This window comes from Gobius niger (genome assembly GCF_951799975.1).
Source record: "Gobius niger genome assembly, chromosome: 10".
NCBI lineage: Eukaryota > Metazoa > Chordata > Actinopteri > Gobiiformes > Gobiidae > Gobius > Gobius niger.
The window spans coordinates 4,538,384-4,595,261 of record NC_136861.1 but is presented as its reverse complement, the minus strand read 5'-3'; the positions used below and the strand labels follow the sequence as shown (position 1 = coordinate 4,595,261).

The 56,878-nt window shown below is 41.3% G+C and overlaps 3 protein-coding genes across 4 annotated transcripts; 1 reads left to right on the top strand and 2 right to left on the bottom strand.

Moving 5' to 3' along the window:
• Positions 1-6,133: 6,133 nt before the first annotated feature.
• On the top strand, positions 6,134-7,363 carry LOC306969173 (E3 ubiquitin-protein ligase TRIM35-like; the record flags this gene model as incomplete). Its single annotated transcript, XM_079564773.1, has 2 exons — positions 6,134-6,589; positions 6,719-7,363. The coding sequence occupies 2 exons, from the start codon at positions 6,134-6,136 to the stop codon at positions 7,361-7,363; spliced, it is 1,101 nt and encodes a 366-aa protein (XP_079420899.1).
• A 788-nt stretch (positions 7,364-8,151) lies between these two features.
• On the bottom strand, positions 8,152-29,357 carry LOC306969172 (uncharacterized protein). The gene is made up of 11 exons (XM_079564772.1): positions 29,213-29,357; positions 26,999-27,218; positions 24,305-24,352; positions 24,125-24,228; positions 22,611-22,713; positions 22,502-22,531; positions 22,403-22,435; positions 20,681-20,914; positions 17,490-17,593; positions 15,809-15,974; positions 8,152-8,226 (listed from the first exon to the last, which is right to left on the bottom strand). The coding sequence occupies exons 1-11, from the start codon at positions 29,278-29,280 to the stop codon at positions 8,182-8,184; spliced, it is 1,155 nt and encodes a 384-aa protein (XP_079420898.1). The 5' UTR covers positions 29,281-29,357; the 3' UTR covers positions 8,152-8,181.
• Positions 29,358-33,468: 4,111 nt separating this feature from the next.
• On the bottom strand, positions 33,469-49,039 carry rusf1 (RUS family member 1). 2 transcript variants are annotated; one of them, XM_079564512.1, is made up of 13 exons: positions 48,762-49,039; positions 46,183-46,260; positions 46,002-46,116; positions 44,723-44,768; positions 42,779-42,917; positions 42,604-42,705; positions 39,918-39,988; positions 39,666-39,850; positions 38,236-38,293; positions 38,091-38,158; positions 36,814-36,930; positions 33,707-33,772; positions 33,469-33,631 (listed from the first exon to the last, which is right to left on the bottom strand). In XM_079564512.1, the coding sequence occupies exons 1-13, from the start codon at positions 48,936-48,938 to the stop codon at positions 33,546-33,548; spliced, it is 1,308 nt and encodes a 435-aa protein (XP_079420638.1). In that variant the 5' UTR covers positions 48,939-49,039; the 3' UTR covers positions 33,469-33,545. The 2 variants fall into 2 exon arrangements, 1 of the variants encoding a protein (XP_079420638.1); XR_013793286.1 differs by lacking the exon at positions 33,469-33,631 and having other exon boundaries at positions 38,091-38,153.
• Between the last annotated feature and the right edge of the window lie 7,839 nt (positions 49,040-56,878).

Below are 56,878 nucleotides of genomic sequence, written 5' to 3'. Positions count from 1 at the left end.
AAGTTCAGAGCACCGATCCTTGTCCAAGAAAGTTCAGAGTTCAAAAAGCCAAAAAAATTGAGGAAAAAATATTAATCCAACAAAAAGTGTCCAGCGGAGGCAACAGAAGAGGAATGAAAAGTTCCTGCCAGTTTGGTTTCAGCTCGCCACGTCTAGCAGAGGAATTCCTGGGGCAGGCGCTAAGAAAAAAAACCTGACCTGAAAACAAGATCAGGAAAAAAAACATAAGTTCAGTGAGTAATCAGTTACTAGTAACATTCAGTGAATACATCAATACTGAAGCCAAGCAGAGCTTATTAAAAATAAATGTAAACATCAAAACAGTTGCGCAACATAATCAAAACAATCACAAGCTTCATTCATTGTATTCAACAAAACCCTATGCGTTTCAATGGGCCGTTAGCATTCTGGTAGCATATGAAAACATGCATATTTAATCTAATCAAAAAGAGGTAATATAGATAAATATATATAAAGGATTATCTTATCTTATAGCACACAGTAGTGAGTGCAGTGACACCGCTGTAGTTGAGGGCCCAACAAAAATACAAACACTCAAAGACAGCGGTGTTTGAAGAACGGCTACAGCGAACACGGAAGTAGCGACTTTTATTGAAGTTACTGTTTTGGTAACAACTGTCGGACATTTGGCAAAGTGCTACGACGCAAAACGGGTTCTGGTAACTCACCGTCGACTTTCGAGATGTGTTTCTTCGGGTTTATGGAGATCGGGACGGTTCTTTTGGTGGTTTGTTTGGTGCAGCAGTGCGTAGTCGGTCACAGCGGGAGCAGTGGGGCTGAGTCGGAAGTGATGGCCGTCAGGCACTTTTATGATAGCGCCGCTTGTGGCCGAGGCCGCGGTTACATCATGGCATTAGGAGACGTGGGTTACAACTCCATTACCTCGTCATTAAAGGGCCTTTTCTTCAGGTCGGCTTTACCCGAATCTAAAAACGTCTTGACTGGAGAGTTTACAGCCTATAAACCGGTGTGACCTCGTTTGAAAAGAGAAAACCTACAAAACTGATCCAGACTTTCGGTCACGTTGTCCTCGCCTTTATGTCACGTTTATGTCACTGTTTTAGTCAGTTTATTGTTGCTTTTTTGTTGTGCAGATGTTGCTTTTGTTGCTCTTATGGTGCTGTCGGTGCCTTTATCTGGTGGAGGACGGGCTAAAGGGACAACCAGACCAGATCAGATAGAGCCAAGATTCAGAGGAGCCTGGGGGGGGGGCAAGATCAAAGGACACACAAACACACAAGAAGTTAAAGAAAAATAATACATTTACACTACAAATATGGTTTTAGTAGAATTATGTACAGAGGGAACACAAACAGGCGCTTTTAAACATACATTGAAAATAAAAATACCTTAAAAAATGGTAAAATCCTTCAATGTTCGTGTGAAACTAACCGGTCGAGTTACAAATACCAGTTAGTTTGGTTCGGGCTGCGGCTCAACATCCAGATCTGGAGAATCTTCGAGAATCCGATCCAAAACCCTGACCTGGAAATAGGTCAGAAAATATCTTTAACTATGTTCTATATTGACCATAGTTACAAGTAAAGCTTTTAGAATTATTCAAAATATCTTAACCCCTTAACTCCCACCTGAACCGAGCACATTTTCTCCAGTTTGGTTTTACCCCAATCCAAAAGCTTCTGGGAAAAAGCTGTGAAAATAGCAACAAAACTGAGACGAAAACAATGATGGAAATGTGACAAAAAAGGGAGAAAACATTGAGAAAAAAATTATGATTAAGTGGCAAAAATGTCACAAGAAATTGACAAAAAACGACAAAAATGTGACAAAAAAATGACAAAAAAAATGACAAAAATGTGACAAAATATGATAAAACATTTACGACAAAAATGTGACAAAATATTACAAAAAAGTTACAAAAATGAGTTAAATACCCAACAAAAAAATGATGGAAAAAAAGTGATGACGTGAGGAAAAAGATCCTCTCGGTTCAGGCGGAAGTTAAGAGGTTAAGTTGTACAATATTATAATTCAAATACTACTAAATAAAAATAAACCAATTTACATTAGTTTACATTCAGTCACAAACAAATGATCAAAAGCTAAATTTTCAGCTAAAAAATAACACTTATTTGCTTTAAGAAACGTTTGTTAAATATTAAATAACATGAAAACCTTCAAAAAACAGGCAAAGTTCAGGTACCAGCACTTGACATTAACCCTCCTCATTTTCACAGTGGCTAACCCACATTAGCACCACCAGGGTCAAAATTAGCATGTGCTAAATCCACAATTTTGCAAAGAAAACTGAATTTTACAACCTTACACGAATGACTTAGCATAAACCTTCAAATAGTCTTTGGTATCAAATGAATTGGGACCCTGGATTATCGTTTTTACCTCTGAAAAGTGCATTTTCGTAGTGAAAAAGCTAGCGGAGATACCACTCGGAGGTTAGCATCCGGAGATTAGCATGCTAACTAGCCCCCACACACAATGAATGGCACTCACCATGTTACACCACACTGGGACACAGGGTTTCCCAGCGCGCGCGGGTTCACAGCCTTTGAGACTCTCAGTATCTTACATTTAATAAAAAGAATTGTCATTAATCTGTATATTGCAATGTTTTGTTTTGTTTGAGTTGTTTTTTTCTTACCTATCACCGTGTATTTCCACCAAAAAGGCGGCTACTGACACGTTAGCTTCTCTGGAGCAGCTACAGGTCTCTCTCGGTCTGCGTCTCTGGCATGAGCACGTACAGGTCACGTACAGGTCACGTACAGGTCACGTACAGGTCACGCAGAGGTCACGTACAGGTCAGAGGTCGGGAGAGGAGACCTGAGTAAACTTGAGGTTGTTGATTGATGATTTTTAACAATATTCATCCATTTATATTTATATACTTTTTAGTCAATATTTATTCTTATTATGAAATTAGGGGATTTTAATCAATCAATATTCATATTTTTAATCACGGTTTTTAAAGTCACACTACAGAACATTTTGGACGATACTGTTGCCATCAGTACAAAACATTTCCTAATGACCAGCTCGACAGAAAATGCGGTTCCTGCAGTGGGTCATCAAAGTGTAGCGACAACTGTCTCACCTTTGGTCGCTTCCGGGTGCCGGGGGATCCAGGTATAACGCGCTTGAACCAAACACGATGTCCAGGCTCACTTTCATGTTTTGGAGGCAGCGGCCATGGATTGAGGTGCGTGACGGCCCAAGATGATGGTTTTAAGAACAAAAATTTGGTGGATTGGACATGGATATTGCAATGTGGTAGAGGTAGTATGAAGGTGCGTACAGACCAAACGTGCGTCCACGCCCCATCTGCCTCTCGTTGGACGCCAAACAACTCCGCTTCACATACTTCACACTCGCGACAAACGCCTGTTTGCTGGCGCGTTAAGTTTTGCAAGCGTCATACATAGGAGGCGTGTCTGGCCACCGGTTGTTGACTCAGGGCGCACTCACACTTGACATCCGAGCCTGCCACTCTCTAGCGGCCAGGGCGAAGCGGCCAGGGAGTCGGGAGTGAGCAGTCGGTATGTGGCCGGGGGTCCGGGGAGCCGCCCGGGAGAGAAGCGGTCGGGGGCCGGGGAGACGAGAGCGAGGCAGCCGCTGCTCTGTTCGATAAATACAGCCTTTTCTCACTGTTTTACGTGACAAATGCAACCGCCCATATAACAGCCGCTTGTATCCGTGCGTGTGCGCAAACACGAGCCACCGAGCCGCGCTCTGGCCCACCTCCTCTAAGCGGCCAAAGTCCGGAACCGAGTCCGACTCGGGCATGGTTTGATTGTACTCACACTGCACAAACGAACCGCGCTGAAGGGGCTTCCAGCGCTTGGGCGTGGTTCGGATGGACACGTGTGAGTGCGCCCTTAAAGTCCTGGGCCCTGTTCGATGACCTGCTGTCACGCATTGGGACACAGGCGCTCCTGGCTCATGTTGGCCCCTTCTTGAAAGAAGGAGGAGGTGTCCCTCAAACTCTTCCACTTATTATTGCACACCTCCGCTGAAAAATCTATATATTTTTTACAATGTGTTCACTAATATTACAGTTACTGTATGTTTCCAACATGCAATGCAAATGAAGTGGTATTTGATGGTTACACATGGTTACACAGGGCAGGTTCATTAAAATGACACACAAAAGTAGTAGTACAAGATATTACCTCACTCCAAGTTTCTGTCTATTCCTTTACCGCGACGATAAACTTGTCCTCCATGTTGCAGGTAACAGGTGACGCCTGAGCCCAGTCAGTATCCCGGATTGGTTAACAAGGCATAAATGAACGCACGTGTGGATTGGATTCCTTGAGTGCATGAAGCAGTGGGCGTGGCCTCCCTGTTCGCTCACCGCGCTGTTCTCCCTGGCTTTGACGCGCGTCCTTCCTCACCCGCTCGCGTTTGCTACGCTTAATACGTGCGGACAGCTTTGCTTGCATTTCGGAGCGCGTTGAAGCACCTCTACATAGGGTTAACATGGAAGTTGGAGGCGTGGACGCTTTTGGTCTGTACGCACCTTTAGGGCCCTAATGACAAGCGGTAAAAACCGTGCGACCTCCCGTCACCCAAACACCCCATCCACTGGCACCTGGGTATCCGTATAGACTTGCCTCCATCCTGCCCCTAAGTGGCAGAATGGAGGTCAACTACGTCTAATGTAAACAAACGCTTGCAGGCTAGATGAACCATAATGGCTCCTGCACTCCGGCCCCAATCGTGTAGACAGCACAATTCCCCAAGCATCGAACAGGAGTCCATTAAGTTGTGGTTGTTTTTATTTTAATTTTCTTCACCCCTTTGTTTTCCTTTTTTTTATTTACTTCCCTATTTTCCCCCTTGTCCCACTTTTCACTTTTTTATTTTTTGAAAAATAACAGAATCATGTATCATTTTGCTTTCACTTCACAGTTGTCTGTTACTTGTGTGTGAAAGTTCAGTAAGAAAATCCAAATAAAATCTTTATGTTTAGGGTTGTAAACATGACAAAATGAGCAAAAGTTCAACGTGTATGAATACTTTCGAGAGGCTCTGTATCTGTGTGTTGAGAGATATGGGAATCCTCGTTGTCACTATGTATGTGTCACTTGTTTGTGACTCTTGGGCTGTAGAGGTCGGCCCTATGGGAAGTGGATTCATGACCCATAGGGATGGGTCGAGATGGCGTAGGTTGGCCCAGCACCACCAGGACCATCCATGAGCTTCACTGAAAAACTGTTTTTTTAATAACTCAGAAATACAATAATGTAGTTACTGTAATGGAACATACTGTAGTTGTGTCCAAACTTATTTCCAACTTCCCAAAAATCCTCATTTCACAACTTTCACCGTCACAATAAAGCAACAACTTACCTGCTATTGAGCTTTGACCTGAGAATTAGAGAAACAATATCAGTGTCTTTATGACTGCTCTGAAACCAACTACAACATATAGAAACTTGAATAAACAGCATTAAAACAGGATGAGTTGAATCAGGATCTGTGTCTTTAAAAACCTCCGTCAGAAGTTTATGAGAGTCTTTGCACACGCCTCGTCCCAAACCAGGAAACCCGGATCAGACACAAACGTCTGAGTGAAACCTGGAGCCTGGACTGAGGTGAGTCTGAAGGGTTTCTCACATTAAACAATCGTCTCTCAGCTGTTCAGAGCCGGACTGATGACGGCTGTGACCGGAGGATCCTTGTTCTAAATACAATAGTTGTTACTGTGTCATGTGTGGATTCCTGCGCCGTTATTATTCCCTTCGGGACAATTATTAACTTGAACCTTGAACGAAACATAAAACCTGTGGAAATCGTGATATTTCCAAAGAGAAATCCAAGAAAATACAGAAAAACTCAAATATTCTGAACGACATCTGCTTCATCGATCAAAAAGAAGAATTTGCCACTTAAAGATTTACTCACAGTGGAAAAAGTAACAATTATTTTTACTCGACTAAGAAACAGAAACTTCATTATATTTTTACTCAAGTAGAAGTAAAAAGTACTGTATGATAAAACTACTTCAAGAAGTACAAGTTCTTCAAAACGTTACTAAAGTACATGTACTCTCCGTTTCCAAACCTTTTAATAACGACTTTCACTCCATCTGACTCTTTTGTTATGTCTGATCTTCAGAGCTCTTTCCGACATGGCGTCCAGACTGGAGCAGGACCTGACCTGTCCCATCTGCTGTGAGCTCTTCAGAGATCCTGTGGTTCTGACCTGCAGCCACAGCTTCTGTAAGGTCTGTTTGGAGAACTGGTGGGAGGACAAAGTACTGAAGACCTGTCCAGTCTGTAAGAGAAGGTCCTCCAGGGATAATCCACCAACAAACCTGGCCCTAAAGAACCTGGTGGAGACGTTCACAGAGGAGAAAGGGCAGACTGCTCCAGCTGCAGAGCAAACATCTCCATCTCCACAGAAGCCCAAGTGCAGACTTCACTCTGAGAAGCTGCGGCTCTTCTGTCTGGACCATCAGGAGCTGATCTGTCTGGTCTGCAGAGACTCCAGGACTCACAAAGACCACAGGTTCAGACCCATCGAGGAGGCAGCCTCAGACCTGAGAGAGCAGCTGAGGAGAAACATCAAACCTCTACAGGACAAACTGAAGGTAAGAGACCTCCTCCTCCTGTTCCAGTCAGAAGAACGTGTCCACAGAGCTCAGAGGAACATCAACATGTCCTGCTACAGAAAGGGACGTCTGACTCTAAATAACTCTGATGTTTCTCCTCAGGTCCTGGATGAGAGCAGAGCACAGTTTGATGAAGCAGCGGCTCATATCTCACTCCAGACCAAACAAACACAGACACAGATCAGAGCGGAGTTTGAGAAACTGCACCAGTTTCTGAGGGACGAGGAAGAGTCCAGGATGAAGGCTCTGAGGGAGGAAGAGGAGCAGAAGATCCAGAACATGAAGGACAAGATGGCCGCCCTGAGCAGAGACATGGAGGCTCTGTCTGAAGATCTGACCTCAGTGAGAAAAGGAAAGAAGCAGAAGGTCCCAAAGAAGCCAGGGAGACTTAGTGATGGCTTTGTACGTGGATCAGAAAGTTTTGTCTCTGGGACTCACAGCTGGGAAGTGGAGGTCGGGGGTAAGGGCTGGGTTGTGGGTGTGGGTGGAGCAGTTCAGAGAGGAGCGAACACTGAGGTTGGAGGAGGCTGGTTCATATGTTTCACTGATGGTAAATATGCAGCCGTCTCTTACTCAGGCCCAGATAAACGTCTCTCGGTGAAGAACCTGAAGAGAGTTCGAGTGAAGCTGGACTTTGACACAAACACATTGACCTTCACTGACCCGACACAAACACAGACCTTCACACAGTCACAGACTCTTTCACTTGGATCTTTCCAGGTTTACTCACACGTGACGCTCCTCTGAAGATCTCACCAAAGAGCATCACAGTCACAGTGTAGAAGGTTAAAAGAGGTTAAAATGATCAGAACTAAACCACAAAGGTTCCTCACCCACCGCTTTCAAATGTTCCTTTGTTCCAAGTTCCGTAAAGTAAAAGTGGAAAAGCAAATTAACGTCGTCAAAGAAAATCTGTAACTTTTTGTCTCTTTAATAAAAAAATAATCTGTAGATGTTTGAAATTCTGAATCTTCACTTCATGTCATTAAATAAAGTCACATCAGATCATCATCAATTTATTTGTCAAATATTTTTGTCATTTTTTCGTCCATTTTTCATCAAATTTTTGTCATTTTTTTGTCACATTTTTGCAATTTTTTTGTTGGGGATTCAACTCATTTTTGTAACTTTTTTGTAGTTTTTTGTCACATTTTTGTCATTTTTTCGTCACTTTTTAATCACATTTTTTCATCAATTTTTTTATCAAATTCTTGTCAAATTCTTGTGATATTTTTGCCAATTTTTCATCAATTTTTCGTCACTTTTTAGTCAATGTTTTTCTCAGTTTTTTGTCACATTTCCATCATTGTTTTCATCTCAGTTCTGTCGCTATTTCCCAGAAGCTTTTGGATTGGGGTAAAGCCAAACTGGAGAAAACGTGCTCTGTTCAGGCGGGAGTTAAGGGGTTAAATAAGTTTGTGCGGCTCAATTCTCTTCAATAAATGACAAACAAAGTCTTGTTTTCCTAAAAATGTATTACATAAATAATCTGAAATCAGCTCATTTTCACAAATAAAACATGAAAAACACAGTGGAAGTGACTTTCCCCACATTTCCACAGACTTTTATCTCAGCACAAACTCACAGTCTTTGAGGTCGAGCTCCTCCAGCTGAAAAACACACAGAGCTCTGTCAACACCATGATTTACACAAAGGAAAAGGATTTCAGACGAATAATGTCAACTTTAAGTGGTTTAAACGAGACAATACCCTGAGTTCCAAATTATTATGCAAATGACATTTTTCTCAGACTTTCTAAACAGTCGACTCAAATGACAGCTTCATTTTCAAGTCTTAAACCTCTTAACTCCCGCCTGAACCGAGAGCAGTTTCTCCAGTTCAGCTTTACCCAAATCCTGTAGGCCAGTGTAACGCCTCATTTGAAAGCTAAGATCTACAAAACTCATCTAAATGGAACTTTTTCCTCACGTCAGATTTTTTTCCATCATTTTTTGGGGGGTTTTCAACTCATTTTGTAACTTTTTTGTAATTTTTCTTCATTTTTTTTTTCATTTTTTGTCACATTTTTGACGTGTTTTTTTTTTGTCATTTTTCCGTTCATTTTTTTGGTCACTTTTTTGTAATTTTTTTTAATTTTTTAATACATTTTTTTAATCACATTTTTGTCAATTTTTTGTCACTTTTTGTCATTTTGTCGTCGTTTTTTATGTCATTTTTTGATCACATTTTTGTCAATTTTCGTAAATTTTTTGTGACATTTTTCATCAATTTTTCGTCACTTTTTTGTCACATTTCCATCATTGTTCTTGTCTCAGATTTGTCGCTATTTTCACAGCTTTCCTCCAGAAGCTTTTGGATTGAGGTAAAGCCAAACTGGAGAAAATGTACTCGGTTCAGGCGGGAGTTAAGGGGTTGATCTGATGTGTTTGTCTGGCAGAAACCGTCCTCATTGTGGCTTTATCTGCACAAACCCGAGTGTGTCTGAATCATCCACAAATCTCTTAAAGAACAACTAACCCCCAAATCAACTTTTTTTTCTAGCTAAGTTGTATAAATGGGTATCTTATAGTGTTGTCTACGTGTATATGTCACTATTTTAACAATTTAGTGCAAATTTGTTGAAATCCTGTCTTTGTGTCCCAAACCGTCTGTGTGGCGCCATCTGCAGCGAACTGTCGGTACTGCATTTGATTTTTTGAATTCGGCACCCAATTAGCGGAGGGGAGAGAGATGATGTCAGGAGGCGAGAGATGATGTCACGGGCTCTGCCGCTCTGGGGTATAAAAAGGCTCAGTCTCGCTCACGCCCCCGTAGCGAGTTGGTGTTGGAATAACGAGAGAATATTTTCATCGATTGTCAGGTTTGCGATTAGTTGTCATAGCATTTAGGTAGATTTTATTAGGATAGCTTTTTTATTATAAATAAGTGTATAGTTTTAGTAGTGTTAGTTGTTGAATATTGTAGTTGTAATCACTAGTTGCTTTTATTGTTAGATTAGTTAGCTCAATTTAGCTTAGGGCGTTTGTTAGTATTGCTTTTAGTGGTCTATCGTGTATAATTTAATTGTTAGTTGTTAATTGTACTGTGTTAGGATGGGGAGGAAGTGTAGCGTAGTGGGGCTGGAGTTTGCAAAGACCATTTTACGTGCTGATTCCTTCGCCAACTTCACCGAGGTTGAACTGGGCTATGCTAGTCTTCTGCGTTTGAAGAGCGAGGCCGTCCCCACCGACACTCCTGCCCCGCCAACAATGTGAGGTGAGTGAGAAAAATAATGATTTACCCATTTTGGGTTTGGTAGTAATTGCATTGATTGTAGCTGCTGTAAAAAGAGGCACTTGGTTCACTCTGTCCCGGTCATTTCTGTCAGTAGTAGCTACTTTGCTCACAGATTGAGTCATGTACAGTATATAGAATTTTTATGTGCACGTCAGAATAGATCGTTATTGTAGTATCTCAAACAAATTCGCCGGTTTGGCCTCTGATAACACCAATCACATGAGTCGTGTAGATCTGTTGAAAAAATATGGCGTGTAAATAGACTCTGCAGCCTCAGCTCCAGGCGACGTGTCCCGCACTCGCTCACTGTGGCTGAGGAACAGCAGCCACCGGTTATAAGCGCGTCTACTCGCTGCCCGGGGCAGCCTGCTAATGCATCAGTCTGCAAAGTTACGCCAACACTGCGCAAATGTGCACGAGTCTGAGCACCAAACTAATCTAAGTTTGACATGACTGTAGCTTTTGACAGTAGCTACAAGCTAGCCTGTATAGCTAACGTATAGCTAGAACGTACTGTGTGTCGGAGGCTAAACTGACCCGCTCCGTGCGCGCTCTGCTCCCGTTTGATGCTCGACTGCGGTCAGTGAGGAGAGGGCTGACCACTCCAGGTGGACCGTGTGGTCAGTGAGGAGAGGGCTGACCACTCCAGGTGGACCGTGTGGTCAGTGAGGAGAGGGCTGACCACTCCAGGTGGACCGTGTGGTCAGTGAGGAGAGGGCTGACCACTCCAGGTGGACCGTGCGGTCAGTGAGGAGAGGGCTGACCACTCCAGGTGGACCGTGTGGTCAGTGAGGAGAGGGCGCTCACAGATGTGAGCTGTTCTTACGTGGTTTCAGAATCAGTATAGTTGTTATTGCCATTGTTGTTGAACAGGTTCACAAAATAGGATCAATTCTGATAATTATGTTCATGTTGACAAGTTTTCTGAACTGAACCAAAGTTTACACCTATTTGGACGCAGCTATTCAAAATGCCAAACCATTTGGAAGTTTTTAGTAGCCGACTGTAGCCAGAATTAACCTGATACAAATATTTGGTTGATCTGCTATAGGGTGGCATATTCTGAAGTATATCCTAGGTTGTATTCCTATAAATCATCAATACAAACAATGTGTTTGCATGTCACTTGTGTGTGCACTTTATAAATATTATTTATTGTTATGTTTTCAGCCAAAAGTGAGCAGAGAGAAATGTCCAGACTGATCCAGTCATTACAAGGCATGCAAGTGTCCAGGCCAATGTGAAGCCGAGCAGGCGACGCAAAGGTGAAATCTATTTATCCTTTATACAGTACTGTCATTTTATGTATAAAACAGTCTACACTTTTGTTTTTTTTATATACTGTAGTTAGACACAAGTTGTGTAATTACTGCCATTTTAAACGTGTTTTTTTTGTTTGTGTTTTGTACAGCTACTCAAGCCCGGACCGCTTACACAAGCGTCGGTTGTGGGACAGGGGACCTGATGGAAATCCCTCTTCCTGACAGTCCCAGAGCAGCCTCTACACCTTTAAAAAGGAGAAGGTGTGAGGTGTCAGCGTCTGACCCCAGCTTCCACATCGATGACAGTGCCAGCACTGTGAACTGTTCAAGGTACAAAGAAAATCTAGAGTTTTAATTGAAAAAATATATACAGCGTCCTGGTTTTTTGAGGGATGAAATATCCTTTATTTTATATAGCATTCCCACTGAAGTCCCTCCACACAAGGACAAAAAATATATTGTTCTTGAGGACCAACTGCTGGAGCTGTTTAGGCGATGTCCTGTCTGGGTCACTCAACAGTGTCCTCGCTGTGAGTTCTCCAGTCAGTGGTCCAGTCAGCCCATGGTGAACAACATCCCAGCTGGAAACCTACAGCTCTGTGCTGTTCACCAGCTCATCCTTTAGCCAGATTTCAAAGGCACTACAAAAACATTTTGTTTTTCCATATATTATCCGATGATAACAGATGTTTTAATTTTATAGTTCTTGGGGGCCTTCAATATTCAGGGACTGTCAGAGCAGTGCTTCTACAGGCATCAGGCAAAGCTCCTCATCCCTACAGTCAACTGGCAGTGGAAGCTGGAGCAGGAGGACCTCATCAGGGAGGCTCTTGAAAGCGGCTCTGTGTCACTGGGCGGGGACATGCGGGCAGATTCACCTGGTAAATACATTTAATAAACATTTATCTGAAGTATTAAAAGTCAGCTAATGTATAACTTGCATTCATGTAGGACATTCAGCCAAGTATGGCAGTTACACCATGATGAATCTAACGAGTAACAAAGTCATTGACATCGAGCTAGTCAAGGTAAAACATTACAATACAAACATAAATATGTAACTTTGGATAACTGTGCATTATGATAGAACTCATATTCTTATTTTTTTGTCTTATTAGAGCAATGAGGTTGGAAACAGCGTGTGCATGGAGAAGGAGGGGTTTGTGTTTTGTGTCCCAGAGATTGGAAAAAAATGATGCGCTGGGCCAGAAAAGGTGAACGGAGGAAATGACGAGGTGGAAGAAAAGCATTGTGAACCATCTATATGAATCATCTCTACTGGTCACCATCAAAGGCTGTGGCTGAGTGGACATCTGGGCAACTACATTCAGAATGTCCACGGAAAACCCCCTGTCCCCTCGCTGTCTTCACAGGCCTTTGGTTGGGGATGATGCAAGAGTGTGGCCAAAATCAAGTATGTGTAATTACAACTACTCCTCCCAATATCTAATTTATATTGATGTATTTACACTTCACATATCAATTTATTATTCTTTGTAATTCTTTATAATTCTTTGTAGGCACAGCAGCATGCGAGAGACTCTTACTCTTTTGTTAACACCACGTTTTTTGAAAGATTAAGCTAAAATAAGCCCACAATACCACACTTCAAATATTGAGGCATTCCATAGTCTGATTCTCTCACAATAGTCTGGGCCTCTTATTCAAAGGAATGCTGGCCAGGTAATGATTCCTAAAGGTTCAACAAATATTCACTAGTTATTTTATCACTTTGAAATGTTTAGAAAATAGATACTGCATATTAATGTTTATTTGTGAAATTTTAGGGTGCAGGTTGGTGCCTTGAATTTTGATTTAAAAAAGGCAAATCGTCATAGTGTATCCAAAATTCAAGCGTGGAGACTACACAGTGAGAGCCATGAAGACCAGAGCTACCTCAGGTATGTCACATTAAAAACAACACAACCAATGCTTTTACAAGGACAAATGTTTTGTGCTTTGTTTACAGTCTACTTTGACCAACTAATGGCCCTGCTGTTTGAAAGTGTGGTCGAGGATCCTCTCCCATATCAGGAGCACACAGACAAAGGACCTGTGCCTGAACCATTCTGTGCCCATTGGACAACGTAATAGATTAAAATCAATGTTTCATGCAAGATTTAATTGTGGGCAGTAAAAAAAAAATGAAGCCTGTATATGTTCTGTCAGATATGTCACAGGAAGGTATATGCAGCACCACTGTTTCTAGAAGCTGAAAACTTACTGCATGTATATTTATTACAGTTGGTATTGTATAACATAACCAGTCAACTTTGTCTGTTCAATTTGTTTATTGCACACATCTATGTAGGCCAAGTGAGTGGCACATGCAGCTCAACCTCAAGTGAAATGTGAGCTGTAAGTTTGTAGTAAGTTTTACCAAAGAAATTGTGCTATAATTTGGAAATTGCACTGTTGTAAGAGCCAGAAGTGCAGAATCAAGTACTGGTACAAAACAAGATCTATAATTTTCATTAATATTTCAATATTCAACTAAAAAAAGCATACATATAAATACTTCATTATAGTCTTTACTCTACAGTGTCATCATTCAGTGGTAGTTTAGTGTATGTGTTAACGTTGGTTAAACCTTTTAGTTCACTAAATTTAGTAATAGAAATTACTTCAGGCTATTTACTTAGGGCTAACTGGCTCTTTGGGTTCACAATGTTACAGTCAAGCCTTTAGAGAAACATGACCTGAATGATTCTGTCTCACATCTTCAATGGCAAACCAAAAACAATTTCAAAAAGACAGTGTTCCTGCTCAATAATACAGGCCTACATTTATTTATTTGATATGTTTTGTGCACTTTGCTGTAAGAAAAATAATAAAAATCTTTGTAACACAAATAGCCACGTCTCTATATCACACACTCTGCTGAGGACACTGAGATACATCTCCCATGTTAACGTAGACCACAGCAAAAGTCTACATCTAAAATAGATCGGTAAATTCTGAAGCAGCCAGGACAGTTACGTCCCTTAGCTGCGATGCTAACGTCGATCGAGCTCAATGCTAAGCCGCTAGCTTTGTAAATGACAGAGGAATAAATGAGCCAGCGCCTCAGGTACAAGGCCGCTGTCTGCCACGATGCCCCCCCTGTGTAGAGAGAGCTGTCGAGCTGTCCCAGTGGAACAAGTTGCTAAATAAGTTAGCTCGCTGGAACTCCATGCTCCCATGCTCGGACTTTGTTTACGAGGAGCGCTGCAGGTGCAGCGTCGAAGTCAGAAGCCTCAAGCCCCTCCCACCCCTCACCCCTCCCGCGTGCCCCTTAGTCCTCCAGGCAACGCCCCCTTTCTGTTGAGATTTTCAAATCTGAGGCTCTGATACTGAGGCTCTGGAAGGAGGGGTTAGTAGCCCTTTAACGATGATTACGCTTAATCTTTCATGAAATATCGAAGGTTTTCAGACCTAGACCAAACTATTTCACGCTTTTCCTCAGCAGAGAGATCATTTTTCTTTCCCTTATTGCTTGTAAATGATGATCTGCTTAATAAAGTGGAACATCCTTTTTCAGTAGTTTTTCCCTTTACTGGACTTAAGGCGAGACACGGCAGGTGAAAGTATTGATTTTTCACGCAGTGGTGGAAGTGGAGATTTTTATCTGTTTTCCTCCCTTTACATCTTAGTTTTCATGTCAGATATAAAAATGATGTTTATTTTATGATGTTTTGTCTGCGAGGTGGGGGCGACCCGGAAGTAGAAAGGCCGTCTTTCCCGCGGGTTTTCATTCATAAATATTGACAGATTTGACATCCACGTGTCCTGCTAAGGGGCCCCGTGATGACGCTTTCACCCAAATATGGTGTTTTTCCTCCTACGAGACGCTGGAGCGGAAAAGTGGAAGAACGGGCCGAGCATGCGCACTCGCTACAAAACTTCAGGGCTGGTTTTCTCTGAATGAGAGAAGCCGCACTCGGGCAGAGCCTGAGCCCTTATAGAAGCTCCCACAGACTCCACACTTTACAGTCTGAGACACAACAAGATTCTGAAGGTTTTTTCAGAGGGATTTTTCAATATCTAATTCCTAGCCTGATTTATTCAGCTTTGAAACCAAAAAAACAGGCGGAATTTTAGTTTTTACAGATTTTTTCACTGATGACTAATTACTAATATGTCAATAAAATAAAACCATAACATTTTAATCTGGCTCAATTCATTATTTTGATTTCGTTGCACAAAATATAGGCAATTTTGGCCATTTTAATGCTCAAAATGCCTTATTTTATGTGAACATAAAAAAACAACATAAAATGACAGAAAAAGTGCAATACATTTTTTTCTCATATATATATCTGTGATGTTCAGCAAAAGTTTCAAATTGACATTATTTTTTTTCCCCCTATTTCCCCCTACCTGCAGTGTCTCGCCTTAACCTGAAAACTAATCATCCCAGGTCTCTGAGACACAAAACCATCCACGAGTTTCATTGAAAGCTTCTACAATTTGCATAATCATTTGGAACTCGTATGAGCCTAAAGTCTCTGCACTTTGTCCTTTCACTAAAGATAAAGCTGCAGGTTGAAAACCCTGAAGTGCGACTTGCCTGAAGTGGAGTTTAAGTTTAGATTTTGTTCTCTGGGGCTGCACTTTCCTGGATAATATCTAGTCTCACTGTTCCTGACGAGTATTGTGACAGAGAACAGAGCAGCTGTTTGTGTTGTGAAATGACGCTCTTTTTTAACCTGACCTGGAGTCCTCGGGGCGTGTGCTCCGGGGCCGTCCCGCTGCAGCACAGCAGGGTGAAGGGCCGCTCTCCGGTCCAGGGATTCTCTTTAAAGCACAGAGAGAAGACTTTGGCCTGAACGAACACGTCCCAGTCTGACGGGTGCTGCTCCGTCAGCTCCTGCACCATCCTGAAGGAGACGGGAGAAGAAACGGTGCACAGGTGTTTAACATGAACAAATCAGATCTACCACATTGTTTAACCCCTTAACCCCCACCTGAACGGATCCCATTTTCTCCAGTTTGGCTTTACCCGAATCAAAAAGCTTTTTGGGGAAAAAGCACCAAAACAGCCACAAAAAATGAGAAGAAAACAAGGATGTAAACGCGACAAAAAAGTGACAAAAATTCAACAAAAATTCAACAAAAAAGTGACAAAAAAGTGACAAAAATTCAACAAAAAAGTGACAAAATTTCAACAAAATTCAACAAAAAAGTGACAAAAAATCAACAAAAAAGTGACAAAATTTCAACAAAAAAGTGACAAAAAAGTGAAAAAAATTCAACAAAAAAAGTGACAAAAATTCAACAAAAAAGTGACAAAAAAGTGACAAAAATTCAACAAAAAAGTGACAAAAAATAAACAAAAAAGTGACAAAAAAGTGACAAAAATTCAACAAAAAAGTGACGAAAATTCAACAAAAAAGTGACAAAAAATAAACAAAAAAGTGACAAAAATGTGACAAAAAATTCAACAAAAAAGTGACCAAAAATCAACAAAAAAGTGACCAAAAATCAACAAAAAAGTAACAAAAAAGTGACAAAAACTAAAAAAAAAACCACACCCAGATCTACCACATTGTTTAACCTCTTAACTCCCGCCTGAACGGATCCCATTTTCTCCAGTTTGGCTTTACCCGAATCAAAAAGCATCTTGGGGAAAAAGCACCAAAACAGCCACAAAAAATGAGAAGAAAATGAGGATGTAAACGCAACAAAAATGTGACAAAAATGTAACAAAAATTCAACAAAAATTCAACAAAAAAGTGACAAAAAAGTGACAAAAAAGTGACAAAAATCCAACAAAAAAGTGACAAAATTTCAACAAAATTCAACAAAAAAGTGACAAAATTTCAACAAAAATGTGACAAAAAAGTGAAAAAATGTCAACAAAAAATCAACAAAAAAGTGACAAAAATTCAACAAAAAAGTGACAAAAAAGTGACAAAAATTCAACAAAAAAGCGACAAAAAAGTGACAAAAATTCAACAAAAAAGTGACAAAAATTCAACAAAAAAGTGACAAAAAAGTGACAAAAATTCAACAAAAAAGTGGCAAAAAATAAACAAAAAAGTGACAAAAATTCAACAAAAAAGTGACAAAAAAGTGACAAAAAATAAACAAAAAAGTGACAAAAATGTGACAAAAAATTCAACAAAAAAGTGACAAAGAATCAACAAAAACGTGACCAAAAATCAACAAAAAAGTGACAAAAACTAAAAAAAAAAAACACACAAAAAAACCCTAAAAAAGAGACACAACACAGCAACAACGTGAGGAAAAAGATCAGTTTTGTGGGTCTTAGCTTTCAAATGAGGTGTTACACAGGCCTACAGCCAAAGAGGACAGAATGCATTGGGTTTGGGCGGGTGGTAAGAGGTCAAAGGTCAGACTGTCTGTATAGTTAGAGTACGAAGAGGACGGACCTGTCGATGATCTGCTGCGTGGGCAGGTCCACGGAGCCGGTCCGGTGATGGTGAACCACGAGCGGGAATTCAACCTTCAGCTCTGCCTTCAGCTGCTGGTTTATCTGCAAACAGAGAAAACCCTTTAGGATCAATAAAACCTTTGCTCCAACACCGGTAACTGAGCCGAGACCGACCGAGGGAAGCGCCTCCAAACCCGGCCACTCTCTGTGCGGCTCCAACACCGGTAACTGAGCCGAGGCGTCTGCGCAGACTGACCGAGGGAAGCGCCTCTAAACCCGGACACTCTGAGCGGCTCCAACACCGGTAACTGAGCCGAGGCGTCTGCGCAGACTGACCGAGGGAAGCGCCTCTAAACCCGGCTAGCTACTCTCTGAGCGGCTCCAACACCGGTAACTGAGCCGAGGCGTCTGCGCACACTGACCGAGGGAAGCGCCTCTAAACCCGGCTACTCTCTGAGCGGCTCCAACACCGGTAACTGAGCCGAGGCGTCTGCGCAGACTGACCGAGGGAAGCGCCTCTAAACCCGGCCACTCTCTGAGCGGCTCCAACACCGGTAACTGAGCCGAGGCGTCTGCGCAGACTGACCGAGGGAAGCGCCTCTAAACCCGGCTACTCTCTGAGCGGCTCCAACACCGGTAACTGAGCCGAGGCGTCTGCGCAGACTGACCGAGGGAAGCACCTCTAAACCCGGCCACTCTCTGAGCGGCTCCAACACCGGTAACTGAGCCGAGGCGTCTGCGCAGACTGACCGAGGGAAGCGCCTCTAAACCCGGCCACTCTCTGAGCGGCTCCAACACCGGTAACTGAGCCGAGGCGTCTGCGCAGACTGACCGAGGGAAGCGCCTCTAAACCCGGCCACTCTCTGAGCGGCTCCAACACCGGTAACTGAGCCGAGGCGTCTGCGCAGACTGACCGAGGGAAGCGCCTCTAAACCCGGCTAGCTACTCTCTGAGCGGCTCCAACACCGGTAACTAAGACAAGGGGTCTGCGCAGACTGACCGAGGGAAGCGCCTCTAAACCCGGCCACTCTCTGAGCGGCTCCAACACCAGTAACTGAGCCGAGCCGTCTGCGCAGACCGACCGAGGGAAGCGCCTCTAAACCCGGCCACTCTCTGAGCGGCTCCAACACCGGTAACTAAGACAAGGCGTCTGCGCAGACTGACCGAGGGAAGCGCCTCTAAACCCGGCCACTCTCTGTGCGGCTCCAACACCGGTAACTGAGCCGAGGCGTCTGCGCAGACTGACCGAGGGAAGCGCCTCTAAACCCGGCTAGCTACTCTCTGAGCGGCTCCAACACCGGTAACTGAGCCGAGGCGTCTGCGCAGACCGACCGAGGGAAGCGCCTCTAAACCCGGCCACTCTCTGAGCGGCTCCAACACCGGTAACTGAGCCGAGGCGTCTGCGCAGACTGACCGAGGGAAGCGCCTCTAAACCCGGCCACTCTCTGAGCGGCTCCAACACCGGTAACTGAGCCGAGGCGTCTGCGCAGACTGACCGAGAGAAGCGCCTCTAAACCCGGCTAGCTACTCTCTGAGCGGCTCCAACACCGGTAACTAAGACAAGGCGTCTGCGCAGACTGACCGAGGGAAGCGCCTCTAAACCCGGCCACTCTCTGTGCGGCTCCAACACCGGTAACTAAGCCGAGGCGTCTGCGCAGACTGACCGAGGGAAGCGCCTCTGAACCCGGCCACTCTCTGAGCGGCTCCACCGGTAACTGAGCCGAGGCGTCTGCGCAGACTGACCGAGGGAAGCGCCTCTAAACCCGGACACTCTCTGAGCGGCTCCAACACCGGTAACTGAGCCGAGGCGTCTGCGCAGACTGACCGAGGGAAGCGCCTCTAAACCCGGCCTCTCTCTGAGCGGCTCCAACACCGGTAACTGAGCCGAGGCGTCTGCGCAGACTGACCGAGGGAAGCGCCTCTAAACCCGGACACTCTCTGAGCAGCTCCAACACCGGTAACTAAGCCGAGGCGTCTGCGCAGACTGACCGAGGGAAGCGCCTCTAAACCCGGCTACTCTCAAACGTATTATCTGTTCTTAACACACTTATATAAAAGTAAATGTACCTGTAGTTCGCAGTTTTCTTGGTAAATGTGACGAAGCACGAAGAAAAAGCGTAACATATCCAGACAGCGATGATGGCGCTTCGACTGCGCTTTGTAAAACGGGCTAAAGGCGTAAATCAAAACTTTTTTTGATAGAAATATTGAACCTTTTTTAATATTTAGGCCTGTCTCGAAAACACTTTGTTTTGTTAGTCACTGACTTTGGTGACATGTTTAATGTATTTTTCTATATTCTCTCTTCATATTTTCACGCACGGTGAGCTGCCACGGTTCATTAGTCTGGAAGTTGACTTTTACTGTTCATATAATGCGTTTGTACATCTGTATTTTGTATTTCTTTGATCAGCCTTGCTTTATAAATAAACTGGATTGGGAAAAAACATGCAGTCTTTGCGTATAATTTCTGAACCATAAGAGACTGATTAACCTCTTAACTCCCGCCTGAACCGAGAACATCTTTTTCCTCACGTCATCAGATTTTTTTTCCATCATTTTTTTGTTGGGTATTCAACTCATTTTTGTAACTTTTTTTCAAATTTTTTTCAATTTTTTGTCACTTTTTCATCCATTTTTCATCATTTTTTTGTGATTTTTTTGTGATTTTTTTTGTCATGTTTTGTCACATTTTGTCATTTATTCGTCAATTTTCTTTTTATCAAAGTTTTGTCATTTTTTTTCGTCAATTTTTTATCTATTTTTTGTCTTTTTTTGTCACATTTTTGTGTCACATTTTTGTCATTTTTTGGGCGAATTTTGATCACATTTTTGTTTGTTTTTTTGTCACATTATTTGTCAATTTGTTGTGACATTTTTGTGACATTTTTGTGTGTTTTTATGTCACATTATTTGTCATTTTTGTGTCAATTTCTTGTGACATTTTTGTGACATTTTTGCCACTTTTTCATCAATTTTTCGTCACTTTTTTGTCACATTTCCATCATTGTTTTCGTCTCAGTTTTGTTGCTATTTTCACACCTTTTTCCCAGAAGCTTTTGGATTGGGGTAAAGCCAAACTGGAGAAAACGTGCTCGGTTCAGGTGGGAGTTAAGGGGTTAAATGTCTTTCAAACGCCCTCTGAAGAATCCACTAAACATGACCACACGGCGCCCCCTGCTGACGCACCTGTGTGACGGTGGGCAGGGGCAGGCGGGACAGGATCCTCAGGGGGAACCCGAAGTGCCGCACGGCCTCCAGCAGGTGCTCCGCCGTGTGCTGGGGCTGCAGAGACTCCACGGGCCACGCCTCGATCCACTTGGAGGAGTAATCCAGCAGCGTGAGGAGGAAGCGGTGCCCGGAGGAGGTGAGGGGCAGGGGCCCGCGGAGGTCCAGGCCCAGCCACTGCCAGGGGCCACACACCTGACACACACACGGGGCAAGAGGGCATTTAAACAGGGAGTTCACAGACGTGCAGTTCATATTTCAGTCCATGAGCACTTTCTCCACTTCATCTTTACCCAAATCTAACAGCGTCTCACCTGGAGTTTACATTGTGTTGTGTCTGTGTGTTCTGCTCCTAACGGGTCACCCCAGCGACATCAGGATGGGTCAGATGCCGAGGACAAATTCCATTGTACAGTTGTTGTATAATGACAAATAAAGAACTTTAACCTTAACCTCTTAACTCCCACCTGAACATGTTTTCTCCTGTTCTCCAAATTCTCCAGATCTAAAAGCTTCTTCAAAATAGCGACAAAAACGTGAAGAAAATGAGGATGTAAATTGACAAAAAAGCAAAAATCCAGGAAAAAAGTGACAGAAATCCAGGAAAAAAGTGACAAAAATCCAGGAAAAAAGAGACAAAAATCCAACAAAAAAATGACACAAATCCAGCAAAAAAAATTGACACAAATCCAGCAAAAAAAATAATAATCCAGCAAAAAAGTGACAAAAATCCAGGATAAAAGTGACAAAAATCCAGCAAAAAAGTGTCAAAAATCCAGCAAAAAAATGACACAAATCCAGCAAAAAAAATTGACACAAATCCAGCAAAAAAAATAATAATCCAGCAAAAAAGTGACAAAAATCCAGGATAAAAGTGACAAAAATCCAGGAAAAAAGTGTCAAAAATCCAGCAAAAAAAATTGACAAAAATCCAGCAAAAAGTAACAAAAATCCATTGAATTTTTGTCATATTTTTGGTTGAATTTTTGTCACATTTTTGTTGATTTTTTGTCACATTTTTGTTGAGTTTTTGTCACATTTTTGTTGAGTTTTTGTCACATTTTTGTCATTTTTTGTAGAATTTTTGTCACATTTTTGTAGAATTTTTCTCACATTTTTATCATTTTTTGTAGTTTTTGTCACATCTTTGTTGAATTTTTGTTTTTGTGTTTTCTTGTTAATTTTAATTTTTTGTGGCTATTTTGGTGCTTTTTTCCCAAGAAGCTTTTTGATTAGGGTAAAGCCAAACTGGATCTAATGGGATCCATTCAGGTGGGAGTTAAGAGGTTAAAACCTACACGAGCCGTATTATAGTCATTACTTGCCCTTTTGAACAAAATGAGAAGTGTCACGGAGCTGAGGGAGAACTCTTTCTCTGGGATCTACAGAGACACTGCTCGACTGCGGCTCCGAGGTTCAGTCCTGATGGGTGCGTCGTCTCCAGAGAGAGTGCATTTTTAGAGTTAAAGTACTCTAAAACTTCAGGAATTCCAAACAGAACTCCCACATCACGTCATACATTACGTACAGCACTGGCATTTGTAGAAGGTGGTGCTTTACTTGGGCTAAAATTGGCAGGTTCGGCCCTTTTCAGTCTTTTTACACTGAAGAAAGTCAGCCCTCCAACAAGAGAACTTGCCTGGCCCCAGAGAGTCAAATATCTTACATGACCAAAGAACTCACCTCGATGACGTTTCTGGAGCCCTTTGCTTCATCCTGAGAAACAGACGACATTATTATTAGACGTTTAATCACATTTTTACACATGATTAAACGACTTACTGTGGCGTTGTCTGCGGCCCATTGGATGTCCTGCAAACAAAACAAATACAATACAGAGAAATGTACTTTATCAACAAAGAAACTGTTCTCTCAGCTCTGCCTCATGTACTTGTGAAACGCAGTAGTTCCCGTGGAAAAAATGTGGGAAAGAGTGGATCTTCATCAGCTCCTCGTCGACGATGACGCTCCAGGGCTCCGGAGGCTCAGACTCTCTGTAAAAACACAGGAGACACTGTTAAATAAAAACGAGAACAAGGAGAAAGGAAACACATCTGCCACGGTTTAAACTGTTTACAGAGCTGGATACGACAGGATACTTTTACAGTTATCTTTTAACAGCTATCTTCATGAGCAAATTAACCCCTTAACTCCCACCTGAACCGAGCATGTTTTCTCCAGTTTGGCTTTACCCCAGTCCAAAAGCTTCTGGAAAAAAGGTGTGAAAAAAGCAACAAAACTGAGAAGAAAACAATGATGGAAATGTGACAAAAATGTCACAAGAAATTGACAAAAAATGGACAAAAAAATGACAAAAATGTGATAAAATGTGACAAAAAATTACAAAAATGTGATAAAAATTGACAAAAATTACAAAAAAAAATGACAAAAATGTAACAAAATGTGACAAAATGTGACAAAAAAGTTACAAAAATGAGTTGAATACCCAACAAAAACATGATGGAAAAAAAATCTGATGACGTGAGGAAAATGATACTCTCGGTTCAGGCGAGACAGGGGCCGGGTCTCTAACAGAGGCCGGGTTCGCGGCTGGCGGAGGCAAATTAAAGCCGGTCTCTAAAACAGGCCGGGGCTTTTATTAGAAACTATAGCAGTAGAAATATTCCCCATGTTAGGAATTTGTCTCATCCTGGTGTAAATGAAATCTCACGTGCAGGAAGTAACAAACGGGAACCCGGGCCGAGGGCGACGCTGCGGAGGAGCTGATCCGAGCGTAACTTTGACACAGATTTAGACACTTTTCAAACCTCCTGTGACGATATTTGGAAACAGGGAAACAAATGTTTCTGACCCTCCAGGGTTTTAATAAAGTCTCCATCGCGTCTTCAAAGCACGTCCAGCTGCTCCGTGTGCAGGTCAGTCCCGCCTCAAAATAACTCCTCCCATCAGCGCGAGCGTCTCGTCTTCTCTCGGGTCAGTCTCATGATCGATCACAAACACAAACGCTCCGTCTAAACTCGCCTTTCACACAAGATGACAACAAATAATCCGGTCCGCGGTAAAAACGAAACAGAACCTGCAGTGACACTGATGTCAAAGCTCCGCTAACAGCAACGAAACACTTCCTGTTGTCCCGACAAAATAAAAGGCGTCAATGTTCCAGCCGCTGGGAGAGGGTTTGAAATGTTCGTTAATAAATGAACCTAATATTTTAGGTGCAAATGGACACAAATCTCGTTTTTCTTCATTTTCCTGGTCGTCCGTTTTGCTCAAATAGAAATAAAGGCCTGTCTCTAATTGTGGCCTGGTTCCAATAAAGGCCTGGTCCTGGATGCCGTTGAGTAAATAAAGGCCCCGGCCTGTATTAGAGCATTTTCGGTAAGCACGTCGACAACGCAGCAAAAAGTTTACAGTATCAGTACGCTCTGCTGGTGGGAAACGAACCTGTGACCCTCCTGCGTCTCCTCCCTGTGGGCAGCAGGTGGCGCTGCTTCAGTCTCTGTGGTCTGTGACTCCGGAGCGCGGTTCTTCGGAGGTCGACCTCGAGGCTGTTGGCGCCAAAACCAGACTTTTACCATCATTAAATCATTCAGCAAAAATCTAAACACTGGAGGAGCTTCTCACCTTTCCCTTCTTACTTTTGGAGGAAGTCACAGAGTTTTTGTTTGAAACCTGAAAAAAATAAACAGAGAACGTTGTGTGAGTGTGTTATTTTTGGTAGCAAATTGCTTTTATTTGGCCAGGCACATTTTTGTTGACTGATGCCGATACGCACGGCCGATATTTTTGGAAGATTTTTCCAAATGTCTGGTCTATAATCCTGTAAAAACCTAAATACTTGGCCACTCCAGCAGGGAACGATTTTATTTTATTACTTTAGGTCAGGGGTCGGCATGTTTTCTTGGCAGAGGCCGATTTTCTTTATTGTAAACAGACCGAATAGCCCAAAGTAAAGCACAACACTGGAAAAATGACCATCTTAAATGAGATAAATGACTTAAAATTGCTTGAATTAAAGTTCTTCTATGTTGAATTTGAGTCGGTTTGAACTAATCCAAGATACAAACGCTGTAGCGCCGATGGAACAAGAATAAAACCCACTTGGAATCAGACTGTTTTTCACTTGAATTACACAAAATGATCTGAATTAAGAGAATAACTTGTACTAGAGGTTTTATCTCATCTAAGACCAGACCAAATCTACTCAAACCTTAGATTTAATCTCATAATTCAAGTAGATTTCATTTCTTCCTCGATTATTCTTTCTCCAGTGCTCTTCCTTCAAATGCCAGTGTTGTGCATAATATATGACCTACAGTGTTTCTACCTTTTTTTCTCCCATTTAACTCTAATAATGTTAAAAGTACTCTCTGATTTGTGTGATAATGTTTCTCATCTGTGCTGAAGGGCCGGATTTGGCCCCCGGGCCTGACGTTGCCCCTGCTTTAGGTGATTCAATCATATTTTCTGTCCCAGCTTTGATTAGCTTCCATTAGCATTAGCATACTGTTGCTAACCACGGCATTTTTTACTCAGCGATCAAAAATACAGTTGGGGATGTTAAAACTAACAAGGGCTGAAACGACTAATCGATTAATCGACGACTAATCGATTAATCGTTTTCTGTTTCACACAGACTAAAATGGAGCAAAAATTACATAAAAATGTAGTATTTTTGATGAAAACCTACTTTGATTGTATATTTAGGGTCTGCAGTATTTTGTACATTGTAAATTTCATTAATAGAGCCTTCAAAAAACATTTCCCTTTAGTTCACTCCATCAACACATTCTCAAGCAGCGCCATTTAAGCTATAATGTGATAAAAAAAATTAGAAAAAATACAATTTTCCTGCACCATTCACAGCCAAGCGATTAATCGATTAATTGTAAAAATAATCGATAGATTAATTGATTACAAAATAATCGTTAGTTGCAGCCCTAAAACTAACTCACGCAGCATGTCCATATTAACTGAGGTTTAGTGAAACTTGTATTTAAAGCAGTGCTATGTAACTCTTGCCTCTAGAGGCCATAAGCGCAACTGCAGGTGTCGTAGGAAGTTGCAATTTTTTTACTTATTAACTCATTTCAATTGACATCTATAGACGTCATTGGCAGTCAATGAGTTAATTGTCCGTCAGAGTAAATACTACACTGACAGAAAGACAAAGGAAGAGAGGGATATTGTACATCCAATGGCACAATGGAAAAATATGTTTTCACTCAAACTTGGCTGTAAATACTGTTTAAGTGGCGCTAGCCCGCAGTTAGCTTTGCTCGTTAGCATGCTAGCTTCTTCTTCGTGATTCCATTAGTGTGTATTGGTGACTCTGGTCCGGTGGCAGTGAAGTTGCAATTGTAGTTTTCTGGCCAGAGACACCAGGGGGAGATGAAAGACCCTCCACTCATTCAATGAACGTTTCGAAGTGACGTATTACCCCCAGAGGGACTACGGAAAGGATTTATTAAGGTAAAAAAGTTACTGAGTGTTGCTTTAACCTCTTAACTCCCGCCTGAACCGAGAGGATCTTTTTCCTCACGTGATCAGATTTTTTTTCCATCATTTTTTTGTTGGGTATTCAATTCATTTTTGTAACTTTTTTGTAATTTTTTCGTAATTTTTTGTAACATATTTTTGTAATTTTTTTTGGTCATTTTTTGTCACATTTCGGTCCAATTTTTTTATCACATTTTTGTCATTTTTTGGTCCAATTTTTACCACATTTTTGTATTTTTTTTGTCACATTTGTCATTTTTTTTGTCATTTTTTGTCACTTTTATTTTTTCGTCTATTTTTTCGTCAATTTTTTGGTCACATTTTTTGGTCATTTTTTGTCATATTTTTGTCCAATTTTTGTCGTTTTTTTTGGTCAAATTTTTTGTCACATTTCTGTCATTTTTTATCAAATTTTCATCATTTTTTGTGTGACATTTGTGTGTCATTTTTGCCAATTTTTCGTCACTTTTTTGTCAATGTTTTCTCACTTTTTTGTCACATTTCCATCATTGTTTTCGTCTCAGTTTTGTTGCTATTTTCACACCTCTTTTCCAGAAGCTTTTGGATTGGGGTAAAGCCAAACTGGAGAAAATGTGCTCGGTTCAGGTGGGAGTTAAGGGGTTAACAAACTTGTAGTCAACCATTTTTCATCGCAATGTTTCTCCGAGGAAGCTGTGGGAGAACTCTCACAGCGTCTCTATCACGTTCAGTTCTGGAAATATCGGCTTTTATCGGAGCTAGATCGGCCGATATTGCAAAATCCCCCAGATATATCGACGTCTAACCAGCTCAGTTTTTCCCATTGTCTGAAGTCCTGACCTGGATTGTGCCGCGTCCCCGCGTGGCCACGGCCTCGGCAGCTGAGGTGAACATCGTGGGCACGGCGTCCTCTTTGAGCGTCACGGATTTCCCCGTTCGGTCCAAGTGCTGCTCCTCGAAGTGACGGATGCACAGCACGGAAAACCGAGACGGCGCCCAGTCCTCGCGCCTCATGCTCTGCAGCCATCGCTTCAGCTTCTTAGGGTTGTAGAGAGGAAACCTGCGCAGGTCAGAGACACAGGGGCGTTACGAGGGGAGGGGCTAAGCTACGATACCAGAGGACAAAACGACCGGTAAATTAATATCAACTCCCATCATGTCGTCATCACGTTAGGTTAAGTCCCCAAATCCATGAGGTTTCCCATGTGGCTTCTCCAAATCTAAAAGGTTCTTCAAAACAGCGATAAAAAAGAAAAAAAGAAAATGAGGATGTAAACACAACAAAAAAGCGCTAAAAAGTGACCAAAGATAAAGTGACAAAAATGACAAAAACTCAACAAAAAGGTCACAAAATGGCAGTAAAAAAATGACAATAATCCAGCAAAAAAAAAAGATAAAAATCCATCAGAAAAATGACAAAAATCCAGCAGAAAAAAGACAAAAATCCAGCAAAAAAATAAAAAAAAATCCAACAAAAAAGTGACAAAAATCCAACAGAAAAATGACAAAAATCCAGAAGAAAAAAGACAAAAATACAGCAAAAAAATGACAAAAATACAGCAAAAAAATACAAAAATCCAGCAGAAAAATGACAAAAATCCATCAAAAAATGACAATAATCCAGCAAAAAAAGACAAAAAAAGACAAAAAAAACACATTAGGGGAAAAAAAAGTGACGACAATGGCAAAGAGGAGAGAATGCATTTGGTTGTGGCGGGTGGTAAGAGGTTAAGCTCTTCACCCCCGCCTGAACCGAGCGCATTTTCCCCAGTTTGGCTTTATCCAAATCTTAAAGCTTCTGGAAAAAAGTGTCAAAATTATGAAGAAAACGAGGATGAAAACGCAACAAAAAAGTGATGAAATGGCAAAAAAAAAGAGCGTGAGAAATGTGACAATGTGAAAAGAAATCCATTAAAATAGAGACGAAAACAAAATGTAAACGAGATGAAAACACGGCAAAAAAAGCCTTAAAAAAGCGGAAACAATGTGACATAAAAAGGTTTCAGTTATGTGGGTCTCAGCTTTCAAATTAATCGATAATCTTCAGTTCAGAATGTTTTAGATTTGGGTAAAGCTGAACTGGAGAAAATGTGCTCGGTTCAGGTTAACCTCTTAACTCCCACCTGAACGGAGCACATTTTCTCCAGTTCGGCTTTACCCAAATGTAAAAGCTTCTTGAGAAAAAAACACCAAAACAGCCACAAAAAAATGAGAAGAAAACAAGGATGTAAACGCAACAAAAAAGTGACAAAAAAAATCAACAAAAATGTGACAAAAATTCAACAAAAAAATGACCAAAAAAAAAATGTGACCAAAATAAAAAAAATAAAACATACAAAAGGTGACACAACACAGCAACAACGTGAGGAAAAAGATCAGTTTTGTGGGTCTTAGCTTTCAAATGAGGTGTTACACAGACTTATATAATGGGCAAAGAGGACAGAAGGTTCAGGCGGGTGGTAAGAGGTTCAGTAATACTTTGTTCTCATTTAAATAAACTCTAGTCATGTTTTGGTCCTAATTAACACATTTTGTTGACAAAAAAATGTTGTTTGTGGAAAAGTGGAACAGACAGGCTTCCCTTCCTGTCTTTTTAAATGTATTTCCATTATTCTTCAGAAATGTGATAAGTGTGATATGCATTTTTATTTTTCTATTCATTTACTTTTCTGATAGATCACACACTAAATGTTTTCTTTTTCACAAATTTTCCTGATCTTATTCAGATACTTTTGATATTTTGATGGCTAATACACTTTCATATTCAAATCAAAGTACAAGAGTAACTAACAGATGACTGATTGACTGTACTTGTGATGATTTTATGGGTTTTTAATTGTAATCATTTAAATAGCTGCACATTACAGCAGCCCTTTACCATGCAAATAGATCTCACTGTTCTCTAATATACCCTAACTTTAGGTCACGGAATTATTTGTTAGAACTTATAAGCGAGATATACAGTTTAAAAATAGTTAAAACACCGCAGGCTCAATCTCTTTCAGTAAAGAGTCTCTGGTGATTCTGATCTAAACGGAATTTTCTTTGACTTACTTGAAGAATTTGATGTCTGACTCACTGGAGCTGTCGCAGTTTTCCGCACAGCATTTATACCTCCCCATTTAGACAGTTTCCTCAACACATAAACACAAAAAAATACAAAAATGTAGCAGTTTTGGATCAGACGTCGCTGCGTTAGCATTTAGCAACAATAGCATGCTAACATCCGGGCGCAGCTACCACAATAAACTCCCGCCTTTACATACAATTTGATTAATATTCTAGTTTTAAAAGCGTACATGGGAATTAAAACACGCGAGATTAATTCACATAAGCTTATATTTCATTAAACTAGTCATAGTGAGCGTTTATGAATGAAAAACGTACATAAAATGACGCTTTCCGGTTGGTTTTGATGTTAGCTTTACGTTAGCATTTACAGGAAGTCGTAGCCAATTCTTCTTCTAGGGTTTGCGGCGGGTAAACAAACTTTAGCGCATTATCGCCACCTGTTGAGCTACAGTGACAATGGTCACATCATTTCACATCAAGTCGACCGTCTGCCACCCATGGATCTATCATAATAAACCTTAAAACCTCTTACCACCCGCCAAAACCAAATGCATTCTCTCCTCTTTGCCATTGTCGTCATTTTTTATTTCCCTTATGTGTTTTTGTCACTTTTTTATGGCACTTTTGTTGCTTTGTTACTTTTTTGATGCATTTTTGTCCAATTTTTTGCTGGATTTTTGACATTTTTTTTTGCTGGATTTTTGCCATTTGTTGCTAACCTGGCTAACACCAGGCTGCTGTGTGCGCTCGAATTATTTCGAACTGCACAACAGCCTGGAGACCATGGCCCAATTTTCCGGTGGATTTGGGAACCAATCACAGAACGAGGAGAGACGCAAGACGATGACGCGCTATTCGAAAGCTTGTAGTTTATTTACGGATTTAAAAAAAAGTTTTTTTACGGATCCAACATGACAGCAGCAGACGCAATGCTATTGTTCGATCAAGCTTTAGACCTTGTTCTAAATAATTTAGCTCAAAAGTTTACAGCGGATACGTCATACGTCATCTCATACGATGATACGATTGGCTGTGGCCTCGTGCAGACGCATGATAGACTTTTTTCTTTTTTTTCGTATCGCCCAATAAACGAGTATGGACGATCGTAAACCACACCTCTCCTACGAGAAAATGAATTGGTGGTCCCCAGACTAAATATCACTTGTGATTTTAGTCTGGTGTTAGCCAGGCTAATTTGTTGCTGGATTTTTGTCACTTTTTGCTGGATTTTTGCCCTTTTTTATGCTGGATTTTTGCCATTTGTTGCTGGATTTTTTTCACTTTTTTGCTGGATTTTTGCCATTTTTGTCAATTTACATCCTCATTTTCTTCTCGTTTTTTGTCGCTATTTTGAAGAAGCTTTTAGATTTGGAGAATTTGGAGAACAAGAGAAAACATGTTCAGGTGGGAGTTAAGAGGTTAAATGAACCAAACTGGACCTAAAACAGCAAAAACGTTGCATAATCTTTGGACTAAACAGGTTTAAAGTAGGACTGAACCACGTCGAACCACTGTCACCTAAATAGCACACACTGTGTCCATCATCTTCATGTTTTAGATAAAGCTTTCACTTGTAGCTGCTCATAAGATCATGGAAGCATTCGTCTGAGGGTCTGAGCTTTCAAATGCACGTGAAATCAATGCTTTGAAAGACAAATACAGGGTGTCAAGTTTCATTTTTATGACTGGGTTTGACCTCTTAAACTGAACCGAGCACATTTTCTCCAGTTCGCCTTTACCCAAATCCAAAAGCTTCTTGAAAAAAAAAGTGTCAAAATAGCGACAAACATGAGCCGACAACAAAAACGATGACAAAAAAGAGCGACGAATATGCAACAAAAAAGCCACAAAAGAATATCAGAAAAGTGACAAAAATGTGGAACAAAAAAGCAACAAAAACACCACCCAAGAGCAACAGAAAAGTAACTAAAACGTGACGAAAAAAAGTGACGACATGCGATGAAAAGGTGACAAAAAGCCACAAAAGAGCGACAAAAGTGTAGCGGAAAAGGTATGAAAAATGACAACAAAAAAGCAATGAAAAGAAATGTAAAAAAAAAGATGGCAACAACGCAAGGAAAAAGATCAGTTTAGATCAGTTTTGTGGGTCTTAGCTTTCAAATGAGGCGTTACACTGGCTGTAAACGTTTAGATTTGGGTAAAGCTGAACTGGAGATAATGCACTTGGTTAAGGCGGGGGTTAAGAGGTTAATAGAATGATGCCTGCAGTATCGGGTTTAACATCAGTGAAGGAATTAAGAAACGTAGATCGGGAAACGTTGCATGTTTTCTTTTTTTATTACAACTTTTAAGTTTAAGTTTGTAATCCAGAATCCTGAATGGAGATGTTCATTAACCATTTCGACTGCCCATGAATTTAATGTCAATGTTTGTATTTTGCATTTTGGAGAGAAACATTGCTTTGGTTTTGCTCCTCTTAACTCCCGCCTGAACCGAGAGGATCTTTTTCCTCACGTCATCAGATTTTTTTTCCATTATTTTTTTGTTGGGTATTCAACTCATTTTTGTAACTTTTTTGTCATTTTTCCGTCCATTTTTAATCACATTTTTTTGGTAATTTTTGGTCAATTTTTCATAATTTTTTTGTCACATTTTTATTACATTCATTCTTTCGTCAATTTTTTTAACAGATTTTTGTCACATTTTGTCATATTTTTGTCATTTTTTTGATCATTTTGGTCACATTTTTGTCATTTTTTAAAACATTTTTTATCACTTTTTTTGTCGTTTTTTTGTCATTTTTTCGTCAATTTTTAATCGCATTTTTGTCACATTGTCGCCATTTTTTGTCAAATTTTTGGTCAATTTCTTGTGACATTTTTGCCACTTTTTCATCAATTTTTCATCAATTTTTTGTCACATTTCCATATTTTTTCTCGTCTCAGTTTTGTTTCTATTTTCACACCTCTTTTCCAGAAGCTTTTGGATTGGGGTAAAGCCAAACTGGAGAAAATGTGCTCGGTTCAGGTGGGAGTTAAGCGGTTAAATACCCCAAGTTTCAGCCCACTGAGCAATGTCCGGGAGATCTCGATTTACTTTCTCTGCCATTAGAGGGAGCTGTTGGGATGCAACAAACAAACAAAGTGCAGTCGGTCAGTCCAAAAGCTTCTGGAAAAAAGGTGTGAAAATAGCAACAAAACTGAGACGAAAACCATGATGGAAATGTGACAAAAAAGTGAGAAAACATTGACAAAAAAGTGGACAAAAAATTATGAAAAAGTGGCAAAAATGTCACAAAAGTTGACAAAAAAAAGACAAAAAATTGACAAAAATTTGATAAAAAATTTACAAAAAAATGACAAAAATGTGACAAAAATTTACAAAAATGAGTTGAATACCCAACAAAAAAATGATGGGAAAAAAAAATCTGATGACGTGAGGAAAAAGGCTTTAGACTTTTTAGACTTCTTCAGTTCTGTTTCTTATTATATTTTAGATAAATGAATGATTTGAATGTCTTTGTTTGGCGTTTGCCTGGTTTAAATCCAGTTTTTTTCCACATTTTAGTCACATTTGGGCTGACATTAGAGCCTTTTTAGATTGATTTTGCCCTTATGTACAGTATGATTGCACGGACAGTTCTGGAATCTCTCTTAACTCCCGCCTGAACCGAGAGGATCTTTTTCCTCACGTCATCTGATTTTTTTTCCATAATTTTTTTGTGGGTATTCAACTCATTTTTGTAACTTTTTGGTCAAATTTTGGTCAAATTTTGGTCATTTTTTTGTCACATTTTTGTCATTTTTTTAATCCAATTTTTGTCATTTTTTCGTCAATTTTTTATAAATTTTTTGTCATTTTCTTGTCAATTTTTAATACATTTTTTGTCATTTTTTTAATCAAATTTTTTGTACTTTTTTGTCACATTTTGTCATGTTTTTAAATCAAATTTTTGTCATTTTTTCGTCAAATTTTTATCACATTTTTGTCATTTTCTTGTCAATTTTTTATCAAATTTTTGTATTTTTTTGTCACATTTTTGTCACATTTTTGCCACTTTTTCATCAATGTTTTCGTCACTTTTTTGTCACATTTCCATCATTGTTTTCGTCTCAGTTTTGTTGCTATTTTCACAGCTTTTTCCCAGAAGCTTTTGGATTGGGGTAAAGCCAAACTGGAGAAAACGTGCTCGGTTCAGGCGGGAGTTAAGGGGTTAAACATCATTTAAATCAGCTCCGCCGTTTACTTTTTTTTAGACACAGCTGTAAACATCCTCCGGAAACACGACCACTGGCTCCACGTTTCTCGTATCAAAATATTTATTGTAAATTTAAACACATGAGGAATGTTCCGCTCAGTGAGTTTTGGATTTCAGCTCGAGCCTCCACTCGTCCCAGTCCAGCAGGTTTCTGTGCGTTTCCCATTCAGATCCGTCCAACACTGAAAACACAGGCAGGATTTGTACAAACACTGGTGTTCACAGTCAGATATGAGGTGATGTGTTTGTGCACTCACGTTTAATAAAAGACTCAAAGTGTTTGTCCAACAGCTCTCGGCTTTCGTCCACCAGATCCCAGTGCCCTGTGGAGGAAAAGGCTTTAAATCATTAGCACAAAAACAGCACGACCAGGACTAAAGCAGGACTAAAGCAGGACTAAAGCAGGGCTAAACCAGGACTAAAACAGGGCTAAACCAGGACTAAACCAGGGCTAAAACAGAACTAAAACAGGGCTAAACCAGGACTAAACCAGGACTAAACCAGAACTAAACCAGGACTAAACCAGGACTAAACCAGAACTAAACCAGAACTAAACCAGGGCTAAACCAGGACTAAACCAGGACTAAACCAGAACTAAACCAGGGCTAAACCTGGACTAAACCAGGACTAAACCAGGACTAAACCAGGACTAAACCAGAACTAAACCAGGGCTAAACCTGGACTAAACCAGGACTAAACCAGGACTAAACCAGGACTAAACCAGAACTAAACCAGGGCTAAACCTGGACTAAACCAGGAGTAAACCAGGGCTAAACCAGGGCTAAACCAGAACTAAACCAGGGCTAAACCTGGACTAAACCAGGACTAAACCAGGAGTAAACCAGGGCTAAACCAGGACTAAACCAGGACTAAACCAGAACTAAACCAGGGCTAAACCTGGACTAAACCAGGACTAAACCAGGACTAAACCAGGACTAAACCAGGACTAAACCAGAACTAAACCAGGGCTAAACCTGGACTAAACCAGGACTAAACCAGGACTAAACCAGGAGTAAACCAGGACTAAACCAGGACTAAACCAGGACTAAACCAGAACTAAACCAGGGCTAAACCTGGACTAAACCAGGAGTAAACCAGGGCTAAACCAGGGCTAAACCAGAACTAAACCAGGGCTAAACCTGGACTAAACCAGGACTAAACCAGGAGTAAACCAGGGCTAAACCAGGACTAAACCAGGACTAAACCAGAACTAAACCAGGGCTAAACCTGGACTAAACCAGGACTAAACCAGGACTAAACCAGGACTAAACCAGGACTAAAACAGGACTAAACCAGGACTAAACCAGGACTAAACCAGGACTAAACCAGGACTAAACCAGGACTAAACCAGGACTAAACCAGGACTAAACCAAGACTAAACCAGGACTAAACCAGGACTAAACCAGGACTAAACCAGGACTAAACCAGGACTAAACCTGGACTAAACCTGGACTAAACCAGGACTAAACCAGGACTAAACCAGGACTAAATCAGGACTAAACCAGGACTAAGATAAGATTATCCTTTATTGATCTCGCAATGGAGAAGTTACATTTGGCTCTCAAAAAGATCACTCAGGATGTGCAAAACAGACAGGAAATGTGCAAATAGTTAAATGGTGAAAAGAGGTATCTTATGTATAAGCAAAAATCTTAAGGGGCAGAAATATAAACAATAATAAAAATAAAACAGACTATAAAAGTAGAATATCAAGGCAGTGCGAAGTTTACAGTCCTAGAGTAAGTAGAGGTAAGTGCTGCGGGTACAGGGATTATTGCACATGTTTTTACAGTCGTGTTGTTCAGTCTGACAGCAGTGGGGATGAAGGACCTGCCACTGAAAGAGCTGCTCAGCTCCTCTACAGTCCCGTGCAGTGGGTGGGAGGTGTTGTCCATGATGGAGGTGAGCTTGGCTAATACCCTCCTGTCCCCCAGGGGGCAGCACAGGACGGAGCTGGCCCTCCTGACCAGCTTGTTCAGTCTGTTAAAGCGGGGCCGAAGCGTGACCGAAGCGGGGCCGAAGCGGGACAAAAGCGGGACCAAAGCGGGACCAAAGCGGGGCCAAAGCGGGACCGAAGCGGGGCCAAAGCGGGGCCAAAGCGGGACCAAAGCGGGACCAAAGCGGGGCCAAAGCGGGGCCAAAGCGGGGCCAAAGCGGGACCAAAGCGGGACCAAAGCGGGACCGAAGCGGGGCCAAAGCGGGGCCAAAGCGGGACCAAAGCGGGACCAAAGCGGGGCCAAAGCGGGGCCAAAGCGGGACCGAAGCGGGGCCAAAGCGGGGCCAAAGCGGGACAAAAGCGGGACAAAAGCGGGACCAAAGCGGGACCAAAGCGGAACCAAAGCGGGACCAAAGCGGGACAAAAGCGGGGCCAAAGCGGGACCGAAGCGGGACAAAAGCGGGGCCAAAGCGGGACCGAAGCGGGGCCAAAGCGGGGCCAAATCGGGGCCGAAGCGGGGCCAAAGCGGGGCCAAAGCGGGACCGAAGCGTGGCCGAAGCGTGGCCGAAGCGGGACCAAAGCGGGACCAAAGCGGGACCAAAGCGGGACCAAAGCGGGACCAAAGCGGGACCGAAGCGGGACCGAAGCGGGACCGAAGCGGGACCGAAGCGGGACCGAAGCGGGGCCGAAGCGGGGCCGAAGCGGGACCGAAGCGGGACCAAAGCGGGACCAAAGCGGGACCAAAGCGGGGCCAGAGCGGGACCAAAGCGGGGCCAGAGCGGGGCCAGAGCGGGACCAAAGCGGGACCAAAGCGGGGCCAAAGCGGGACCAAAGCAGGGCCAAAGCGGGACCAAAGCGGGACCAAAAGCGGGACCAAAAGCGGGACCAAAAGCGGGACCAAAAGCGGGACCAAAAGCGGGACCAAAAGCGGGACCAAAGCGGGACCAAAGCGGGACCAAAGCGGGACCAAAGCGGGACCAAAGCGGGACCAAAGCGGGACCAAACCAGGACTTGGAAAGCAATGACTGTAAGTTTAACATGTGTTTGGTTAACTTTACAAGTGTATGAAGAGATCGTTTTGTACCTATGTTCTATATCAGGAACTCGCCTAATCCCAGGTGTATGTTCAGCTGGGATAAGCTAACGATCTAATTAGCAGATGAACAGATGAACAGAAATGCTTATGGGCTGCATGCACAGTGTCCCCACGTGATTTCTTCCTGGATAATTAGATCGGCGCTGCACTTCCTGTACCCGATCTTTTACATTCATGATTAGCAGGGTCCCAAACAAATGAAGAGAGAGCTCAGGATGTGTTAGCTGTTAGCCTCTGTTAGCCTCAAGACAAAACATCCACAGAGTTTTCCTCCAGTCAAGTCGTTAGATCTCATGTAATGCTTTGAACCTGCTCCAGTCACAGTCACTTACGGTGTTGTCTGGAGGCGTGTCCGTCTGTCAGCAGCGCCCGGAGGCTCAGGGCGTGGCACATGGCCCGGAGTTCATCCCTCACTGTGGCCGAGTGCAGCAAACTCACGACCACACGACCTGCGCAAGAACCCAGAGGATGAAGAGGGTCAGGAGTTAAAGAAACATCTGAAAACCTGCAGAAATTGTGATTTTCATGAAGAAATAAACAGAGGTGAAGGACTATGACCACCTCGGTAAATAAGGCAAATTCTATAAGTCTATAAAATGACAAAATTTGATACAAAAATTGACGAAAAAATTAAAAAAATGTGACAAAAAAATTACAAAAATGTGAGAAAAAAATTGACGAAAAAATCACAAAAATGTGATAAAATGCTACAAAAAAAATACAAAAATGTGGTAAAAATCTGGAAAAAAAAAGACAAAAAAAAGACAAAAATGTGACAAAAAAATGACAAAAAATTGACTAAAAAAATTGACGAAATTTGACAAAAAATGACGAAAATTTGATAATGGCCGGCATGGTGGCGCAGCGGTTAGCGGTCACGCTGAGCCAGAAGGTCCCGGGTTTGATTCCAACCAGGACGCAGGCACATGTTCTCCCCGTGTCTGCGTAGGTTTCCTCTGGGTACTCCGGTTTCCCCTACCACTAAAAACATGTACAATAGATTCCCCTCTGGGGCCAGGACTCCCCTGAAAAAGAGATTCTTAATCTCAGTGGGATTATCCTGGTTAAAAAAAGGTCAATAAAAAAATTAAAAAAAGAAAATTGACGAAAAAATAACAAAAATTTGATCAAAATGTGACAAAATGTGACAAAAAAGTGGTAAAAATTTGACCAAAAAAATGACAAAAATGTGATATGAAAAATGACAAAATGTGACAAAAATGTGATAAAAAAGATGAAAAAATGACAAAAAAATGACAAAAATTTGATTAAAAAAATTGACGAAAAAATGTGACAAAATGTTGCAAAAAAACACAAAAATGTGGTAAAAATTTGACAAAAATGTCAAATTTGGTAAAAATGGACAAAAAAAGACAAAGAAATTACAAAAATGTGACAAAAATGTGATGAAAAAAAAGATGAAAAAATGACAAAAATGTGGAAAAAAATGACAAAAAATTGCTAAACAAAAATGTGACGAAAAAATGACCAAATTCAGACAATTTTACAGCGAAACCAAAATGGCCAAATCCTGCAGAAAAGGCTCAAAAAGGCGCCGGAATCTGCAGTTTTTGGGACCTGGCCCCGCCCTTTCAGAGGTTCCTCTCACCGTCCCGGACTCCGATGAGGTACTGTCGGTCCTCGGCTCCTCCCAGCGCTCGCCTCAGATCTTCTGGACTTTAGGAGAAACATAAAAGCGCATGAATGTTTGAGGTTTCAAAAAGAAATGCTTCAGTTTAAGGACATGGCTCCACCTGCGCACGAGCTCCTGCAGCTTCACTCCCAGCCGGATCGGGACCGTCCCACCGAACCCTGCGGGAAACAGGAGAGACGTTTATCAAAAGGTGATGATCTGCCTGTGGGTAAAAGAATGACTGTAGATCGAAGCCTTTCTCATGGTTTTTCATTATAGAGGTGTTTGTATATGTAACCATGGAGACAGTTCCATCAGCAGTGATAACCTGCCAGAAATCTCAAAAACAATTGATCCTGGAGCTTCAAAGGGGCCACCGAGAAGGAAAGTCAAGGCGCCGAGTCATTGAAAGGTCAAACACGTGCTATATGAAATACAGGTGTAGAGCTGGTAAAGACTTTGCCTGGGGCTCCTCCTGCTGGCAGCTGCAAGAATAACTTTACTTCAGCTCCGCCTGATAAACACACTTTGAGCCAAGTGACTTAGAACTAATATACAGGATTATTCTCCTTATCCTGCCCCGCCTACTTTTGCCTCTGTTTGCGCCGTATCTGCACTTCCAGTAGGCGGGGCAATGGGCGAGGAAAGCCCTTCTCTTTGGTCCTCATGGCGGCGAGCTGACACTGCAGTAATACCACCCCAGCGTTCCTATGTACAGTAGCGTTGAGTTACTTTTTTTAGAGTTTTTTTTTTTCAACAAATCGCTATGACCCATGTGGCAACACTGGGCTAAGTGCCATATTTATAACCACGATGGTTTTTGTACATCAGCACTAAAAAGTTGAAGCCTGTGATTGACAGGCTCTGGAGCTCTGTGGAGGCCAGTAGCCGGTATAAGATTATTATTATTATTAACCTCTTACCACCCGCCTAAACCAAATGCATTCTGTCCTTTTTGGCTGTTACATAGGCCTGTGTAACACCTCATTTGAAAGCTAAGACCCACAAAACTGATCTTTTTCCTCAAGTTGTTGCTGTGTCACCTTTTGTATGTTTTTTTTCTTCTTGTGTTTTGTTTTTCATTTTTATCACATTTTTTTGTTATTTTTTGTCACATTTTTGTTGAATTTTTGTAATTTTTTGTTTAATTTTTGTCACATTTTTTAAAATTATTTTTTTGTCGAATTTTTGTTGAATTTTTGTCACTTTTTGGTTGAATTTTTGTCACATTTTTGTCGTGTTTACATCCTTGTTTTCTTCTCATTTTTTGTGGCTGTTTTGGTGCTTTTTTCCCAAGAAGCTTTTTGATTAGGGTAAAGCCAAACTGGAGAAAACAGGATCCGTTCAGGTGGGAGTTAAGAGGTTAACAAAGCTCTGAAACTGTTCAAAAAGTTAAACCAAACAAGTCGATTTTGCTGGATCTTCCCACTTCAAGGCTAAATGCTAACGGCTAATAGCAGGCTAACGTTTCCCGGATTAGCCGTCGTGCTAACCGTCCGCTTTCTCTGCTGAACTCACATTAGTCTGATTAAAAAAAGTGGCAGGTCTCACAGTTAAAGACGGGCTCCCGGGCGTTGGCCTCCGGCGGCGTCAGAATCTCTCCGCTCGACAGGAAGCCTCGCCACACCACGTCGAGCCGCGCCTCGTTCAGCGTTTCCATGACGACGGCGCGCACGGCGTTGAGGTTGGAGACGAGGTGGAGGACGGTGAAGAGCGCGAACAGGACGAAGGTCAGACTGAGACGGAGAACATGTTATTGAGCTAGGACAGTGACGGAGCCTTAAGACTGATGAGGAGACTCACGGGGCGTTGTCGGTGACGACGGGGATGAGGAGGAGACTGACCACGAGCCCCGCCAGGTTCACCAGAGTCTCCTGCAGACAAGAGCGCCATAAAAAACACTCATGGAATGAACCAAGAAGGAGTTCCAGATAAAAGAACTTGTGTCACTTCATACTTTTTAAGCCCTTAACTCCCACCTGAACCGAGCACGTTTTCTCCAGTTTGGCTTTACCCAAATCCAAAAGCTTCTGGAAAAAAGCTGTGAAGATAGCAACAAAAACTGAGACAAAAACAATGATGGAAATGTGACAAAAAGTGAGATAAAATGACAAAAATGTGACAAAATGTGATAAAAATGTGACCAAAAAAAAGACAAAAATGTGACAAAAATGTGACAAAAAATGGCCAAAAAAATGACAAAAAATTGATTCAAAAATGTGACAAAAATGTGACAAAAAAATGACAAAAAATGACAAAAAAATAACAAAAAATGTGACAAAAATGTGACAAAAAATGACAAAAAAAGAGAAAAAATGTGACAAAAATGTGACAAAAAATGTGACAAAAAATGACAAAATAATGACAAAAAAAAGACAAAAATGACAAAAAATGTGACAAAAAATGACAAAAAATGACAAAAAAAAGACAAAAAATGTGACAAAAATGTGACAAAAAAATGACAAAAAATGTGACAAAAAATGACAAAATGTGACAAAAATGACAAAAATGTGACAAAAATGTGACAAAAATGTGACAAAAATGTGACAAAAAATGACAAAAAATGTGATAAAAAATATTTAAAAAATGTGACCAAAAAATGACAAAAAATTGAAGAAAAAATGACAAAAATGTGACAAAAATGTGATAAAAAATGACAAAAAAGTTACAAAAATGAGTTGAATACCCAACAAAAAATTATGGAAAAAAAATCTGATGACGGGAGGAAAAAGATCCTCTCGGTTCAGGCGGGGGTTAAGAGGTTAAAGTCTTTCACATGTAGCCGCTTTATGTGAGTGTGTTTATTTAATTATGCAGTGTTTATTTGTGATTACGTGTGCACGACTGTAACGTGTGTGTAAACTTGTTCCCATGCATCCTGGCCGGGACACTTTTGATCTCAATGAGTTTTTATCCTGGACAAATAAAGAAACAAAGAAGGGAATCACAGCCTCTGCAGTAAACGTTGGTGAAACTTCACTGACCTTTCCCAAAGCCCCGCCCCTTTCCCAAAAGCTAGCAAACTATGTCAAGAATTTGAGGCTACACATGTGTTAACAGGACAGAAGTGCGTGTTTGTGACTGTTTTTGTGCAATACCAGCGTGACCTCCTCCAGATCGAGGCTAAATGTGGAAACACTTCTTTATGGAGGTTAAAGCACCAGCCTCTGGAAAACCCCGGAGCTCCTGAAGCAACAGCACAGTCACGCGGACACTTCTCTTTTATCACGTTTGTTTGAGGGCATTTCCAGAAAAAAGGTTGTTTAAAGTCATTGTTTCTCCTGCTCGTCTCACTGTTTACAGTAAACAGGGTTTGCAGGCGGAGTTTTGCTTTGTGAACAACTAACAAAGTCCTTCAGTTTGAGTTCTGACCTCAGAAACAGGCCTGTGTGTTCTCTTAAAGCAACTCTTCAATAAAGTAAAAAAAAGGCCTTAAAGGGATGTGTCAGGATTTTTGACATAGGGCCTCATTTCCTAGTTATCCAGAGTGTTGCTGATTTCTGGAGAAATTTGTTTTGTAATTCACGCAGCGCTTATATTTGAAGAGCTTCGTGGTGCTAGGCTAGTGCAAGGCTAGTGCATGTCTATGGTATCAGCTAGCCTGCATTAAAAACAGTGTGACCCGCTCCACAGAGCACCTGAGGCAAATCACTTATAACACCAGACTAACCATATAAATGTCTGTGTCCATAGAATCATGTTTGGAATAAAACTGACCTTGCATCACATGAATTGTTGCATTTTGAGGGACTATTTTCTAGCAGATCACTCCGCCGCTGCGTAGCTTATACAACCACGAAGCTGATGCTGCTCAAATATAGGGTAATTTAACCCCTTAACTCCCACCTGAACCGAGCACATTTTCTCTAGTTTGGCTTTACCCCAGTCCAAAAGCTTCTGGAAAAAAGGTGAGAAAATAGAGACAGAACTGAGACGAAAACAAGGATGAAAATGTGAAAAAAGTGAGAAAAAATGGACGAAAAAGTGACAAAAATGTACAAAAAATGTACAAAAAAATGACAAAAATGAACATGACAGAAATTTGACAAAAAAGACGAAAAAGTGACAACAAATTTACAAAAATTTACAAAAGAATTACAAAAAAGTGAGAAAAATTTAACGAAAAATTTAGAAAAAATTGACAAAAAAGTGATAAGAATTTGACAAAAAAATCCCCAAAAATTGACGAAAAAATGACAAAAAAATGACAAAAATGTGACAAAAATGTGACAAAAAATGACAAAAATGTGACAAAAAATGACAAAAAAATGACAAAAATGTGACAAAAATACCCAACAAAAAATTGATGGAAAAAAATATCAGATGACATGAGGAAAAAGATCCTCTTTTTCAGGCGGGAGTTAAGACAAACAGGCCGCACTTCACCAGTTTCTATGGCAGGAGATCCGGAGAATGACGGTTGCTATGAGTTACGATGGGATGTTTTGTGGTTTTGTGGAGGGTCAGCTCTCCTGAAGTGAGTTCGTACCTGGCTCCCGTCTTTGGCGGAGATGTCGGCCATGTTGTCTCTCCGCGCCTGATGCACCGTCAGCGCGGCGCGGGTCGCTCCTCCGGCCACGCCCACAATCGACTGACCACAGGGGGCGGCAGAGAGTAATCAGAGACGCTTCTGTGTGGCTGAACATAATTAAGACGTCTTTTACCTTGAAGACTCCGGCCGTGCAGACGATCAGGAGGAAGAAGGCGGGGAAAAACGGCGCCATGATCTCCATAAACATGGCGACGTCGTTCAGCACATCAGCGAAAAGCCGCCACTTCTTCGCCTCAGAGTCCAGTTTGGTCCTGGAAGAAAAGCATCGGTCATGAGCGAGCAGACGCCATCACGACCTCCTGAACTCCTGAACTCCATCACGACCTCCTGAACTCCTAAACTCCATCACGACCTCCTGAACTCCTAAACTCCTGAACTCCTAAACGCCATCACGACCTCCTGAACTCCTGAACTCCATCACGACCTCCTGAACTCCTGAACTCCATCACGACCTCCTGAACTCCTAAACTCCTGAACTCCTAAACGCCATCACGACCTCCTGAACTCCATCACGACCTCCTGAACTCCTAAACTCCTGAACTCCTAAACGCCATCACGACCTCCTGAACTCCATCACGACCTCCTGAACTCCTAAACTCCTGAACTCCTAAACTCCTGAACTCCTAAACTCCATCACGACCTCCTGAACTCCTAAACTCCATCACGACCTCCTGAACTCCTAAACTCCTAAACTCCATCACGACCTCCTGAACTCCTAAACAACCTCACGACCTCCTGAACTCCTAAACGTCATCACGACCTCCTGAACTCCATCACGACCTCCTGAACTCCTAAACTCCTGAACTCCTAAACTCCTGAACTCCTAAACTCCATCACGACCTCCTGAACTCCTAAACTCCATCACGACCTCCTGAACTCCTAAACTCCTAAACTCCATCACGACCTCCTGAACTCCTAAACAACCTCACGACCTCCTGAACTCCTAAACGTCATCACGACCTCCTGAACTCCTAAACTCCTAAACTCCATCACAACCTCCTGAACTCCTAAACGTCATCACGACCTCCTGAACTCCTAAACTCCTAAACTCCATCACGACCTCCTAAACTCCTAAACTCCATCACGACCTCCTGAACTCCTAAACAACCTCAGGACCTCCTGAACTCCTAAACGTCATCACGACCTCCTGAACTCCTAAACAACCTCACGACCTCCTGAACTCCTAAACAACCTCACGACCTCCTGAACTCCTAAACTCCATCACAACCTCCTGAACTCCTAAACAACCTCACGACCTCCTGAACTCCTAAACTCCATCACGACCTCCTGAACTCTTAAACGCCATCACGACCTCCTGAACTCCTAAACGACCTCCTGAACTCCTAAACTCCATCACGACCTCCTAAACTCCTAAACACCATCACGACCTCCTGAACTCCTAAACTCCATCACGACCTCCTGAACTCCTAAACTCCATCACGACCTCCTGAACTCCTAAACTCCATCACGACCTCCTGAACTCCTAAACTCCATCACAACCTCCTGAACTCCTAAACTCCATCACGACCTCCTGAACTCCTAAACTCCTGAACTCCTAAACTCCATCACGACCTCCTGAACTCCTGAACTCCTGAACTCCATCACGACCTCCTGAACTCCTAAACGCCATCACGACCTCCTGAACTCCTAAACTCCATCACGACCTCCTGAACTCCTAAACTCGTAAACGCCATCACAACCTCCTGAACTCGTAAACGCCATCACGACCTCCTGAACTCCTAAACTCGTAAACGCCATCACGACCTCCTGAACTCCTAAACTCCATCACGACCTCCTAAACTCCTAAACTCCATCACGACCTCCTGAACTCCTGAACTCCATCACGACCTCCTGAACTCCTGAACTCCTGAACTCCATCACGACCTCCTGAACTCCTAAACGCCATCACGACCTCCTGAACTCCTAAACTCCATCACGACCTCCTGAACTCCTAAACTCCTAAACGCCATCACGACCTCCTGAACTCGTAAACGCCATCACGACCTCCTAAACTCCTAAACTCCATCACAACCTCCTCATGAAGGACAGGACTCACCCTTTGCGCCAGGCGAACAGGATCCTCCCCAACATCCCCGTCCCGTCTGTGGACACACGACATCATCTCGTTTACATATCGGCCATTTTGAATAATAAATGAGGCCCATGTGCCGTTCAGACGCGTGAACCTTCTTGTTTCGCTTAATAGATGGCATATAATTACTTATTCTTGTTTGCAAGAAAAAACGTGACTTTATTGATCTCACGCTGGAGAAAAGAGGACAAACTTCTTCACTCACAGCAAATATTTTCAGAAAGTCTCTTGGTATCGGTTAATATCGGATATCGGCAGATACTCGAGACCCCAGTATCGGTATCAGAAGCAAAAATAAACACAGATCGATGCTTTTACAAATCTGCAAGAGTGAATCTGGTTTGAAACTGGGAATAATCCACCTGGAAAGTCCTCCTTCTGAAATTCTGGGATCTGGGTTTTATTTTCAGGAAAGTTTGGCCTGGATTTAGGACAAAATCTTGGATTTTGGGTCTGTCCTACATCAGGGTTTCTACAGGCGGCAGTAAGTCAAATGTAATGCTTTTGAATACTATTTTAACCCCATAACTCCCACCTGAACCGAGCACATTTTCTCCAGTTTGGCTTTACCCCCAGTCCAAAAGCTTCTGGAAAAAAGCTGTGAAAATAGCAACAAAACTGAGACGAAAACAATGATGGAAATGTGACAAAAAAGTGAGAAAACATTGACAAAAAAGAGACGAAAAATTTATGAAAAAGTGGCAAAAATGTCACAAAAATGTCACAAGAAATTGACGAAAAAATTACAAAAATGTGACAAAAAAGTGACCAAAAAATGATGAAAAATTTGACAAAAAAATGACAAAAAAGTTACAAAAATGAGTTGAACACCCAACAAAAAAATGATGGAAAAAAAAATCTGATGACGTGAGGAAAAAGATCCTCTCGGTTCAGGCGGGAGTTAAGAGGTTAATGCCTAAATACTATATTTTTAATGCCACAAATGCAAAATCTCAGCATATTCCATTTCACAAGATGTTTAAACATTCATTCAAAGAGGGGAATGAGGGGAAATGTTCAAAACCAAAATGGGCACAACAGGAAACTTTTGAGCAAAAATGTGTCAAATTCATACGAAACTGGAGCTGAATTAGTCTTAGTCCATAATAGTTTTGTGCTTTTGACAAATGCTAAGGTTTTAGAAGTATGATCTTTTCTAAGGAATGCAGATTTAATGCCATTTTGAATCTGATTTAATGCTTTTTAATGCCTCCCGGTCCCGTTATCGGTGAGTGAAGCCGACCTCTGAGGATCCAGGTGACGGTGGCAGCAGCGACTGTGGCCTCTCTGTCCCCGACACCGACGCCCTTCAGAGACGCCTGAGTGGCCAGAGTCCCGGACAGAGAGCTGCAGAACGCCTGGACCGGAGAAAACACAGATTATAATTATTATTATTATTATTATTATTATAGCTTCAGTCTGACCTGAGCCGTGTCCCACAGCTGGTACTGGATGTAGTCTGAGCTCACGCTCTCGGGAAAACCCTGAGGCAGGAACACGCTCTGGAAAAACAAACAACCGCTCAGCAACGATACTTTTAACCTCTGAACTCCCACCTGAACATGTTTTCTCCAAATTATCCAAATCTAAAAGCTTCTTCAAAACAGAGGGAAAAAAACGAGAAGAAAATGAGGATGTAAATTGACAAAAAGTGACAATAATCCAGCAAAAAAATGACAAAAATCCAGCAAAAAAGTGACAAAAATCCAGCAAAAAAGTGACAAAAATCCAGCAAAAAAGTGACAAAAATCCAGCAAAAAAGTGACAATAATCCAGCAAAAAAGTCAAAAATCCAGCAAAAAAGTGACAAAAATCCAGCAAAAAAGTGGCACAAATCCAGCAAAAAAGTGACAAAAATCCAGCAAAAAAGTGACAAAAATCCAGCAAAAAAGTGACAAAAATCCAGCAAAAAAGTGACAAAAATCCAGCAAAAAAGTGACAAAAATCCAGCAAAAAAGTGACAAAAATCCAGCAAAAAAGTGACAAAAATCCAGCAAAAAAGTGACAATAATCCAGCAAAAAAGTGACAATAATCCAGCAAAAAAGTGACAATAATCCAGCAAAAAAGTGACAATAATCCAGCAAAAAAGTGACAATAATCCAGCAAAAAAGTGACAATAATCCAGCAAAAAAGTGACAAAAATCCAGCAAAAAAGTGACAATAATCCAGCAAAAAAGTGACAAAAATCCAGCAAAAAAGTGACAAAAATCCAGCAAAAAAGTGACAAAAATCTAGCAAAAAAGTGACAAAAATCCAGCAAAAAAGTGACAAAAATCCAGCAAAAAAGTGACAAAAATCCAGCAAAAAAGTGACAAAAATCCAGCAAAAAAGTGACAAAAATCCAGCAAAAAAGTGACAAACATCCAGCAAAAAAGTGACAAAAATCCAGCAAAAAAGTGACAAAAATCCAGCAAAAAAGTGACAAAAATCCAGCAAAAAAGTGACAAAAATCCAGCAAAAAAGTGACAAAAATCCAGCAAAAAAGTGACAAAAATCCAGCAAAAAAGTGGCAAAAATCCAGCAAAAAAGTGGCAAAAATCCAGCAAAAAAAGTGACAATAATCCAGCAAAAAAGTGACAATAATCCAGCAGAAAAGTGACAAAAATCCAGCAAAAAAGTGACAATAATCCAGCAAAAAAGTGACAAAAATCCAGCAAAAAAGTGACAATAATCCAGCAAAAAAGTGACAATAATCCAGCAAAAAAGTGACAATAATCCAGCAAAAAAGTGACAATAATCCAGCAAAAAAGTGACCAAAATTCAGTTGATCCGTATCTGTCTGGTCTTTGTGCCGGTGGAAGAGCTTGGTCGCTTCTAACTACACCCGTTTGGAGGAATATACTGGGAGAGGCCAAATGCTAACTACATTTTTGGTTGTTTTGCGTGACTGAGGGCACACACAAAGACATTTTCTCCAGTTCGGCTTTACCCAAATCTTAAAGCTTCTTGACAGGAGTTTACAGCATCTAGGCCAGAGTAACGCCTCATTTGAAAGCTCAGACCTACAAAACGTAAACTTTTTTGTCACGTTGTCGCCGGTGTTTTTGTCGCGTTATCGTTGTGTTTTTTGTTGTGCTTTGTCATTTTGTCATAACATTTTTGTCGCTCTTTCATGGCTTTTCTTGTTGATTTTGCTAATTGAAATTTCATCAGTCACTAGTCATGTTTTTAGGACATTTTGGAAGTGTTTTTGTCGTGTTTCCGTCACTTTTCATCACATTTTTGTCACCTTTTTGATGCTTTTTCATCGCTCTTAACCTCTTAACTCCCGCCTGAACCGAGAGGATCTTTTTCCTCACGTCATCAGATTTTTTTTTTCCATCATTTTTTTTGTTGGGTATTCAACTAATTTTTGTAACTTTTCCGTCATTTTTTTGTCATTTTTTGTCACATTTTTGTAATTTTTTGTCCATGTTTTGTATTTTTTTTTTCAAATTTGTATCACATTTTTGTCATTTTTTTTGTCATTTTTTCGTCATTTTTTAATCACATTTTGTCATTTTTTTGTCAAATTTTTATCACATTTTTGTCACTTTTTGTGTCATTTTTAATCAAATTTTTGTCACTTTTTTTGTCATTTTTAATCATATTTTTGTAATTTTTTCGTCAATTTTTTGTGACATTTTTTGTGACATTTTTTCCACTTTTTCAGCAATTTTTCGTCACTTTTTTGTCAATGTTTTCTCACTTTTTTGTCACTTTTCCATCATTGTTTTCGTCTCAGTTGTGTTGCTATTTTCACACCTTTTTTTCGAGAAGCTTTTGGACTGGGGTAAAGCCAAACTGGAGAAAATGTGCTCGGTTCAGGTGGGAGTTAAGGGGTTAAGTCGTGTTTTTGTCGCTTTTTTATTGTGTTTGTCGCTCTTTTGCTTCTAGATTTGGGTAAAGCCAAACGGGATAAAAGGTGCTCGGTTCAGGCGGGGGTTAAGAGGTTAAGAGGATAAACTGAAACAGTAATTATCGTGACATCTCTGGTCACTAAAGGTGAAAGGTCACGGTTACTTTGAAGAGGTGCCTGAGCCCGGAGCCCGTCGCTTCCCTCGGCCCGTCTCTCCGCCTCTGAATCAGTCCCTGGTCCGCGTCCTGGTCCGCGTCCTGGTCCAGGCTGTAGCTCCAGGACTCTCCGCTCAGGCCGTACCGCTCCGAGGCCACGGGAGCCCGGTGTGCGCCCCCCGCCATCACCGCTGCCCCGGACAGACCGAAACACCGGGAGAAAAGTGCAGATGTTTACGGTCTCAGAGCTCAGACGTGGACGTTTGGCGTGTTGTGGCGCTACTTCCGTGTTTCGGTCTGCTGTGATCTGATTGGACGATGAGGAAAATGGGGTGGGGTTTGTTTTTTGACGTTTTTTTTTTAGTAAATAATAACATTTATAATAATATTCTTAAAATGATTATCTAATATTACTATGAATTGAGCATAGAAATAATAAAAATATTAACGTATTTATTATACTCTTATTATTATTTACAAAATTATATTTTTTTAAAGTACATTAGACACAATCTTTGCTTAAACATAGTCAACACGATTATATTTAAGATTTAGCTTTTTTTAGTTTGGCCACTTTTGTGATGTTTATAGTTTCACTTCCTTATTGGACACTGACAGGAAGTGACACAGATGAAGGACAACAATTTTAAACTGTTGCCGTGCCGACCATGTTAAGTCAATAGATACAGACGGCATCTCTGGAATCGCCCATATATGGTCATTTTTGAAAACAGTTAAGGGGGAAAACAATTTTGAAAAAATGTATGTTTTCTCTAATTATTCAAAAACTACTGTAACAAACGCTGAATTATGAATATAGTTTTATACTAAATAAAGATACAAAGACATGGGGAGGAGCAAAGTGGTTCAACAGCCCCTAAATACATGAATAACGGAGAATGCTAACCTGATGCTACATGTTATCATCGGGCTAATGCTAACGGTTAGCTAGCGCTAGCTACAACTGCCGTTTTTTCACTTCTACTGAACAATCTGCTGTGAGAAAACATCCAAATGAGCCTGATTTACACTTGACTCTATTTATGTGATAAATAAGTTCATATTCCACCAGAAAATGGCAAAAAAGAGTGAAAAATTGTGTTTCTCTAAAGATTCTATTTCCCCCTCGGCGAGGCCACGCCCCCTTCTATGACGAGATGCCGTCTGTATCTATGGGAAATCAGTCAAACTGCTGTGGACAGTCACTTCCTGTCAGCAGCTTAAAAATTCTAATAAAAATAACTTTTCTGCCTAACATTTCTTCATCAAAATCCCCTTGGGTTTAGAGGCTGCTCGAGGGTTTGTGGGAGTTCGCTCAACCAGTCCACATGTTGTTTTTTGTGGATCTGGAGAAAGTGTTCGACCGTGTCCCTCGTGGTGCCCTGTGGGACAAGGCCACGTGGAAGACCCAGGACACACAGGTGGGACTATGTCTCTGAGCTGGCCTGGTGTCGCCTCGGGGTCCCCCCCAGAACAGCTGGAGGAGGTGTGTGTGGATCGGGAAGTTTGGGCATCTTTGCTGAAACGCTGCCCCCGCGACCCGGCCCCGGATAAAGCGGAAGAAAATGGATGGATGGATTTTTTAAAATGTATTTTACAACCGCCAACTTAACCGAGCACATTTTCTCCACTGTGACATTACCCACATCTAAAAGCTTCTTGAAAACAACAAGCAACAAAACGGTTACAAAAAAGCAACAAAAACGCAGCAAAATGGGTAACAAAAAAGTGATAAAAAAGCAACAAAATTTCAACAAAAATGCTACAAAAACAAACGAAAAAGCTCCTTACGGATCGTCCCAGCGGCGTCGAAGTATGGGTCAAATGCAGACACAATACAGGGACAATAAAGTAAGTACACCTCTACCTCTACCTCAACCTCAACCTCTACCTCTACCTCTACCTCTACCGCTACCTCTACCTCTACCTCTACCTTAACCTTAACCTTAACCTTAACCTTAACCTTAAACTTAACAATGCTAGAACATTTTTTTTTATGAGTTTTGCTGATCTTCAAATGGCCTAGAGCAGTGGTTCTCAACCTTTTGGAGACGTGACCCCCAGTATAAGAGGTAATGGGGTTTGTGACCCCCCACCCAGGTCACAATGTGAAAAATAGGAACATTAGCCTACATAATTCTTAAAAAACAAAGAAAAAAACAAATGGTTGAAATAAAATCCATCAAACTACAATCAAATGGTAAAGTAGCACACACATGCTACAATAAAACATTAGCTTATATGCTAATGAAAATATATATATTTTATCTAAATGATCTGGCGACCCCCCAAATTTGTCTCGCGATCCCCTTGGGGGTCCCGACCCCCAGGTTGAGAACCACTGGTCTAGAGGCTGTAAACTCCAGTCGAGAAGCTTTCAGTTTTGGGTAAAGCCGAGCTGGAGAAAATGTGCTCAGTTAAAGGCACACTGCGTAACATTTTGTACTATACTGTTGCCATCAACACAAAACATGCTCGTAATGAGCAGCTTGACACAGAAAATGCTCTTTCTGCAGTGGTTCATTAAATATAGATCTGGATGAGGATCTAACCTGTTTACATCTCAAACTCTGGTCACGTCTCCATGGAGACGAGCTGGAGACGCCCCCACTCCACAGCCACAGTCAGGTCTGAGGAGAGCTGAGCCGCTCACAGCAAACACTCATGTTTGTTTGTACATTGAAGTATTTCTTAATAATGACAATATCTGTCATAAAATAAACGCTTGTATTACAACTTTATTTACTGGGTCAAATTACACTGTGTGGCTTTAAGGCGGTGGTTAAGAGGTTAAAAGATTATGCTTACCTTGAAGGTAAAACTGTGAAAGAAAATGTCATCAATATATTCACAAACAAAATCAAAAATTCAATCAAAAAACATTATTATTTGAATCTTTCTATTCTTGTGTTAAAACTTTAAAACATTTTATATGTCTTTCAATTACATGAGTTTTTATGGTTTTATTGTGATACCTTGATTGATTTAAATCATTTACTTAAGAATTGGAATGCCCTTCAGTCATTAACCTCTTAACTCCCGCCTGAACTGAGAGGATCTTTTTCCTCACGTCATCAGATTTTTTTCCCATCATTTTTTTGTTGGGTATTCAACTCACTTTTGTAACTTTTGTAACTTTTTAGTCATTTTTTTGGCACATTTTTGTAATTTTTTCGTACATTTATTTATATCATTTTTTGTGTTTTTTTGGTCATTTTTTTTTTTTTTTGTCAATTTTTTATCAATTTTTTGTCATTTTTTTGTTACATTTTGTCACATTTTTTGTCAATTCTTGTCATTTTATTGTAATTTTTTGTCAATTTTTTTTTCATTTTTTCGGTCAATTTTTTAATGAAATTTTTGTCATTTTTTGTTACATTTTTGTCATTTTTTCGTCCATTTATTTATCACATTTTTTGTGTTTTTTTTAATCATTTTTTATCAAATTTTTGTCCCATTTCCATCATTGTTTTCGTCTCAGTTTTGTTGCTATTTTCACAGCTTTTTCCCAGAAGCTTTTGGATTGGGGTAAAGCCAAACTGGAGAAAATGTGCTCGGTTCAGGTGGGAGTTAAGGGGTTAAATGCTTATTACTGTTAATGTTTAATGTGTTTATTAATAGAAACACCAAAGACTAAAGTCACTAGCGCGTCCTCTAAATATAAACATGTGAGAAGCCGTGATGCGGTGAGTGTTTTTCATGACGTCGACTTCCTCGTGACAGCAGCAGGGGGGGGTGTGTTGCTCAAGGGCAGTGTGCAGTATTTGCATGTCTAGGTTGTTTACTCACTCCTGGTTATTTGTGTTTTATACTGGTCTCCGTGAAGATGCAGGCGGATAAAGGCCGGATCGCCGGTGACGCAGAGCGGAGGAATGCGGTCGGACAAAGAAAGGCGTGTTATCTGCTTCCAGGTCAGAGGTCGCGGAGTTTACTCACCTGCAGAGTCTCCTGTTACAGCCCGGACCTGGTTTAGTCACTGAGGTGTGTCTGAGCAGGTCTGACCTCAGGCTCCAAACCGTCACTGCAGCTCCACGGTAAACACCAGCACTGAAACTGAACTAGACCAGGGCCAAGTGGAGACGCACAAAGTTACAATAAAATATGACTAAATAAAAATGAAAAGAAGAGACTGAAATCATCCAAACTACACTGACAGTTTGACAGACAAAGCATCAGCTCTGAGCTTTGTTCATGTGGGAGAAGCTCCATGAAGCCGAGGGCCGCGATTAAATATGATAAATGTTATAAATGCAAAGCTGGCTGAATAGATACAGACGGCCTCTCGTCATAGAAGGGGGCGTGGCTTCACCGAGGGGGAAATAGAACCTTTATGGAAACACAATTTTTCTCTCTTTTTAGCCATTTTCTGGTGGAATATGACCTTATTTATCACATAAATAAAGTCAAGTGTAAATCAGGTCCATAGATACAGACGGCATCTCTGGAATCGCCCATATATGGTCATGTTTGAAAACAGTCAAGGGGGAAAACAATTTTGAAAAAATCTAAACTTTCTTTAATTATTCAAAAACTACTTGATCAAACGCTGAATTATGAAAATAGCTTCCACTAAATAAAGATACAAAGACATGGAGAGGAGCAAAATGGTTCAACAGCCCATAAATACATTAAAAAAAAAAGAAAACAGAGAATGCTAACATGATGCTACATGTTAACATCGGGCTAATAACAGTTAGCTAGTGCTAGCTACAACTGCCGTTTTTTCGCTTCTACTGAACAATCTGCTGTGAGGAAAATATCCATATGGGCCTGATTTACATTTGACTTTATTTGTATGTGATAAATAAGTTTATATTTCACCAGAAAATGGCTAAAAAGAGAGAAAAATTGTGTTTCCCAAAAGATTCTATTTTCCCCCTCGGCGAAGCCACGCCCCTTTCTATGACGAGATGCCGTCTGTGTCCATATGGATGTTTTCATAATTCAGCGTTTGTTAAAGCAGCACTAAGTAACTCTTGCCCCAGGTGTCGTAGCAAGTTACGATTTTTTTAAGTAAGTGGAGAGTAAATACTACGCTGACAGAAAAGGCGAAGGGACAGAGGGATATTGTACATCCAATTATACAATGGAAATATTTTATTTTTCACTCATACTTGGCTGTAAATACTGTTTAAAGTGACGTTAGCCCGCAGTTAGCTTTGCCGGTTAGCATGTTAGGTTCCTCTTCGTGATTCTATAGACCCTTTAATTGTTTGCAAACATTTGGGACTTAGCTGGAGGCGGGAAGTTAGATTCCTATCTATTTGGTCATTTCATATGGGTGAATGTATTTCAATCAATATACATTTCTAAAACTGGTTATTTTATATAATTAACAGGTCAATTAAAATGATATTACTCTAACTGGTTAATTAAACAATACTAATGTGAAATTAAATACATAAACACAATGTTAAATTAATACTTAAATGACAAACAGAACCTAAACCAGAATGATATGCCCGGCTCAGTTCAATCCTTTGCTGTTGTGACTGTTTTGGCTCAGAACAAAGAAATAAATCATCCTTTTGTGTTGATAATTGCTGCCCCGCCTTCTTTTTACATATGCAAACTAGTATCGATACTTTTTGCCCAATATCAATACTTTAAAAATAGCCGTTTGGTATCGATGTATCGAAACTTTTGTATTGATCCGCCCATCCCTAATACAAATAAAGTCAAGATACAGACGGCATCTCGTCATAGAAGGGGGCGTGGCCTCGCTAAGGGGGGAAATAGAATAATTTGGGAAACTAAATTTTTCTCTCTTTTTAGCCGTTTTCTGGTGGAATATGAACTTATTTATCAGATACAAATAAAGTCAAGTCTAATTCGGGTCCATATGGATATTTTCTCACAGCAGATTGTTCTGTAGAAGTGAAAAAAGGGCAGTTGTAGCTAGCGCTAGCTAACCGTTAGCATTATCCCGATGCTAACATGTAGCATCAGGTTAGCATTCTCCGTTTTTTATGTATTTATGGGCTGTTGAACCACTTTGCTCCTCCCCATGTCTTTGTATCTTTAATTAGGAGAAGTAGTTTTTGAATAAATAGAGAAAGTTTAGATTTTTTTCAAAATTGTTTTCCCCTTAACTGTTTTCAAACATGACCATATATGGGCGATTCCAGAGATGCCGTCTGTATCTATTGATATTTTCACACAGCAGATTGTTCAGTGGAAGTGAAAAAACGGCATTTGTAGCTAGCGCTAACGGTTAGCTAGTGCTAGCTACAACTGCCGTTTTTTCACTTTTACTGAACACTCTGCTGTGTGAAAATATCCATATGGACCCGATTTACACCTGACTATATTTGTATGTGATAAATAAGTTCATATTCCACCAGAAAATTGCTAAAAAGAGTGAAAAATTGTGTTTCCCAAAAGATTCTATTTTCCCCATCGGCGAAGCCACGCCCCCTTCTATGACGAGATTTATCTATAGGCTGTGAGCTCCAGTCGAGAAGCTTTTAGATTTGGGTAAAGCCGAACTGGAGAACATGCGCTCGGTTGAGGTGGGTGTTAAGAGGAGAACAGGACCTCATGGGTGAGGCCTGTGGAGCTAACGTTCTGCACAGAGTCAAAGACAACACTGGGAGATGATCAGAGAAACAAGATGAAGACAGCTGTGGCGCCCCCCAGTGGAGGAGTGTAGCTACAACTGTAACCAGCGATGGATGAAGTGCTCACTTTAAAGCAGAAATAAGTAGCTCTTGCCTCTAGAGGCCATAAGCGGTACTGAAGGTGTCTTAGCATGAAGGTGTCTTAGCTTAGCCGTGAGAGTAAATATTACGCTGACAGAAAAGTCTAAGGAACAGAGGGATATTGTTCATCCAATTACACAATGGAAATAATTTTTTTCACTCAAACTTGGCTGTAAATATTGTTTGAGTGGTGCTAGCCCGCAGTTAGCTTTGCCCGTTAGCCTGTTAGCTTCTTCTTTGTGATTCTATTAGGCTGAAAGGCAAGTTGCAATTGTGGTTTTCTGGCCCGAGACACCAGGGGGCGATGAAAGACCCCCCAATCATCACACTGTGTTACCCCCAAAAGGACTAGGGTAAGGTTTTATTAAGGTATAAGTTACATAGTGCTGCTTTAAATGGTGTACTTAAGTAAAAGTACAGATATGGGGCAAAACATGTGCTTAAGTACAGTAGCAAAGTACTTTTACTTCATCACTGACTGAAATACTGCATCAGTGATGTTTTGATTATACCTGATGGAACTGCTCACATAGCGTTAGCATCTTAGCGCTAGCATTAGCAGTTTACGCGTTTGTTCAGCTCTGAGGGCGTCATTTACTGAATTTTTTCCTGATTCCTGAAGTGACCTCCGTCTCTCCTGGTGCAGCTGAATTGTTTGCCTTTTTCAGCGAACCACGTTGTTTTTCTGGATACTTTTGTACGTCTTTACCGTGTTTTTGTGGAGGTTTGGTGGATTTGTCCAAGTCCAAAATGGTCCTGAAGAAAGCAGCTTTTTGAAGGTAAACAAACTGCTAGCTTATCAGCTAAACCCATTGAGATCTACAAACATCTTCTTCTGAGACACTGAACAGTGAAGAGGCACCAAGAGCCCCCACACCTGCAGCACGGAGGAGGCGTCACAAGAGGAGCTACAGGAAACAACAAAAGGGACCAACGAGGAGATGGTGATAGACTGTGGAGGGAGCTGTGCAGGAGGAAGAGGAAGGACGAGGTGGAGCTGACCAGTGCAGGACACCACGCTCTGAGACGGGGACAAGCCCAGGAGGCGGTGCACCGTTTCAGATGATCAGAGGAGACAGAGGGCAGCTACAGTTTCTCCATCCTCCAAGGTCATGCGGGTGGAGTGGCTGAAGGACAACGAGATCATGGACCCGGCCGAGGACAGGAACTTCTACATCACCGTGGACACAACCTGATCATCAAGCAGGCGCGTCTGTCCCACACGGCCAACTACACCTGTGTGGCCAGGAACATCGTGGCCAAGCGCAAGAGCTCCACCGCCGTGGTCATCGTCTACGGATTTCCCATCAACCAGTGCTCCTCCTGTGACCAAAACAGTGAAGATGGCGGCCGCGACACAACCATCTTTCACCAAAGAAAAAAGAGTGGTGCGCACTGAATTGGTGCTGCTGCCGGATGCTCTCT

What these genes read in the sequence shown, in the direction of transcription:
- LOC306969172 (XM_079564772.1), bottom strand. Translation starts at nt 29,280, where the DNA reads ATGGGGAGGTATAAATGCTGTGCGGAAAACTGCGACAGCTCCAGTGAG. An exon ending in GGAACTACTGCGTTTCACAA is followed by an intron (nt 22,532 to 22,610) that starts GTACATGAGGCA and finishes TTTTGTTTGCAG; the next exon opens with GACATCCAATGGGCCGCAGA. An exon ending in CCCTGCCCACCGTCACACAG is followed by an intron (nt 17,594 to 20,680) that starts GTGCGTCAGCAG and finishes CTCTGTTTGCAG; the next exon opens with ATAAACCAGCAGCTGAAGGC.
- rusf1 (XM_079564512.1), bottom strand. Translation starts at nt 48,938, where the DNA reads ATGGCGGGGGGCGCACACCGGGCTCCCGTGGCCTCGGAGCGGTACGGC. An exon ending in GTCGTCACCGACAACGCCCC is followed by an intron (nt 39,851 to 39,917) that starts GTGAGTCTCCTC and finishes TCTCCGTCTCAG; the next exon opens with TCTGACCTTCGTCCTGTTCG. An exon ending in CTGCAGGAGCTCGTGCGCAG is followed by an intron (nt 38,159 to 38,235) that starts GTGGAGCCATGT and finishes TTTCTCCTAAAG; the next exon opens with TCCAGAAGATCTGAGGCGAG.